This window comes from Dromiciops gliroides, chromosome 3, assembly GCF_019393635.1.
Source record: "Dromiciops gliroides isolate mDroGli1 chromosome 3, mDroGli1.pri, whole genome shotgun sequence".
In the NCBI taxonomy this organism is placed as follows: Eukaryota; Metazoa; Chordata; class Mammalia; order Microbiotheria; family Microbiotheriidae; genus Dromiciops; species Dromiciops gliroides.
This window is the reverse complement of record NC_057863.1, coordinates 172,138,590-172,210,678: the sequence shown is the minus strand read 5'-3', so window position 1 is coordinate 172,210,678 and position 72,089 is coordinate 172,138,590.

The window sequence follows — 72,089 nt, the reverse complement described above, 5'->3', positions numbered from 1 at the left end:
TTTTTTTTTTCCGCCTTAAATCACTACTTTCTCTACATTTATAGCTGCCTGACACATAATGGAAACAACAGCCCCAGGACACAGGTTGGAAACTATTTCCATTTAACTGCAGTGGCTATTTTTGGGACAGAAAAAGACTTGTTATCTTGATTTCTGGGACTGAACATAAGCTACAAAACCAAGAATAATACTGGAATTTTGACTGATGATGTGAAGAAAAAAAAAAAATGTTTATTGGATTGTCTTTCCCCCATTTGTTCTTGAATTTGTCTGACTCTTTTTGACATGCCTTTATTGAAAAGGTTAAAAACTAAGCATGGTTCATAGATTGGTCTCCTGAGACATGTACGTGATGGTTTCCAAGCGGTGGCTGTCACTATTGTAGAGCGTTTCTGAGAAATTATATCAGCTAGTCCACTAAGGCAGATTTGTTCATCTCCAAGAGCACTCAGCAGGGACAAATATGAGATCCACTTAAATTTTATTTTTTAAGGTTTAGCAAGACTGTGCCAAAATCAGAAATAAGCTGCTATGAACAAATACAGGGATTACCCCCCCCCTCATTTTTTACATCTCAGTAGCATTTTATAATTATAGCTGAAGCCTGTAGGCAAGAATTCCAAATGCTCCATATTCAACCTCATTCCTCCCTGCTAGAAAGAAAATGTTATGTTTGCAGCACCTGAGTTTGCTTTTAGGATTTTTGAGTTTGTGGTGTGCAAGAGTCCATCAAAAAAGATGAACAAATTTTGATTCAGTTTATCGCAGTAAGCAAATATTGTACCTAACTTTGGAGCATACCTATAAAGGCAACTTAGATTCAGACACAAAATCTGATGGGAACAAGAATGGAGAGAGCTTTTGTTTACCATCTTAGATATGCAGCCCAGAACGTATATACATATAAACACATAAGTATATCCACATACATATGCACACATATACAAATTATTATTAAATTCATCCAATATTATTTAATTATTTATTTGGTTTAACTGTGTGTATATATTCTTATGTACATATGCATGTGTTTATATACACATGTGAACACAAAGATGTATATGTGTTATAGAAATTTATTTTGATTTGGGGATCCTACCTTTGGGTTGAGATTGGAAAGCCTTAGGCCCTCAGGGTCTCTTCTGTGTGGGAGGGGATGGTGCCCCTCCCCCACTGCTTCAGCTGAACCAAAGAGCCCCCTGAGCTGTACAAGACCAGGTCAGACAGCTGGGGGGAAAAAGCCCCCAGCCCCCTCCAACCTGAGTGGAGCTATCCGAGAGATCCCGGATAGCCTGTGCTAAGGCATGAGCTGCTCGAGCACACCCCCGCCCCCAACCAGCCGCAGCCCTGGCTAGCGGATTAGCTTGGTCTGTGGGGGCGCAGGAAGCCCACAGATTTGAGTGGAGAGAAGAAAAGGTATATATAGACCTGGGGGTTAGACTCAGGAGGGGTTCGGACTGACGAGAGTGGACAAGGATGGATCGTTTGGAGGGACGAGAGGAGGCTGAGAAGAGGTCAAGGGGCAGCTGACGAGATTAGAAAGGTTGGAGTGCGGGAGACTAGAGACGGGGCTACAAAGATGCAGGAGAAGACGAGAAGGGCTAGGAGCAGGGAAAAGAGAGGCCGAAGGGCAGACTGACAGAGCAGAGAGACAGGAGGTTGGTGAAAGAGAAACACAGGGGTTCAGTGGTGGCAGTAAGGAGAGGAAAGTTAGAAGCAGGGGGATTTACAAAGTGAAAGGGGCTCAGAGTTAGAATAAAGGGCCTGAATACCCTGAGGGGAGAGGTGGCTAAGGCCCTTATTGTATTCAAAAAGTTTGAAGCCCAGCAGGTGGGAAAGAGACTCAGTGGAAAGAGACACCACAATGCAGTCAGGTTGTACATTTTATTTCCCTGTATTCTTCCTCTTTTTTTTTTTTTGGTGGGGCAATTGGGATTAAGTGACTTGCCCAGGGTCACACGGCTAGTAAAGTCAAGTGTCTGAGGCTGGATTTGAACTCAGGTCCTCCTGAATCCAGAGCCACTGCTTTATCCACTGTGCCACCTAGCTGCCCCCTGTTTCCCTGTATTCTTAATTTTAAATAGTATCTCATAAATAAACTCTGCTTTGATTATTTAGCTAAGCGGCTTCTTAATCTTTAGTTTATCAATATGGGAGCAGTGTGGTGGAACTTGATAAATGGCCCATATTAAATTAAACGCAGTCAGATAGCCAGCTAGTCACAAGCCCCAGAATCAGTACCCCAATCAGCTTTAGCCCCTAAATCAGGCCCAACTAGTCAAAAATATTCTTTCAGTGTTCATGTGTATTCATGGATACCAAGTCTGACTTAACCACAACACTTCACTGCCTCTTAGTAAATGCTACTGGAGTTGAAAAATGACTAGTGGTACCCTCAACAGAAATAGGGAAGTTGTTTCCACCCAAGGCAGATTAGATAGTTTTATAACATTTGAATAATCTCCTTAGAGTTAGGGCAGTTTTGTTTCTGTTTTATATTATCAGGCCTTAGCAAGCACATTTCTGATTTTTGTTGCTGTTCTTTGTTTTAAATGGACCTGTGATTTTATAAGTGTAGGTGGTTCCTAGTGAGGAACTTTGCCAATGTAAATTCCCACCATTTTTGCTGTTGTTAATTTTAGAGAGCTGCTGAAGGCACTGATAGGTTAAGTGATCTGCCCAGGGTCCCAAAGCTAGCATGAATTTGAGGGAGGACTTCAAACTTAGGTTTTCAAGGCTGATCTTCCATTTACTGCCCCATGCTGCCTCTCCAGAATAATATAGACTATCGAATTGTTTTCTCTATTCCCCTCTGGTTTTCCCACTATATTAATTTTTCCTTTAATTAATAGTTCTTTGTGTGTATGTGTGTGTGTGTGTGTGTGTGTAGGAATACCTGGGAATTCAATTAAAGTAAAGACACACAGTCTAAACCTCATCATTGCCAAACATTTTAAGAAACTGAAAACATTGGGAGTTGAGATTTTGTTGAGATGTCTTCAAACACAGATGTTCATTTAAAGCTCATTCATTTTCAATTCTGCCAAAAGAATATTGGTCCCTTATTCTCACCTACCCGATCCCAGTAGTTGCTCCTTCTTCCCGTTCTTTCAGGAACTTGGAATATGGAAAGGTGATACTGAGATAGAATTTGGATGTATCTGGTAATGAATGTATGGTCCTGAGAAAGAATGGGAGCAAGATCATTCCAAATTCCACTAGAGATTGTGTTTCCCTAAATCAATGAACCAGGGAAGGTTGCTAGGATACCCTAGCCCCATCTCCTCCTAGGGAAACAGAAGGAGAGAACAGAAACAGCTCACCTTTTGCCTATTTTGAAAGCAGAGAATGAGAGTTTCCTTTTCTTCCTTTCCCCTCTTCATAAGCAGTGGTAGGTTATGTAGGTCAGAGCTGGCAAAGTTGGAACACATTGCTAAAAATAAGAAAAGTTCACAAAAAAAAGGCAACCTTAGCCCCATTAGACAGACTTGATTATACTCTTTGTGCCTCTTCATGGGACAGCAAGGAAATGCTTTGGGAATAGATTTCCCATATATTCTAGAGAAACAGAGGACACACACACACACACACACACACGGACACACACATAAAACATGTGAATTCTTACCCTTCTACCATTTTCATATGCATTGAAACACAGATATACATGTATGTTTGTGGGTATATGTATGAGTATATATATATATATGTATATATATATACACACACACACATATATATATATACACACACATGCTAGTTATTTACATATATACACACACACACACACACACACATATATACACACACATGCTAGTCATTTTCCAAATCCAGTAGCATATATTTGTTTTGGTTTTTTGGTGAGGCAATTGGGGTTAAGTGACTTGCCCAAGGTCACACAGCTAGTAAGTCTTAAGTGTCTGAGGTCGGATTTGAACTCAAGTCTTCCTTTCTCCAGGGTCGGTGCTCTATCTACTGTGCCACCTATCTGCACCCTCCAGTAGCATATATTAAAAGGCAGTGGGGGCAGCTAGTCACTTAACCCCAATTGCCTCACTAAAAAAGAAAAAAAAAAGGCAGTGAAGCGTTATGGTTAGGTCAGACTTGGTATCCATGAACACACATACATATTTGTGTGTACATGTGTGTGTATAAACATGCATATATATATATACACATAGATACATAGATATATGCTGCCAATCTTTATGTACGTTTGTAATACATTCATCTGTAAAAGTTCTGGTAATATATACATGATTTGGCACATGTATAATAGCTAGATATCTATAATTTATATATCTATACATATAAATGTATAAACACAATATACATGCTTGTGGTAGGGGAAGGAAGACAATTCTCCATGTATGTATATGTATACACACTATATATATACACACATGTACATACACATATAAAATGTATATATTTTATACAAGACATGGGAATTATTGTATACCATATATATTGTATACAACATATATCTATTGTATACAATATATACTATATATTTGCATGGTATATTTATGCATATATATGTGTATGTATGTGTATGTATATATATGTGTGTATGTGCGTGTGTGTGTATATATATATATACACACACACACACACACATATATATATACACATATACATACACGTGAAGAGATAATTCTCCATGTTTAGGGATTGAGGAGATAATAATGATAATAATAATAGCTAACATTTATATAGTGCTTACTATGTACCATTCATTGTGCTAAGTGCTTTACAATTATTATCTCATTTGATCTTCACAACCGCCTTGGGAGGCTATTATCATTCCCACTTTACAGATGAGGAAACTGATGTAAAAGGAGGTTAAGTGACTTGCCCAGGCTTACATAGACAGTAAATGTCTTTTAAATGAATTTGAACTCAGGTTCTGCTGACTTTAAGCCTGGCATGACAGGACAACATGGCATACTCAAAAGAACTCTGGGCTGGGAGTCAAGTGACTCAAGTTCAAACTCTCTCCCTCACCTAGTCTAGGACAAGTCACTTCCTCTCAGACTCAGTAACTTCATCTGTAAAATAAGGGCTTAACTCTATGATCTCTAAAATCCCTCCTAACTCTAACATTGCATAAGTAACTAATGAGAATAAAAGCAAGGTAAGTTGTTGAAGGACCTTATATAACTTTTTGTGTTTTTGCTTTCCTCTTCTGATCTATTTTGCCACTCCTCCAAGAGATCATCAGAAATTCCTACAGATACAGCTTGTTGGTCATAGGCTAAAGAAGTTAGAAGCTAACTAGGTACCTAGTAGAAGCAACAAAGTTGTTGAGTTTGTCTTACTTATATCACCAGACCTTAGGATGCTCTTGGAAGGACCTCTGGATTACCTCCAAAATGCATTTTAGGACCTAAAAAGGCTTGTTGGAGAATGTCTACTTTGACATCACCTTAAGGGGACCTCTGATGTTAATTATATGTGGCCTTGGGCAAATCACTTAATATTTGTGGACATTGATTTCTTCATCTGCAAAATAAAACTACTATGGACGATCTTTCAGCTAAATTAGGCCTGGTGGTCTTTCTTGGAGAGGCTCTGGGTCTACAGGAGTGGTCCTTTTTCATTTTTCATGTGTAGGAAGTTTGGGGAGCCTTATATTCTTCATAGTAATATTACTTGGTATGTATCAGTTATCACCCATTATTTCCTAGTCTTCCTTGTGTGAGCGAAAACTCCTGCTTTCCCCCACTTCTTTTGACAGCTCTTTTCAGAACCTTTCCAGTACAATGACCTCTCAAAATAATCTAGTTCTAGGTCTGGGTAGAATCTTTAGTGATCTGTAAGCATTTTATAGATTGGGAGAGGTATGTTTCCTTTAATCTGCTGCTTCCTAGGAAGAACGTGTAGTTCCTTCTTAAAATTCCACTGCAGCATTATCTTTTTTTTTTTCAAGAGGAAGAAAAGAAAATTGGAAAAGGGATATGGCTGCCAATCAAAATCTGACACTTTCCCCCCTTAAACCCTTAAAGGTCATTGCTATTGGAGCTCTGGATGACCCTTCCCAGAGTGCCATCTATCAGTTCTCCTTCATTGGCCAAGCCCCTCAATTAGAGAGTTAATTCCTTCCTAACTGGAAACAGGGATTTGGGTTGACTTCCTCTCCAAACTCCCAGGGGAGACCTTTGATGCAACCCCAGTTTATCTAAGTTCAAGTTAACTCTGCTCAGACCAATTGGGCATGTTTGAACTCATCTCTGAGGAAGATAGATAAGTTAGACACTGATACATTCACTTGCCAGTGCCTTGGCCCATGCACACACATTCTCTGTCTCTCTGTCTCTGTCTCTGTCTCTCTTCCCTCTTTTCTCTCTCCTCTCTCTCCTTTTCTCTCTTCTCCCTCCCTTTCTCTCCTTATACGCTCCCTTTCTCTCCTCATATTCTCTCTTTTCTCTCTCTCCCTTTCTCTCCTTTTTCTCCCTCTCCTCTCCTCTTGTCTTCTCTCTCTTACACACACATACACACATGCATACATATACACTCCACCCACACCCACCTATACATACACACACACACACACACACACACACACACACACACACACACACACACACATATACATCCCATCCCCCACCCCAATACACTCCCACACTCCTATCCAGCTTTTGGTAAACACATCTTTAAGGTATTTCATGGTTAATCTGCCTCAACCTTGTAAACAGTATATGTTTACTTCTTGGGGTTTTCTTTTTTTTTTTTTCCCCTCTCAGAACTTGCTTTCATAGATCACTGCCTTCATTTGCTTTTCCTTTTCAAATGTTACATCTCGTTTAATAAGAACCGACAGGGACAGAACAGTATGTTCTAAATGGAACCCTACCAGAGAATTCTGTTACAACATTGCTCCCATCATTATCACCTCCATGGTCTTGTGGAGTTCCTGCTGGGTATGTTAGCCAAATGATTGTTTAACTCTTTTCTAACAGAGCTGGGAGTAGTACAATAGAAAGTACACTTGTCTCCTTGTGTTCCTTTAAAGGCATAGAGACTCACATATTCAAATGTAAACACATTTAATTCACATTAGAACACCAAATACATTAATTTCAATTCTTCAGTTTGCCTTGGGCAATTCAGTTGCCAAGAGTTTGGCAATACTGTTAACAGACAGAATATCTATATTTCTGAACTTTGCAAGTACAAGCTGCTAGTGCCACAATTTACTTGGGCCTAAAAGTTTATTGTTATGCAAGAGTTGACACAGTCAATAATATATTTTACTGGAGAACTAGTGAGACTATAATAGGTCTTATTAGCAAATTCATGCAGTTAGAAGAAGGTTAAACGCAAGTCAGTATAACTCCAAAATGTCCCACAACCATCCTGTTGTCAGTGAGGTCGAATTAGCTCTTAAAAAGAAAAAGAGCTTCTCTAAGTTAAATAATGGGAATAAGAAGCCCCAGAAAGAAAGAGAGCCTGTAGCCACACAGAACAGAAAAGACCAGCTCTGATATTTTTTTGCACGTAATCTCTATCTTACAGTAGTAATTATATTACACAATAAAATGTATTATGAATGTATACAAATTTATCTTTCCCTTTTGGATGGTAAAAATGGTAGCTTTTTCCATTTATAAAAATGTAAGCTGACAAAATCATTTTTGACTTTTCCATGTCATTGCCTAGAACTTTCGAATCTACTTCAGAGATTCTTAACTGGCTATATTGATGTAGGTTATTCTAGGGCTATGTCTATGTGAGTAACCGAAATAGATCTTTTTATTCAGAAGTAGTCCGTGGGTGGGAAAGAGGAGAAGGAGAGATAGGCAAAAAGGTAGGGAAGAGAAGGAAAGAGGGAAGAGAGAAGGAAAGAAGGGAAGGAAGAATAGAAAGGTGGGAAGGAAAAGGAACAGAAGGGAAAAAAGACGAAGCATTTGAAAAACAAGAGGGAAGCAAAAAATATAAGAATGAAGGAAAGCAAACAAGTGAGGAAGGCAGGCACTAAGGAAAGAATGAAATAAAGGAGGAATAAAGGAACTAAAGAAGGATGGAGGGTTTTTATACTATGATTTTTTTTTTTTTGCCCAAATGATTTTTGCAATTGTTCTGTCTCTTTCCCCTCCTAAATTCGTGCAAGTATCAGAGGCACACAGCAGTTCTCTCTTATGTTCCTAACCCTGGGTCATTTCCTTTGTGAAGAGTAGCCTAGTAGATTACTGAAAACCCCCTAGCATTGCCATCTGACCTGCCTGCATAGCCCCGAAATTTACCATCTCCCCTCTGGCTATACCCTTGGGACCATGGGACCCTTCTAAAATTTGAACTCCTATAGAGGTAAAAAGTCTTAATTTTTATCTTTCTGTTCTCCATTGCTTAGCACAGTGCTTGTCGTATAATAATCATTTAATTAATGCTTTAAAATCCATTCATTCACCCCTCTGAAGGAGAATAGACAAAGTATGCACAGTTTTCCCTATGGTATCTCCCCTGCAAGCATAAGGCTTTACCCTGTTTGATTGCTGGCTTAGATATTTGGTCTCTAAACTAAGTCACTGTAAAAGAGACACAAAGAGATAAAGCACGATTATAGTTTTGAAGGGGGAAAGGTCACAGGGTGAAGGGAGTTCAAGGAAGACTTCACAGAGGAGGTAGCAATTGAGCTACACTTTACACTGTATGTAGGAATTGAGTAGACAAAGATTTAGGGATGAGCATCATTGAAGTAAGAAATATTATGAACAGGAAAGTGAAGGATGTCTATATTCCAAGAGTCATAAATAAAGAACTCATTAGTATAGTTTAGCTGCAGTGTAGACTATGTAACATGATAGAAGCATGACCACAGTCAGCTTACCGAAATTTTTTTTTTTTTTTGCGGGGCAATGGGGGTTAAGTGACTTGCCCAGGGTCACACAGCTAGTGTTAAGTGTCTGAGGCCGCTTACTGAAGAATTTGAAGGCCAGGATAATGAGGTTGAGAATATTCTCCAACCAATGGGGAGGTGGGGGTGGGAAGGGTTTCAAAGATTTTGAGTATAGTGGCAGGATGATAGAATCATAGATAATACTTTAATTAGTAATTATTTACATCTATTTTCACAAAGTTCCATTTTGATGCCTCATTGTGGCATAGATATGACTCTAAATCTTTGAAGGTTAGTCAATAGAGTATGAGTTCTGGAATTTTTTACTATGGTGAAAAAGTTTCCAGAACAGCCCTGGCAACAATTATTTTTAAAGGTTCAGCTTAACCAAGTATGTCTGATAAACTGACCATTTGAAAATGAAATCTTTTTGCATAGAACAATGAAACAACAAAAATAATAGAAAATAGCCCTTAGTCCTCTAGGATCTTTGTTGTTTTTGTTCATCCTTCATTCTCAAACAGGATAATGCCATTGGGAGGAGATGTCATGACTTGCAGTGAATTGGATTTAAGTATGGGAGGGCTGTGCAAGGTCACCAAATTCACTTTCTCCTCCAGAGCCATCTGGGTCCAGTGGCAATACATATATAAGGACACCTGCAGATGGCCCCAAATATTTAAGGCAATTGGGGTTAACTGACTTGCCCAGGGTCACACAGCTAGTAAGTGTCAGGTGAGATTTGAACTCATGTTCTCCTGACTCTGTGCCACCTAGCTGCCCTACTTCTTTGGTGACTGGAAGAGTGAGAGAAAAAGAAGGAGAGGGTGTTTAACAATGACACAGTCTTCCGATTATCTTTAAACTTTCACTTAGCTCAATGACCAACAAATGGGCATACTACTAGAGGTAGAGAAATGTAAACAATCAGAATTGTATCAACTGACATTTTCACTATAAATAAAAGTGGGATAATAAATATTGACAACAACACCAATAGTTATTTTTACTTTAAGGTTTGCAAAAGCACTTTTATGTATGTCATCTCATTTAATCTTCACCATAACCATGGAAAATAGGTACTATTATTATCTCCATTTGTACAGATGAGGAAACTGAGGCACAGGGAGGGAAAGGGACTTGCTCAGGGACACACAGCTAACAAATGTTTGAGGAAGGATTTAAACTCTGGTCTTTCTCATTCTAACTCCCTTGCTTTATCTACTATGCTGCCTAGTTTTCTAACCACCAAAAACCAGAATGAACTAAACAGAAATACAATTCTCTGGTTGTCCTGGAAGGGACAAATATGAAAAAAAAAAGTTGGGTTTATGTTTCATTCAAAGGCAACAAGAAATGTCATTTCATACAACATTTGGTCATTGCATACCAACCAAAACCTACACGGTACCCAGAAGCTTAATGCCTATGCATTAGGAAAACTTTCAGAAAAGAATAAAAATGTCTTAAACATAGTAAACAATGAAAAATATCACAAAAATGAAAGATAGTCTATTTTAATAGATTGCTTCTATTACTTACTATCTGTGTGACCTTTGGCAAGTCACTTGACTCCCTGAGTCTCAATTCTTTCCTGTAAAATGAAGGGGCTAGATTAAATGACCTCTGAAGTTCCCCAGAGCTCTAGATACATTACTCTGCTATTTTATATACAAGGTAAGGAAGATGCTAAGACTTAAAAATATTGGGAAAGTATCTATGAGAAATGTAATATTTTTTGCAAATTTAGAGATAGATGCAGGGGATTGGATAGGTTTTGCCAGGTGCTGGACAATTGGTTGCCTTGAAATGAAGTTATGGGATGGGAGCGGGGGATAGACAGGGGGAAGAGTCCTTGCTCTAAGTCTTGGAGTCTCATGTGTTATAATGAAGACTGGAGAAACAGATTCCTTTGGGGATGTGTGAATGACAGTCCTTACTAGCCAATTCCACAGTCATGAATTTTATTTTAGGTTGTTTTTTTTTTTCCAGGGCCACGAGGGTTAAGTGACTTGCCCAGGGTCACACAGCTAGTAAGTGTCAAGTGTCTGAGGCTGGATTTGAACTCACGTCCTCCTGAATCGAGGGCTGGTGCTTTATCCACCGTGCCACCTAGCTGCCCCGAATTTTATTTTAAAAAAATATTTACATGTAAAAACAAATTTTAACATTCATTCAAAAAATTATTTGAGTTCCAAATTATCTTCCCCCTTGTCTTTTCTCTCTCCATCTGAGAAGGCAAGCAATCTGATTTAGGTTATACATATCTAGTCATGCAAAATATACTTCTGTATTAGTCATGTTATGAAAGAAAACACACACCAAAAAAACCCCAAAAATCCACCATGAAAAATAAAGAAGCTTCGGGGGCAGCTAGGTAGTGCAGTGGATGAAGCACTGGCCCTGGATTCAGGAGGACCTGAATTCAAATCCGGACTCAGACACTTGACACTTGCTAGCTGTGTGATGCTGGGCAAGTCACCTAACCCCATTGCCTCACACACACACACAAAAAAAGTATTCTTCAATCTGCATTCAGACTCCATCAGTTATTTCTCTGGAGGTCGATAGTATTTTCTTTCACAAGTCCTTTGGAATTGTAGTTATCATATACTATTACTGGTACTGTATACACTGTTCTCCTGGTTCTGCATCAGTCTATGTAAGTCTTTCCAGGTTTTTCTGAAATCATTCTGCTCATCATTTTTTATAGCACAAGAGTATCCCAACAAAATCATACACCACAATTTCTTCATCCGTTTTCCAATTAATGACTATCTCCTCTATTTCCAATTCTTTGTCATTACAAAAAGAACTGCTATAAACATTTTTTTTTATAATGATAGGTCATTTTCCCTTTTCTTTTTTTTTTTTCTTTTTGGGATACAGATCTAGTAGTAGTATTGCTGGGTCAAAGGGTATGCACAGTTTTACAGCCTTTTGGGTTTAGTTCCAAATTCTTCTCCAGAATGGTTGGATCTGTTCACAACTCCACAAACAATGCACGAGTGTCCCAATTTTTCCACATTCCCTCCAACATTTGTCATTTTCCTTTACTGTCATGTTAGCAAATCTGTTAGGTGTGAGATAGTACTTCAACATTATTTGAATTTTCATTTCTTTAATCAATAGTGATTTAGAGCATTTTTATATGACTATAGATCACTTGGATTTCTTCGTTGGAAAACTTCTCATTCATATCCTTTGACCATTTATCTGTATTTTTATCAATTTGACTCAATTCTCTACATGTTTGAAAAAAGAGGCTTTTATCGAGAAATTTGTTATAATCTTTTCACAGTTGTGGTTATTAACCATATATTTCCCTCCATTCTTTTTGTCCTGTTTATCCTGTTTATCTTTTCCTCTCTCTCCTTTCACTTTGTTCCTCCTCAAAAGAGTTTTTCTTCTGACTACTGCCTCCCCAATCTGCCCTCCTTTCTATCAGTGCCACCCCTTTTCTTATTCCCTTCTCTTCCTACTTCCCTGTAGGATAAAATAGATTTGTATACCCAAGTGATTTTATATGCCTCTTAGAGCCAATTCTAATAAGAGTATGGATTAAGTATTATCCATCCCCCATCCCCACCCCACCCCATTGCTCCCTCCACTCTAAAATCTCTTTTATTCCTCTTTTATGTGAGATAATTTACCCCTTTCGACTTCTCTGTTCCTGCTTCTCCCAGTGCATCCCTTTTACTCACTGCTAAATTTTTTAAGATATCATTCCATTGGGTCAGCTAGGTGAACAGTGGATAGAGCACCGGCCCTGAAGTCAGGAGGACCTGAGTTCAAATCCAGTCTCAGACACTTAACACTTACTAGCTATGTGACCCTGGGCAAGTCACTTAACCCCAATTGCCTCACCCCACCCAAAAAAATATATCATTCCATCATAAAAATCCCTCTCTCTCTCACTTTAATTTAATTTATTTTTTAATATATCTTCCCATCATATTCAACTCACCCCCATCCCCTTATCTATGTATATTCTTTCTAATTGCCCTAATAATGATAAAGTTCTTAGGAGACAGAAATATCATCTTCCCATGTAGTAATATAAACAGCTTAACCTTAATGAATCCCTTATGATTTCTCTTTCTTGTTTACCTTTTTTATGCTTCTCATGAGTCTTTCATTTGAAAGTTATATTTTCTATTCTGCTATGGTCTTTTAATCAGAAATGCTTAAAAGTCCTTTATTTCATTAAATATCCATTTTCCCCTCTGAAAGATTATACTCAGTTTTGCTGAGTAGGTGATTCTTGGTTGTAATCCTAATTCCTGGGTCCTTTGCCCTTTATAATATCATATTCCAAGCCTACTGATTCTTTAATGTACAAACTGATAAGTCTTGTGTATCATGATTGTGGCTCCACAATATTTGAATCGTTTTTTTCTGGCTGCTTATACTATTTTTAATTTGACCTGGGAGCTCTGGAATTTGACTATAATATTCCTGGGAGTTTTATTTTGGGATCTCTTTCAAGACATGATGGGTTGATTCTTTCAATTTCTATTTTACCTTCTGGTTCTAGAATATCAGTTTTCCTTGATAATTACTTGAAAGATTTTGTCTGTGCTCTTTTTTTTATTATGTCTATCAGATTGTCCAATAATTCATAAATGACTTCTCCTCAATCTATTTTCCACATCAGTTATTTTTTAGTGAGATATTTCACATGTTTTTCTATTTTTTCATTCTTTTGATTTTGTGTGGTTGTTTCTTGATTTCTCATGAAGTCATTAGTTTCCATTTGCCCAATTTTAATTTTTAAGGAATTATTTTCTTTAGTGAGCTTTTGTACCACCTTTTCTATCAGCTAATTCTACTTTTTTAAAAGTTCTTTTCTTCAGTGGATTTTTGTGCCTTTTCTTTTTTTAAAAAGATGTTATTTTCTTCAGTATTTTTGGTGCCTTGTTTACCAAATGTTGACTTACTTATCAAGATCTTGCATTATTATAATTTTTTCCTCAATTTTCCCTACATATCTATTTCTTGATTTTTAAAAATCTTTTTTTTTTGGGGGGGGGTGGAGCAATGAGGCTTAAATGACTTGCCCAGGGTCACACAGCTAGTAAGTGTTAAGTGTCTGAGGCCAGATTTGAACTCAAGTACTCCTGAATCCAGGGATGGCGCTTTATCCACTGCGACACCTAGCCGCCCCACAGTTTTCAGTTCTTCTAAAGTTATATGATCTAAGAAGAGGTGGGTCACTGCTCTTCTAGCTTGTGCTCTGATCTGTGAGCATCCATAAGCACCCTTTTCTGCCCTAGAAGTATGACCAGGGTCATTGTTCCTCCGTGGCCACAAGCTTTAGTGTGCTAATGCTCCATCTTGTCTTGGGATTGTTACCTGGAACCTTATATGGGCAATGCAACAGAGTCTTATACCATGTGCCAGCAAAAGTTACCCTATAATTTCCTTCTCATCAGTTGTCTCACCCCATTCTTGTCTATGAGCTGAGAGCTCTAGAAACTGCTGCTGCCGATTTAGTCACTCCCAAGGCTTGCTGCCAGCTTGTTGGACATGGCCTGTACTGGACTGCATGGTGCTGTGCTCTCCCCACAGTGAGACAGAGCTTTCTTGCTGACCTTCTGTGTTGTCTTGAGCTGGAAAATTATTTCACACCATCCTTTTGTTTGTTCTGCTCCTCCACAATTCATTTTGAGGAGTTATTTTAAAGTTGTTTGGAGGGTAATTTGGGAGAGCTCTGGAAAATCCACCATTTTGTCTCTACCTCCTCCCACAGCTATAAGTTTTGTGGAGGCTCTTGACCTGGGACTTGATGTTTGAATTGGACCTGCTCTAAAATGGAATAAGTTGCTTTAAGAGGTAGTAGATTCTCCCTCAATGCTAATTTGCAAGCAGAGGCCAGATAGCCACTTTTTTGTATAATAGATTTATGCTCAGGTATGAGTTAGAATAGGCAACTTCTGAGGTTCCTTCCTAGTCAGAGAGTCTGTGACTTCATATCAAATCTCAGACCAAGAAGAATACCATTAAGCTAAAGTGAGTAGGTAAATGTACTATAGGGAATATGTAAAATCAGAATTAATTTATAAAAATTTTTCTAAACTTTGAACCTTTAGCCATTTCTCCCAAAGGCACTATCTTAATTACAATGATAACCTGCATTATTTCATAGTAAAGCAATAAATGGGAAGAATGGGTCTTTGCCTTGATGGGCACATGAGGTTTGGCAAATTGCAGTAAGAAGGAAAAGTTATGGTTGCTTAGCATTTGTAAAGGCCACTAATGATCTAAGACCTGGGTTGTTGGCAGGAAAAAAAGAATGGGGTTATGAGGATCAAGAGGTCTATTGCCTCACGTGATACCACATATGGATATAAACAGTTTTGCTCTGATCTGCTTTCACACACCAACAAAAAACCAATCTGGTCTCTGAGCCTTATTAATTTGGATTTAGACTGGGTTAATGCTTTTATGCTGCCAGAATTTGGAAAGGCTCCAAGACAGTAGAAAAATATATAGTATAAAGCTACAGAATTTCAAGGATGATTTTCCCCTCTTATAAATTATTTAAGGATGCATTCATTTCATATTACATCTTTAACCTTCCTCTGTGTAAATAAAAAATAAAAGACTTTATTTATGCTTTCTGGCTTTAAGGTTTTGATTTTGTTTTTATTTGGTACATCTATAATGCTAATTACATATTAACAGCCTAATTGTCACCTAACTACTACACTTACTTTTTATATGCATGATTATGTACAATTCCCAATAATTAACTTAGATAAACTTTCCTAAATCTGAGGGGTGATCAGTTGTCTATTCAGATTTATGGCTTAAACACTGAAGCAATCATGGAAGATTTCTTCACTTAGGACAGTTGTATTTCTCATCTGAAGTTTGAGGCAATGATTTCCAATCAATCCTAGTTCCCTAATCCCTGTGGGGAGAAGCCTACATCCTTAGAAAGCTCTGTAGGGACTAAGCTTTTCTTATGAGATAGGAAGCCTGATCTTTTTCTTTCAGAATCCAGACTTTATGTGTAAAGTCCCTGAGTAGATAGACTCCAATAGTGGGAAAGGAAAAGAGGGAAGAACTCTAGTTTCCCCTTGCACCCAGTGCTATTGGTGTAATGCTTAGTAGCTGATCCTAGAGTATAGGTGTCCTTCTATGGGAGAAGGGCAGGAAGATGACCTCAGCCCTGCTAGAGCCAATGGACAAGTGTGGCTACACAAGTGCAAAATCAAATCAATTTAGGTTTTCACCAGACTGATGAAGGAGTGACATTTAGTCAATTCTAGGTCTTTAATCCTTCTGAGGAGAATCCTCAAGCTCAGGAAATTCTATAAGAGTACAGGCTTTTCCTCTGACAAGAGAGGCTAATTTGTTTTCCTTATTTAAAAAGCGTTTTTTATTCAGAAGGCTTTTTTCCAATCCCTAAGACAGGCTGTAACTTCTTAGAACTTGGTAAGATAGTACTGGCTTCTTAAATTGTAAAATCATGCATTTGGAAGTGTGAAAGAATGTTAATTACCAGATTTTATTATTAAAAGAGCCTTTTCCTAAGACTCTTGAGTAAAAGGCACCAGGGAAGGTATTTGAAATGATTAATGCAAAACTTCCTCAAGTCACTAAAGAGCTCGTTTAGTATTTGGGACTATTCACGTACCAATCATGCTTCCTTAGATTTTCCAGGAATCACAAATATCAAAACTAGAGGAAGATCATAAGGGTGGGCGTCTACTGAATAAATCACTCAAATTACCCCCATCCCACCTAAAGAAAGTGATAAAATATCCCATTTTGCTGACCAATCTCAATGAAATAAAAACAAAGACATTCTAGATAAGCAAGAAAAGGTCTTTATCAATTTAGATTTCTCTGAGTAGTCACTGCATGAACTGGAAGTGATCTGATGCTACATAGGAAAGGAAGAATCTTTAAATTGGCTGAGGAAACTTGGTCAAAGACTGGGGACAAAATATCAAGCCATTTTGGCCCAAGAGAGATTCAGGGTCAAGTAAGCATTTGGGCATTCCAAAGGGCTTCTGACATGCCCATCACATCATAGTAGTGTCTCTGTAGAGACTCAAAGCCGTGGCCACACTAGGAACCAAGGACAGATTCAGAGCTTTACATATAAGTGGGGGGCAGCTAGGTGGCACAGTGGATAGAGCACCAGCCCTGGATTCAGAAGGACCTGAGTTCAAATCTGGCCTCAGACACTTCACACTTACTAGCTGTGTGACCCTGGGCAAGTCACTTAACTCCCAATTGTCTCATCAGAAAAAAATAATAATAATAAGTGAACCATAAGCCACACCATACCTAAAGGGAACACTTTAAGGATTTCAAGGGGAAGTTCTAAAGAACTTCCAGGAGCTGTGTTACTCCTTTGCCACATGTGCTATATGAGCTTTCTATCTATCTAACTATCCCCTGGACTCTGTGTGTACTTGTAAGATAAAGTGTTATACTCTGAATGCAGATCAAAACAGACTTTTTTTCACTCACTTTATTCTTTTTTGTGTTTTTTATTTGATTTGCTTCTTCTTTCACAACCGTGATTAATCTAGAAATATATTTTACATGATAGCACATGTATAACTTATATCAAATTGCCTACCATTTCAGGAAGAGGAGAAGGAAGGCTGGGAGGGGAAAATTTGGAACTCAAAATCTTGTAAAAATGAATGCTAAAAATTGTCTTGCCATGTAATTGGGGAAAAAATGAAATACTATTGAAAAGATAAAGTATCATAGACTTTTGGGGGAAAGTTTTGCATCAAGTGTTCTTTATAACAACTTAGTAAATACCTCTTTTGAAAAGCTACTAAAATTTAGCTGATTAAATGATATCAAATAATTATATTGGGTAGAGCGCACTAGAATGGTGGATCAGGCCTTTAGCATTTTAAACAATGCCCCCACCCCCTTAGAACTTCTCTTAGACTCCTATAGAACATAGCTATTTTTTGCTCTGTAGTACCCAAATTATCAGTGTTAATGTCAGGAAAATAGTTCCATATCATGTGCTATATAAAGATCAAGAGAGAGAATATAAAGTATTCAAAAAGTTGTATAACCATAAAGTAATAGATAAATGTAAGTTATTATTTACAATTCCCATTAAGGGCAGTGAATATCTCTATATAGAGCTAGATATATCTCTATCATATGTCTATCTGTCTATCTCTCTATCTATCCATCCATCCAAAACACCTGAAAATGGCTAATCCATCTAGAATCTGTTTTTTTCCTGAATTTTGCATTTTTCTAAAACACTTTCCAAAATATTGACATCTTTTCATGGCTTTGCACAATTTTATATAAGTATTATTACCAAAGATTTCCATTTTAAATTAAATTTGGAAATGGGAGTTATACATTTCTTAGTATTGTCACAGAATTAAGTTACATATATATATATTTATAAGATGAAGATGGAAAACTAAATACTTTTTATAATTTTAGTCAATAAATTAATGTAATGTTAGTGCTGAAAAGAATTATATATTCATAACTTTAGAGCCCAACCCCATCATCTTATAGCTAAGGAACCTGAGACCCAGAGAGGTTTAAGTGATTTCTTGAAGGTCATACTGGGAGTAAGTGTCAGAGCTGGGATTTGAGCACTTGTTGACTGACTCCAAAGCCATTGTTCTACCTGGTTTGATGCTGTCTGCTTCCCTCATTTTATAGACTTTAATTTTTGTGTTCTTATCCTCAAACATAGCAGAGTGTTAGACAAATAGTTAATGCTTAAAAGATTGATTAAGTATTGTTTCAAGTGCCTGTCATCATTTTTTTTCTGGAAACAGAATATATCACCTTGTTCATCTTATTTATTCATCAACACATAGGCCTCTAAATATGTCTGTATGTGTGTTTTTATATTCATATGCTCATTCATTTGTTTATGTATTTTAAGCTGAAAAATTTTAATAAGCACTAGCCCCACTGACCTTCCTGGGAATTGTAATATTTGGAAAACAATGTGCTCTAAATGAAAGTACAGTTTATTTATCTACTGTGAACCTTCAAAATAAACTGAAGCATACCATTAAATAACAAAAAAGAATAAAAAAAATTTTTTTCACATTGTGGATGAAAATCTTTCAGAAACATATGATCTAGTTCTTTCCCTTCTTAAAAACAAGATTTTTCATTTTCCTAATTTCCTAATTTAGTTTTTTTTTTCTTGACTCACACTCAGTGTCATTATGAATTTAAGCTACCTGAGACTTTGTTCCCAGCTCTATCACAAAGGTACCATGTGACCTCCAAAAAGTCATTTAACATCTTTCAACTTGAGTGTACTCATGCAACCATTGTATTAATGAACTCCCAAAGGCTTTTCTATGATTCCATAGGCCATTCTGCATGATTGTAATGCTGTAAGGGGCTGTTGACCAAGTGTAACTTTATTTGTTGGCACACTAAATAATCCCATACTGATATGGTTTTGTGTTCATTGGGGCTATAGGATTTAGGGGTGTAAGGAGTCTTACTGATCACCCTATTCAAATCTCTTCACTTCAAAGGTGAGATATAGGTGGCCCCATAAGTTTTGCACAAAAACTGACACAAAGTCCACTATTCTTTCCATTATACCATGCTGACCATTGAGTTCATTTTTTGCATTTTATTTGTCCTACTCTGCCAGATTATCAGCTGTAATGTCTGTCAACTGTGTGTCTCATTCACCTTCTCTACATTCTAAATTATTGCTTATAAATATCTTGTGGCCCAGAAATTCAATAAATAAGTTAGAATTGTCTAAAATTATTGGTAATTTAGTCTTGTGATAGGCCCCGAATTTCCATGAGTAAGTACATGAGGTTTAGTGTTCATGGATTTTGTGACCTTAAAATTTGTGACTTAGGTGTCTTTATGGTTTCCTTTCTGCTTGTGGATATAGCAAAGGATTTCAGATGAATGACCTCAGGATAAGTAAAACTAGTTCCAAAAATGAGAGAAGATAGAATTCTTTTGACACCATTTTTTTTAAACTTTGTGTTCCAAATTCTCTTCCTTCCTTCCCCCCCCCGCCCCCCGCCCTGCGACCCAAGAACTCAAGCAATTCAACATAAACTATACATGAACAGTCATTCAAAACATTTCCACATTAGCCAGGTTGTGAAAGAAAACAAACAAAAATAAAACTTCAGATAAAAGAACTAACAAAAAAATTATGCTTCAATTTGTATTCAGACACCATCAGTTCTCTCTCTGTAGATGGACAACAAAAGACCAGAGTTATCTTGGATCATTGCATTGCTGAAAATAACCAAGTCATTCACAGCAGATCAGAAGATAGAATTCTTTAATATATCAATGGATTCATGGTCTCAGTGGATTAGGTACTATAGTTATCCCTTCCACATCACAACTTTCCCTATCAAAATTTCAATATATTGTGGGTTGGCATAAGAAATTAAACAGGAATTTTGTGGAAGCCTCAGATGACATGCAAAATCCAGCAGGAGATGAGGAAAAAGTGTACTCAGAAATGCATAAAATATATGTATAGTATTGTATAATATCAACATATTTTATCTTTTAATACCATAATAATTCAGACATCTCTTGTATGAAGGGAGGGCCAAAAAATTGCGTGTGGATTTTCCAGATCACAGAGGCGTTGCACTCCTAACCATTGCAATATAGAAGGGATAATTGTACTTCTATCTTTGAAGTTTGAAATGTATCCATACCTTCTCATCTTGTAAGATTTTCCCATAAATTTTCCTTAGGAGAACTTTCTAAAATTCTAGACATGTTGGTATGGTTTGTTTATTTGCAACATTAATTTATAAATATATTTATGGGGTCACATGGTAGAATGTATATAGAACCAGTTTTAGACTCAGGAAGACCTAGATTCAAATTCCTTCTCTGATGTTTGCTGGCTATGTGATCCTTATCACATCACTTAACCTCTCTGAGCTGTGACTGACTCTTTCAAGACTTCAAGTCAATGAATAATTACTTATTTGCATTCTGTTGTGGGAATTTCCTCCATGAAAATTCTCTAGACCAATTGAATCACATTTCTGGACTTCTTCCCAACCCCTAGAAAAATCTTGGTAAGAGTTAGGATATACTGGTTTATTCCTCACTCTCACCATGGAAATCACTGTTCCAGGTATAGAAAGATTCATCATGCACAATGCTTGGTGTATAATAGGCAACTAATAAATACTAAATCCTTGATGTCCTTGAGTATCTCTCCCACCCACACCTCCATATCCAATCTGTTGCCAAGACCTTTTGATTTCACTTTTGCAACATCCTTTGAATATGCCCCCTTCTCTCTTCTGACAATATTTAAGTGCAGGACTTCATCACTTCATGTCTGGATTATTACACTAGCCTGTTTGTAGGTCTCCCAGCTGAGTCTCTCCCCCACTCCAATCCATCCCCCAATCATTCACCAAAGTGATTTTCTTAAAGTGCAAGTCCAACTGTGTCAACCTCCTATTCTCCTAAACTCCTTTTGTTGTTGTTCAGTTGTTTTTCAGACATGTCTGTTTCTTCATGATTCTATTTGGGGTTTTCTTGGCAAAGGTACTAGAGTGGTTTTCTATTTCCTTCTCCACTCATTTTATAGATGGAGAAACTGAGGCAAAAGGGTTAAGTGACTTGCCCTGGATCATACAGTTATTAAGTGTCTGAGGACAGATTTGAACCCAGGAAGATGAGTCTTCCTGACTCCAGGCCCAACACTCTATCTACTGTGCTACCTCCTTGCCCCCAATAAATACCAGTAACTCCCTATTGCTTCCAGGATCAAATACAAAAGTTTCTGTTTGTCATTTAAAGTCTTTTATACCCTAGTTCCCTCATACCTTTCCAGGATTCTTACAGTTTACCCCTTGCTACATACTTTAATCCAATAACATTGACTTCCTTGCTGTCCATTAATCAGTCTTTCTGTCTCTTGGCTCCACATATTTTCTCTGACAGTCCTCCATGCTTGGAATGTTCTCTACTGAATATTCATCTCCACTTACTAGCTTCTCTGGCATTCTTCAAATCCTAGTTTCTGCAGAATTGAGAGGAATCCCAATCCCTCTTAATTCTAGTGCCTTCTCTTTTTCATGATTTTCCTATTTTTTCCTGTAGCATAACTTGTTTATACATATTTATTTGCTTTTTGCCTCTGCCATTAGATTGTGAGCTTCTTGAGGGGAGGGACTGTTTCTTACATCTTTTTGTAATCTCTGTGCCTAGCACAGTGCCTGGCACTTAGTAGAAAATAAATGTATTGACTTACTGATTGATCAGTGCATTTTTCCATTATTTTTTGGATCCCTTGAAATTATAATAATATTGAGGTAATGGTATTCTATGATTTGTAACCACATATATTTGTAAGCATAGAGCATCACTGGGATGGGCTTTCGTGGCATCAAATTGTTCCAGTTTGCTGAAAGTTCTGCACAATTATGGATAATCCAAATCATCTCACTCTATTCAATCCTAGGTCAGCTCATTGTCCAGTACTATTCCAAGATATATTGATCAAGAGGACTAGCTCAATAAGCTGCCTGTAACCATGTGAGCAATATGTTTTATTTCTCCCATTCATTGAGATGTATATTGAGAATGAAGGAATTTCAAAGATCAATAATTGTTAGTTCCAGTTCTACTATCAATTCAACCCTTCAGAAGTCTTTTAAGCTAATGCTCTTGAATTTCCTTATCTATCAAATGAAGAGGGTGGACATCTCTGGTCTTTTGTTCCATTTCCCATCATTTTATGAGGAAAATGGAGCCCAGAGAGGCAAAACAATTGGCTTTTGGTCACACAGATAGGAAATAACAGAGCTGAGACTAGAAGCCAAGTTTCCTGAATCCAAGTCCAGCATTCATTCTACTCCATTTCTGTTGTCAAGGTACTTTGTCCTTCTACTTAAAGAATTTGGGTAAGATGAAGTAAATACACAATGATTAAAATTATGTAAATGGGAAGAGCAAGGGGAAAAAACTGAATTATAATGTAATTATATTGATCCTGAAGAAGAGAGAGACTAAGAATTTATTATGTGACTCGTATGTGCCAGATATTGTACTAAGCAGTTTACAAATATTGCCTCTTTTGGTTCTCACAACAATACTGTGAGGTAAGGACTATTATTATTCCCATTTTTCAGTTGAGGAAACTGAGCTACACAGAGATTAAGTGACTTGCCTGGAGTCACACAGCAAGTGTCTAAGGTGGAATTTGTACTTATGTCTTTCTTACTCCAGGCAAAGTGTTCTATCCAATGTGCCAACGAGCTGCTTCTCATTTAGAGATGAGAAAATGTACCGTTCTTCCTTTTTTGAAAACTTAGGGAAAGTGTTAGGGTTTAGAATGTTGCATGTACTATCTGTCTTGTTTGATATGTTAGATGACTCTCATGATTTTTTTTTAAATATACTTCTATGTTATAGGTGATGGCTCATTCATTGGGAGGGTGGGTTGAGAAGGATAAATTGGGAAATGAAGGTGATGTGAAAACAATATATTTTTCTAAGATTTTTCCTGTTGTATTTTATTTAATTTTTTCTTGGTTAGTTTCATAACATTGCCAGATCTCTAGAAACCTGATTGGGAGTCACTAATATAAAATACAACTTTGGGATAAGCAAAGTGTTATTATATACCAATTACAAAGATGGAATAAGATTGTATATGTTTTTCTTTTTGAGATTTGTTCTCCCTATCTGTCCTAGGCTAGAAGCCCAGAGTCTACTTATGGGTATGAGCCCACTACTCATCAGCAAAGACCTTTGACCTGTTTTGTCTTTGACCTGAGCTGTCTTACATCTATCTCCTTAGGCCACCTGGTGACTACCAACTTGAGGAGGCTCCCTATATTGAAGCTGAACTTAGTGTGGACACCCAACTAGCAGAGCAAACTTAAGCTCAGAACTCCTGAGCTCAAGAGATCCAACAGCCTCAGCAAGAGATCACACAAGTTTGTGCCACCAGGCCTCCCAAGATTTCCAAGACTTCAATTCTGCAATGGATCCATGATCTCATTAGGGTTATAAGAATTAGAATTGGAGGGGACCTTAGAGACCATCTCATTCAATCTTGTCATTTTACAGATGAAGATGATATGATCCAGAGAATTTGTTACTTATACAGAAATATGACAAAACCAAAATTTTAACCAAAGTCTTCTGACTCAAAGTTTAGTGGTCTCTTTATTATAGCATACAACCTCTGAATTGATTTGTATATTCCTTTTAACGAATAAAATTGAAACCTGTCCATGCCTGCTCATCTTGTACAACTCTCATCTATATTCTTGTAAATAGCTGCTTTAGTGGGGTCCATCTGACTTTAGACTTTCCTCACATTTTGGGGCTACCAATGAAACACATCCTACATTGTTTATCAGATGTCCATCACTTTTCCCTCATGTTTGGTGTGCTCCCCCCCCCCAGTTGTATATTTCTTGGATAACATAATTTTTTTCCCTTATTCTTCTTCATAATTCTTAATTTACAATGTACCCTGCTTAGATCCACCATAGATCTCTTCATTGCTCATTGGCTGATCCTCAAATTCAGTTCTTCAGATACTGGAGTGCTCCATGAAGGATATTTCCCCTAAAATGTAATGTCATTTTCTTAAGTCTTCCCTCTTCTCATCTGTAACATAGAATTTCCTAATTATGAGTGAAAAGTCACTACTTTAAACACTTAGCTTACCTGCCAAAGAATGAAGCAATCACAAGGAAAACATCACAGAAGTGGAGCCATTTGTCTTGAGAACAAGCTGACTGTTGTGTTCAATTCAGCAACCTGATTTAAATTGTATCCATTTTGGGAGGATCAGTTCCCTCATTCATGAGATTACATTTCTTAGGTGACTTCTTTGAGAGGTGTGCTATTCATTCAGAGTGGGGTGTGTATTTGAGTTTTAAAGTGATTGCTCATATCCTGAACGTGATACCTTGTAATCCATATGGTTATTATGTTGTCTTTTAAGAGGTGAGATTGGCATTGCTTTATTTGAATTATACATACATACACATACATATACTCATACACACATATGTATGTATCTGTATAGTATCTATATAGTATCTGTATCTAAAACTGTATAATATAGTGTATAGAGAGGGATTTGGAAGCTAGAAAGGCCTGGGTTCAAGTTTCCCTGTGACGAATACTAGCCTTGGGTAAGTAACTTCGCCTTAGTGCTCTAGGCAATGGTCTATGGCTATATATAAGTAGCAGAGAAAATATTGACCTCTGTGGGTAGATTGAATTTTCATGTCTGAGAGTTTCCGTTATCAGTAAAACTACAGGTCAGTCCCTATTCCTATGTATGTAAATAGATATGCAAATACTCCAATGAATTGCTCACCTATGTCTGGTTCCAATTCTTGAGTCTTTTCTTCTTAGTTTCCGAGTCTCTCTTCTGTAAGCACTTTCTTTGTAAAGGAATATTTACTAATTAGGGCATTCAATAAAATACCCTTTTCCCTTTGGTTCCTTTCCACTTATTTATGCATTCAATGAAATCCACATGAAGAGATTTATTATGACATAGAAAAACTGCCTTTGGGGTTTAGAAATTCATTCCCATACAAGGCAGTGAGAATTTCTCATGGATTCCAAAGGTGTGGTTTGGGACAAGTTAATTTTTTTGAAAGTGCACAATAGTAAGAAGGCATTTCTAAGAAAATTCCCCTGCTCATAGGTAATCTGATTCTGCTTCCTGCTTGGCTTGCTTATATGGGATTGCTCCTGCTGGGAATCACCCAAGTTTCTCTAGACTCCCATTCTCTAAGGAAATGGGAGAGCTTGTATGAGAAAGAAAAATTAGAAGTTACTATGCTTTGGTATTGTGGGAGAATGAGCTGACAAGAAGTGTGACCGAATATGCTTACCAGCCCTGGTAGGTAGATGTGATCCTAAGCTTGCAAATGGGTCTAGACATCTTAATACTCTGAAATAGGTGAAGACCAAATGATTCTGATCTAATGGTAACATAAGTATGACAAATGGAAATTATTATTTTAAATTTAATGTTGTTTTGTTATTGTATGTTTTGTTTCCAAGTTATATAAGCAAATTTCCCCATCATCTGTAGACATAGTAAAGGATATTACTCTAGTACCTATCAAAAGTTATAAAAATTTGAATGTGTTGAACAAGATAGATGAACATTTATTTATTTATTTATTTTTGCAGGGCAATGGGGGTTAAGTGACTTGCCCAGGGTCACACAGCTAGTAAGTGTCAAGTGTCTGAGGCCGGATTTGAACTCAGGTATTTCTAAATTTAGGGCTGGTGCTTTATCCACTGCCATCTAGCTGCCCGTTGAATATTTAATTTAACATTTTCTGAATTACTTACCTAGTATGTGCATGAGAATGACTAAGAGGGTCCCTGCCCTCAAGGAGCTTCCTGTCTAATGTCCTAGATAGGAGATTAACACAGATAACTAGAGTAGAAAATTAAATCGGGTAAAGATAAACTACAGAGCTGTTCAAATTGAGAGAATGAATAAATCACTTTTGACTGGGGTGGGGTGGTGCAGGCCACATTGAGTAAGACTCTATGGCAGACGTTGCATATGAGCTGGACATTGAAGGACCCAAAGGATTTCAATAGGTGGACATATAAAACACAGGCCACTCTGGATGAAAAGGAATGAAATGAGTCCACATAGGTATAGCCATATGGCTTTTAGGAAGGAGCAGAACAATGATCACCACTTCTATTACAGTTCCTTTGTTTCTGATGTATCATAAGCAGTAATATAAGAATGGAAAGACATTGAAAGAAATTATCTCACTTTATTGAGAGGTCCCAGAATCACACCAAGAGAAAAGGAATTCAAAAAGACAAATTAAATGCCTAAAGGTTTTTCTAGAGGCTGGCTAGAGTCTTCATTGCAAAAGAGATGAAATGGCCCCAGGCAATGAGATTGTCCAAGCTGGAACTTTTGCTTGTAGAGCAACAAACAAGAAAAAAAGCTTCCTCCCAGATGGCTGAAGACTAGTACAGAAGAGCAGTGAGAAGGAAACCCCTTCACAGTGGAAGACTAGTCAGTGGCTGCAGAGAACAACTGTAGCTCAGCAGAGATGCCCAGCAGGTAGCAACCAAGAATAGTGGGATGTCCTCACCAGATGTCCTATGTGCTTCTGTTGCACTGGAAGCTCGAATGGCCTTGACCAGGAATATTTCCTACACATTTGCATGTTCCCTACATGTCTCTTTTCTACTGATAGTTTAATAACAAATGGGAGAGTGTAGAAGATCATTTTAATCACTCATTTTTGTGATGTCGTTTAATCAAATGGCTTCTGCTCTGTACAAATACATCTTCTGCTTGGCTGGTAAAAAGAATATCAATTGCTACACTCTGATGAGAATCTCTGAGCTATGGTTTTGAGTGGATACTGGCCTGTATAATGCCTTTAACCTGAAGGAAATTTCTGGTGGCCATATGCAAAGGGCCCCCCAAATGCGACCTAAGTAAAGGAAGGTCTTGGGAAAGGGGAAAGCACTAGATGGTTGAGGGAAAGAAAGAACATACTACAGTGTTGCTGGAGCAGAGGAGTCTAGGAAGTGAGTGCCATAATTTATGGCTAGAAAGGTTGGTAGAAACTCTGAAATACCTGACTATAGAGCCTGGAATTTATTTCTTTATTTCTTTTCTTTTCTTTTCTTTTTGGTGAGGCAGCTGGGGCTAAGTGACTTTCCCAGAGTCACACAGCTAGTAAGTGTCAAGTATCTGAGGTTGGATTTGAACTCAGGTCCTCCTGAATCCAAGGCTGGTGCTCTATCCACTGTGCAACTTAGCTGCCCCTATGTATTCATTTATTTTTAACAATGGGGAGACACTGAAGGCTATCTGTGCAGAGTGATGAGATTCTAAAAAAGTAATGTCAGTTATGGATTGGATTAGGAACACTAGTTGAGAGGTTTTTATGAAATTAAAGACAAGATGAAATGAGGCTTTGAATTAAGTTTGGGGTAGTAGGGCTGAAAAGAAAAGATAGAGGTAAGAAATATTTAGCAGTTATTCAATAATACCTCTCAAATAATTGTATCTATGAGGCAGTGTCCATATGACTCCAGTGTTTAAGCCTGGAGGCTAGTGATGTCATTCACAGAATTAGGGAAATAAAGACAAGGAGTAGGTTTTGGGGAAAGATAGTTTTGGTTTAGTTGAATTTGTTGGAATTCTAAGGCCTTTAAATTTAAATGTCTCTATATCTCTATCTATCTGGGAGGGGGGGGGGGAGGGAGGGGGCAGGTAGGTGGTACAGTGGATAGAGCACCAAGTCTGAAGTCAGGATAGATCTCATCTAGCATCAGACTTTCTAGTTGTGTGACCCTGGGCAAGTCAGCTTGCTTCAGTTTCCTCATCTGTAAAAAGATCTGGAGAAGGAAAAGGCAAACCACTCCAATATTTTTGTAAAAACAAAACAAAACAAAAATACAAATGGGGGGAAGCTAGGTGGCATAGGGGATAAAATACCGGCCCTGGATTCAGGAGGACCTGAGTTCAAATCCAGCCTCAGACACTTGACATTTACTAGCTGTGTAACCCTGGGCAAGTCACTTAACCTTCATTGCCTGGCCAAAAACAAACAAAAAAAAACTAAAAACAACAACAACAACAACAAAACCCAAACCAACCAAAAAACCCCAAACAAACCAAAACAAATCAAGCCATGAAGAATCAGACACAGCTGAACAACAAAACACACTCCAATATCTTTTTCAAGAAAACCCCTAATGAAGCCATGAAGAATCAGAGACAACTGAACAAACAAACAAATATCTCTCTAGACAGATGTAGATATTTTTCTCTTGAGAATCTATATCTGTCTATCTATCATCTGTGGCTATAGATATGAATGCCTACACACATGTATATATTTTATCCAAATGAAATCAATAATAGATACTGCGGGAATGGATTAAAACCTCTCAGGAAGAGGCTATGAAAGGAAAAGACATTCCCTATTTTATGTCCCTCAGTGACTGTCCCAAAACTTTGCTTCTGTTCTTAAGACGTCAATATCTCCTCAGCCCCCCCCCCACCTCCCACCACATACAGACTTAAAACAAATGATTTAGCCTTCTGTTTCCTTGAGGAGATTAAGTTCAACAGACTTAAACTCCCTTAATCACTTTCCTCCATTCTTCAAAAGTTTTCAGTAGTTTCATTCATTCTCTCCTCTTCTCTGGTCCCAGGAGAATTATTTCTACTTAACTAATCTCTCTGTGTCTTTGATTCAATTCCCAACTATCTCTTCTAGGACTTTGCTCCTATCTCTCCATAATCTCACCCTTTCAGGCAAAAAATGCATGTGTCTTCTTTCTTTCATTGCCAAATTTACTGATTCAAAGATTTGTCTATACCTCATGCCTTTGCTTCCCTAGGGGCCACTTTCTCTTCAACCCTCATGATTAGGCTTCTTCCTATTTAAACTACTCTCACTTCTTACATGTGGGGCACCACTGGAAGCATCCTGTAGCCTACTTATACCTCCTTCATCTTTTTTTCCAGTAAAGATAATTTCATTTAGGGTCGTGATAGCAAAGTTCTTTGTTTACTCTTGATTAGAATGATTGGATGGTAAATTTATTGAAGGTAGGGTCTTGTCTTAGCTAAAGTTTTAAAGTTCCTTAACATAATGCTCTGTATAGTAGGTGCTTAACAAATGTTTGTAGTGTTATGACTTATTTATTATAATAGTCAATGTACCACCCACATTTCAACTTTGGTTGAGCCAGGTGAGCCTTGTCACAGCTTGACCCAATTTCATCTCTTTCCAGGAACGCCCCCCTCCAAATGCATTCTCCAGAGTTACCGATCAAGTCAGCTCAGAGTTAAATACACCAAAAAGCATAGAAGACTAAAAGGAGGGAGTCAAGCTTATCCTTGTTTGCCAAGTTCCATGTTCCTAGTGCCGTTATCCCTGCCAATAGTGGATACATTCAAACTGCTGGAACTGAGCAATACACTAGGCTGAGCCAGCAAAAATAAATAAATAAATGAATTAAATTTAAAAAAATAAAAGACTTGGGCTCTAGAGCACTTGGAGCAACCCCTTGAACTCTATTTAGTAGAGGGCAGATGTGGGTTACCACACTGCACAGCCCACAGTTCTGACTGCCACAATGGGCTCCTTACTACTGCCCAAACCTTCTGGTGGGCCACAAAAACCTCTTTGCAGTTATTACAGGTATCTATCTACTGGGAAGCACTGCTTGGGGAAACAACTTCATTAGGATACCTCTTCTTGGGAACTAGGTTTGTCAGAGCCAAAAAGAGCTGGAAGGGTTTATGCTTTATTATTATCATTTGTGGAGTTCATACAGTACCAAGCTTTAGTTATGATAGCACTTTCCTTTACTCCTGAAATGTAAGTGTGATGTTTAAAATCTATATTGTGTGATCACCTTAAATTAGAAGATTCAGCACCAGTCTTTGGGCATTGAACATTTATTAAAACATACAGGTATTCACAGGGAGTTCGGAAAGTTAAGAAAAGGCCTATCTATCCTGGAGTTCCAGCCTGGTCTGATTCTTCCTCAAGTCCTCTGCCACAAGCCTGCTTTAATCACAAACTCCTTAGCAAACTGATTGTGGAAGCTTTTTATAGGTCTGGAACAGAGGTGGTCCTTACACACTGCTTCAAGCTGATTGGTTGTTGTCCTCCAAATCCATTAAGACCCAGCCAGGTGTGATTACAATCTAGTTAACTTTGAAGTAGACTAATCAGCAGTCAATCACTCTCACTTGATTCAATCAGTTTTTAGATTAATCTCCAGGTGGGTCTTTGAGTATCTGCTAAATCCCATTATTTTATCACATGAGTGAGCTTTAGAGTTGAGTACTGGAACATGCATGATCTTCACAGTTTCTTAGAAATATTCTGATGTAAGTTTTATACCTGCTTTTGGACATAAGTCTCCAGAGATAGCCATATGTTATGTTGACATTCTCTGATTTTCCCAGCTGAGTACACTCCTTTGGACTGGATTCCATCACTCCCAGGAAACTCATCATTCTCTGAGATTGTATCAGGTGTGATACTCACACCTCTTCAGTACCCTCAGTTTCCTCTACTTGTCTCATTGGAGGGCTGCTGGAGGGTGGAGCAAGGAACTATTTCCAAAGCTTCCATTTAAAGAGGGTTCCAGGGGCAGCTAGGTGGTGCAGTGGATAGAGCACTGGCCCTGGAGTCAAGAGGATCTGAGTTCAAATCTGACCTCAGACACTTGACACTTACTAGCTGTGTGACCCTGGGCAAGTCACTTAACTCCAATTACCTCACACAAAAAAAAAAAAAAAAGGAAGGAGCTCTCTGAAGCCAACCATTTTTTCATTTCCCAACAATTGCACTCCTTTGTGCTGAACTCCATCATGCCACCACACCACATTAGTACCTTCCTTCTCTCTCCCCCACCTTACTTTCTCCATTGGATTGTGAGCTCCTTCAGGGCAAGAACTATGTTTCTTTCTCATATCTGTAACTCTAGTACCAGCAAAGTACCTGGCACAAAATAGGCACTTACATTTCCATCAACAGACTGGCAGTACTCCCTCATTTGAAAGCCAATGCCAAATATTCCAGATTGGAAATATCAGTCAAAAATAGGATTGGAATGATGTTTTGGGTATTAACCAGGAAGATGTTGTATTATTGGCAAGGATGGCTTCCTTGTAGAAATACCTTAACTAGGCGCCTAAAGGGACTATATCCTTCAGTTAAAAAAAAAGAAAGAAAGAAAGAAAAGAAAAAGAAAAAGAAACATCACTGTTCATACTTTGGGGCAAGTTATTTGAATTGTAATGCAATCCTCCTCCAATGAGTCATCATGACATGGAGGTGATACTGGGTTCTTAAAGGCTGTGCCAATGGAGCACAAGTGCTGGCAAGTCTTACTGAGTTGGAAGGGTTTCAAGTATGGGTCCTGTGATTGATTGTATGTACGTGGTTGGAGGACTGGTTTAGCTAAATTCGAAAAGGCACATCACCTGTTGGCTTTATTCTGATGAATTTTTCAGGTCTAAAAACTCACAAGTCTCTTGATCTGTGTCAGTGCAGAAAGAACTCACACTAATGACATCAAAAGTCCTAGAAATACTGTATGATTAATACCTTACCTCCTGACAAAAACATTTATGCAATCTGGAATACAGACTGATCATGATATTTTAAATAGTTACCTTACTTATCACCCTTACTTTCCATACTTTTCTTATCTAACCCCCAAATAAATTTTAAAAAGGGACATTAGCAGGGCAGCTAGGTGGCGCAGTGGATAGAATACCAACCCTGGAGTCAGGAGTACCCGAGTTCAAATCCAGCCTCAGACACTTAACACTTACTAGCTGTGTGACCTAGGGCAAGTTACTTAACCCCAATTGCCTCACTAAAATTAATTAATTAATTAATTTTTAAAAAGGGACATTAGAATGAAAATCAGGGTTCCTACATGTCTCAGAATTTTCTGTCACATAGTACACTAGAAAGATGAAATCAGTTTCAGTAAGTGTTTTGATTATGAAGGTTGGTTACTAGGGACTACTCAACTGGACAAACAAGGGGGAAAAAGGGTGATATTTAAAATGAGTGGTTGGAGTCTGTGTTTTTTTCCAGAAGAAGATGACGCATCTAAGATGTTGAATCAGAAGGGTGAGGATCCAAAAAGATCTTGTTGCTTGTGGTCTGGCTGCCAGTTTCATCATTCAACATGAAAATTAGACCCTGACCCTTGGACAATATTCTCCCATAGGTGAACCTTCCCTTAATCTTGCCCAGAATCTGACTTTCGTATCACTTCCTAGACATTTCCCTATTATAATGTGGCATTCATATCCACCTCCTTTCCCCTCCCCGTTTCTAGATCTCCTTTATTGTTATCTTTCCCCATTAGCATGGTAGTGCCTACCTTGAAGAGACTGTCATATTCCTTGTATTTGTATCCTGCCTCTGTCTCTGTCTCTCTGTGTCTCTGTCTTCTGTCTGACAATCTGTCTCTTGAAGGTAGGATTATGGGCTAATTAATGTCGCAACTTGGGGCACTCCCCCATGTGTTCTCCCATAGAATATCTACCTCAAGACCAAAGTACTCTCTCCATCTGAATCTCCTTAAACTGTGACACACACACATAGAACAGACATGTGGCCAGGACACAAATGTGGAAGGACACCTTATGCCTTAGACACATTGCTGCTATGTTCTCTTGATTGTTCTTATGTAGCCTGCTCCAGACTCATAGTTTCTATTAGGCTGCTTATGTAATCTCCAATGGGCACTGCTCAGTGAGATGGAGAGCCTGGTCCAGTTGCTGTTCTGATCTAATCTCTACAGGTGCAGCTCTGGTGGATACTGCTACACTCTATTTTCTACCGGATGGCACTCAGCTACAACCTCTGTTGCCTTCAGCCATTTTTTGGTTCAATTGACATTCTTGGCTATTTCTTCCTCTTAGAGGCATTATAGAGTGAACTGGCCTTAAAGCCAGGAAAACCTGGATCAAGGGCCATCTCTGACATATACTCACTCTGTAACCCAGGACAAGTTAATTGTCCTTTCAGGGTTCACTCTTTCTATAAGTTTCAGAGAAGGTGCTGACCGGCATTGGGAGTAGATAGTTCTTCAACTAAGAGTTTCCTAAGACTATGAAATCACAGGTATAAGTATGCTTATTATAGAAATATTGTGGTCTATTCACTTTTTTTTTTTCCAGAGAATGTTCATTAGTTGGAAAACATCTTGATTTTGAATTTCTCTTCCTTGTGAAAATATATATCATTTACTGCTCCTCTTTGAGGGGAGCAGGATAATAGGTTTACATTCCTAGTGCTTTAAGGTTTACAAAATGCCATCTTCACAGTTATCCTTCAAGATAGATAGTGCAAATGTCATTTCAAAGATGAGGACACAGACTCAAACAGGTTAAGTGACTTCTCTGAGTTCACAAACTTTTAGTATCTGAGTTGAGATTCAAATCCAGGTTTCATTCCACATTCAGAATGCTTTCCATCATGAACTGCCTTGTTGTTCCATTGTGAGGTAGTTCACTAGGGAAGAATCGTGGCTAACAGTATTATTTGGATATTGTCTTGCCATGTGAAAGTTTATAAGTAGTTTTCTCATAAGAGACTAGAAATAAGTCTTCCATGTCAAGAAAGGTGTGCTAAAAACAATACTCAATTCTCTATCTGGAAACTTGGGTTCTAAAGGTGGTTTATCGAGCACAGTAGAGTCAAGAATACTTGATTTCAACCCAGCTTCAGATACTAACCAGCTGTGTGACCCTAGGCAAATCACTTAAACTCTTACCTCCATTTCTTCATTTGGAAAATGGGGATAAGATACCTACCTCCCAGGGTTTTTGTGAGGATCAAAGGAGACAATAATTTTAAAGGGCTTAGCACACTGCTTGGCATATAGTAATTTTAGCTATCCTCATCATTTATCATCATCGTTGTCCATCATCATCATCAATCTAAATTCTTCCCACTTAAAGTAGCACTATGACCTTGGAGAAGTCAGTTAACCTATGGGTTTCAGATACCCTTATCAATAAATGTAGGTGTTGAACAAGATGATCTTTTTAAAAAAATTTTTTTTAGCACAAAAGAGCTTCGATAAATACTTTTGTACATAAAGGGCCTTTTATTCTTTAAACTCTTTGTGCTATAATGCTAGTGGTTGTATAGCTGGATCAAAAGGCCTGAATACTTTAGTAACTGACTAGTGTGAATAAAGATGTATACGTAGTGGTCAGATGTATGAGAATTCTCAATATTTGGAGTTATATTTGTGTAAAATACAGTCATTAGTCCTAACCCAGTGGAAACATGTGATCAGAATTTGAATAAAGCAACTATTTCATAGGATTCATACTAATGTGGAACCCATCTATAATTCCAAATTGTTTTCCAAAATGATCTGAATCATCTGCACAGCTCCAACAATAGTGTAATGTGCCTGTTTTCCCATAGTACCTCTAATATTTGGTATTTTCTTTTTCTCATCTTTGCAAATGTAATGAATCTGAGATGGAACCTCAGCAATCCTTTAATTTGCCTATCTCTAACTATTGATGATCTGGAGGATTTTATCATATGACTATAGCTAGTCTGAGTTTCTCCCCTTAAGAACTGTCTAGTCACATCCTTAGACCATTTATCAATTGGGAAAAGGCTTGTATTCTTATAAATTTAAATCAGTGCCTTATATATCTTGAAAACAAGACCTTCATCAGAGAAACTTGCTTCAAAGACTTTAAGTTTCTTCCCAACTCTAAAATCCTCTGAGTCTATGAGTTTATAAAAGGCAAAAAAAAAAAGCGGGGGGAGGGGAATTACCAATCCTCATCAATTCATTTACTCTGAGAAAGTATTGGCCTAAGAAAACACTAATTAAGCCAAACCTTGGTGCATTACAGATTGTTTTAAGCATCTCTTATGGAAGTTTCCTTTTCTGAAACTGGTTCATTTTAGTGTTAATACACACTATGTGTTGCCAAGCATGAGATTGCGTTCTGGTGTGCAGAAGTTGTGACAAGGCAATTGTCTTCCTAGGGCAATCCCTTTCCATCTAGTGTGCAATGCTTTATGTCTCATCATTGTCACAAAGACTGTGAAGACTCTTGTTTTGCTGAACTAAAAGGAATGTTCAGACCCCGAGTAGGCTTAGTTTAGTTTTTAGTCAGAGAGACTGAACTGAATAAACAAATTGAATAAGCTTCTAGAAATGTTTTACACAAGTTCTGTTTACGTGATGAAAATCACACTTAATAAACCTCTGAGTCTGCATATGTAAGGCATTGGAATGTGAGAGAGTATTGAACCAGGAAGCAGGAGGCCTACTTTCTAGTTTTGGCTTTGTCTCCAGCCAGCCTGAGTCTGGGGAAAATCATTTTCCCTTTCTGGAATTCAGTTTCCTCATTCATAAAATGAAGAGATTAGACTAGATAACAATAATGGCTATCATTTACATCATTCTTTAAAGTTTGCATAATACTTTACCTGTGTAATCTCATTTGAACCTCACTTCGTTTGGGAGTGCCTTGGGTAAAATACCTGGGGATACAAAGAAAGGCAAAAAGTGAAAGGTCCCTGCCCTCAAGGAGATTGCAATCAAATGGATGAAAGACAATGGGAATATTCACATAAATTAGGGTTGGTCTCAGAGAGAAGGAACTAAGATTGAAGAAGACTGGGAAAAGTTTCTTGCATAAGGTAATACTTCATCTGAGATTTAAAAGAAACCAAGAAGTGGATATGAGGAGGAAGAACATTCTAGGCTTGGGGGACAGCCAATGAAAATGCTCAGATTTGGAAGAAGATGGAGCAAAGAACGGCAATGAGACTAGAATCAGTGGATTGCAAAATAATAAAGGGGGAAGAAGACTGGAAGGTTTGAAAGGTGGGGGGGGGGGTGAGGGAAAATTGTAAAGGGCTTTAAAAGCCAAATAGAATAGTTTTTATTTGATCTTGGAGGTCATGGGAGTTTATTCAATGGTAAGTGGTGGTGGTGGTGGTGGTGGGTGGTAATATAGTCAGACTTGAATTTTAGAAAAAAACAACAACGAACAATTTGACAACTGAGTGGAGAATGAAACTGGAGGAAGAGGAGGCTCAAGAAAGAGTAACAAACCAGTCGGTTATTGAAATAGTTCAGATATGAGGTGATAAGGCACTGTACTATAGTCTTGGTGATGTTAGAGAGAAGGGTTATGTGAGATATTACAAATATAAAAGCAACAGGAGTAGGTAATTGATTGAATGTGCAGGAGAGAGACCAAGAGAGACAGAAAAAAAGGGTCCAGGACAGAGACTTTAGGCACTCCAATCAGATAGAACTTTGCCATTAAAACAACTAAAAAACAGACCCTAAACACAATCTAACTGATAGTTAATTAATTGATCTGTCAGTCAGATAGTATTTATTAGCTATCTACTATGTGCTAGGTACTATGCTAAGCACTGTAGATACAAAGAAAGACCAAAAAAAAAATAGCTCTTACTCTCAAGAAGTTCACAATGTAGTGGTCAGTGTACTCTTGGTCATATTCCTGGCCAGTAGCCTATATATTGGGCAAGGAAAGTAAAAAGACTAGAGGGGGAAAGAAAAGAAATTCCAAGATATTTACCAAAATGAGGAAGAGGGAGTGAGAAATGATGACTTTATAAGAGAAAGAGGTATTTCTATAACACCTCTCATCAAACTAGGACAGGAAATGTTGCCTTCTTTTATGTGACTTAGGCACTGGTAATAAGAAATGGAATCTGGGACAGATTGATAACATCTGTTCCTCTATTTCTGAACAGCACATCATACTTGCTTATGACTGAAATGATTATATTGAACAGAAATCAATCTGTCAATATGCTCTTATTATTATTTTTTTCACCAGCAAGAAGCTCAGCTCCTGTCACAAAGTCAGAGACAACAATGGCTGCTTCTTGGAATTAAGCCCCTACAAGAAACATAGATTTGAGAAGTGGCACCTTCTTAGGAGATAATCACCAGTAGTTAGCTTTGTCTGACCTTGGGATGTCAGGGAAAGAAATATCACTTTGATGAGTAAGACTCTTTTAAATATCCTTTTGCTCAGGTCCAGCAGTCTACTCTGGAGGTAAGGTCAAGCAGTGAAATCCCTTCACCTTCGTACTGTTTAGAAGAATATGAACTTTTTTTTTTTTAATGAGAGAGAAACCACAGCTGACAGGTCAGCAGCTTACCTTCTCAGAGTACCCTTCAAAGAACACTGGTGATTGACAGTTAGGCTACCTAGACAACTGTATCATTCAATAATTATCTAGTCTCCTGAGGGTTTGGAGAGCAGAGGAAATACATGAGTAACCTGACTCAGATTTGGAGTTTCATTAAGGCAAAATGGTGCCTAAATCCTATATTCTTTTTTCTACTCTCCTCCTCACTTCTGGAAGAGTGGGGGAAGATCAGGTTCTGAGCAGCTTATCAGGTCCTCTTTTCTCTGTCCTTTAGAGGAAGACTAACTTCTCTTCCACCACTGTTCCTCAGTGAGCAAAAATAATATCTTCCAGTTCAGTTTGGTACTACCTTACTTACGAGTCACTGTCTAGGAGAAAACCTTATTTCAGATCCTAAGACCCCAAGTCCCTTGTGTTGGACTAGATGACCTCCAAACCTCTTTCCAACTCAGGAATTCTTAAAATAGTAATTAATTCTCCTCCCTACACAACTGAATTTCACTTTGTTATTTTATGTGTTATTTTCACTTCATGAGTTACATAGCATTCCTGAGATATATTTTATGTTGTTCAGCCTCAGCATTGGTAACCATGGGCACCCAGATTCCTAGTTATAGCACTGTCTAGAGTTTAATAACTTAATTTCAAAGTGCTCATCTATTATTAGAAACATTAATGAGAAATAGGCTGTTGCCCCAGCAATTTACCCAAAAAGTTGGCCATTAGATCTACCTAACAAGAGGAATAAAGGGTTTGAAGGTCTGCTTCCATTGAGTATGAAGGGCAAAGGAAATATTGTAACACCAGAAAATAGGCCCTCAGGAAAGAAATCATCTAATTAAGGCTCAAAGGGTACTTGGTCATAACCTGATGAGGGGTACCAGAAAGTTGTCCTGACAGTCAAAAAGAGAATTTTGCTATCTTCCAGTAGGGGCTCTCCAAGAAACTTACAATGATGTTCTGGAGAAAAGACAGTGGAGGAATAATCATTATCTTTAATTATTTGAATAATTGTTATATTCTGATAGAGGATTCGACGTAGTTCTGAATTTCAAGAGCAAGAGTGAAGAAAAAAATTCAGATTCTTTGGTGATGGTCTATGTTGGAGATTTGCACAATGAACAGGGAGTGAGTTAAGGGAATGAGGATCACTAAGCTATGACTAAGTTCTGAATTGTAGTAAATGACCATGCCATGATCAAAACAGGTCAGGAAGCCCATTGTAGTAAAAGATGTGTGGAAATGTGAAATAGGACTGGTTTTATGATTTGTGGCCCCAGTGAGGACAACTAATTCACTGGGTAGAAAATGAGATGTGTAAGAGATATAAAGTAGGAAGTCTTCTTACACTTTATTTCTCCCATAGCTCTGTGATTCAGTGACATAGGCTTCCCTACTGTTCCTCAAATAAGGTACTCCATCTTCAGACATTTTTACTGGCTCTTCTTCATGTCTGGTATAAGTTTCCTCCTCTTCTACACCTCCTGTTTTCTCTGGGCTTCTTTCAGGTCCTAGCTAAAATTTAATTTTCTATCAGAAGCCTTTCTTGATTCCCCTATCAAATATCTCCAGTCCATCCAGTATATGTCTTATTTGCATATATCTAGTTTTCCTATTATCTCCCCTCTTCAACAGTGAGCTTCTTGACAGCAGAGGCAGTTTTTGTTTTTGTTGCTGCCTGGCACATCGTAGACACTTGATAAATTCTTATTGACTAAAATATGAGAAAGCTAGATTCAAGTTCAAGGGTTCTGAGGAAGAGCAGGGCCATGTGACTCTGAGTGAACATAAGGACAACACTCCAAGACTGCTGTGAAGTGGAGCTAGTTCCTAAAACAGTACCTTCAGAAACTGAGCTTGGAGAAGGGTGCTTAATAATTAAAAAAAAAACAAACAAAAACTATATTAGCTGAATAGATTGTAAGTTCCCTGAGGGCAAGGACTATTTTATTTTAGCTTTAATATCCCCACCCCTGGCACAGTTCCTGGTACATACTAGGTGCCTAATAAAGCTTTGCCAATTGAAGTTTGTCACATTGAGGAAGTTGGTATGAATAAAAAGTGTCTATCCAAAATGATTTGAAAAAAAGAGACAATGACATCTCACTGGTCCAAAACTGCACTCTTAAGCAAGGAGAAGGTCATTTAACTTCTTTTCCAATTGGTCAGAAGAAGGTTCAGCTTTGATGGGAAAGTGCAGTGAAGTGGACGGGTCTAATTTAAGTGAGAATCAGGTTTCTAAAGTGCATGTGGAGACAGTTGGGGAGTGGAGATGAGATAGATGCAACTGCCCAAAAAAGCAGAAACAACAGTTTTGAGCAGAAAAGATCATAAGAATAAAGACCTCAGAAAAAAGTATCCCAGATTTAACGTTTAAGGAATAAACGATGATCAAGACATTTGTTCAGACATGAGGGGAAAAAATGCTTAAACCACATAGATATTTACAGCACTCTACATATGGAATCTCTTTGAGAGGGAGAAAGATAGCCCAACATCTCTGAAGCAATTAAATATTGATGATGTGGACAATAGCCTTTCCTTTGAAATCTGTGGTGGAAATGCCTAGAAGCACAGAGCTTGTGACAGACTCTAGTTAGTTACTGACCAAACAAGCCTGAGAGCATTGAAAACAGCAATTCTTGCCAATCTAGGCCTTTCCTTGTTTATTCTAAATGCTCACCCTTTGTCACACTCTTATATTGTGGTATTGAAATTCAAAGGATTTGGCTACTTCAAGTAATGAGATGCAAAATATGTGGATATAAATGTATGAATTTAAATATAAATCAAGTCTATATCCATGCCTGTGAAATTGGACTGATACATGGTGGGTCAGACCATTTTTGTCATCTTTAAAGTTCATGCCGATTGCTCAGTGTGGTTGATCTGGCCATGATGGTTAGTGTTGAATTTGAAGAACACTGAACTGATTAGACTAGCCATCTTGCTGTCTGGTTCTGTTGCTCAACGTAAGTATGGCCTAAACCTAAAGTTACATTAAACTAAAAATAAACAAGCTTAGAAAGAAAAACACTTCTCTCCACCATTTAATAAGAAGGGTCAAGTGGAGGAAGTTAGGTAGCTCAGTGGATAGAATACAAGGCCAGGAGAACCTGAATTCAGATCGTGCCTCACATATTTACTAGCTGTGTGACCCTGGGTAAATCAATTAACCGCTGTTTACCTTAATCCAACAGAGAAGGAAATAGCAAGCCATTCCAATATCTTTGTCAAGAAAACCTCATAGGGGGTCATGAAGAGTCGAGATGACTGAATAACAGCAACAACTGAGTTGAAAGTGCTTTCTTCTTCTTCTTTTTTTTTTTTTTAAAGTGAAATTAACATAAGGGACACTGTGGTCCACAAGGTCACAAAGAGTCAGACATCACCGAACAATAGTAAGTACATTGATATTTATTACCATTAAAAGTCTAGTACCTGTATTCATTCTGAGTTAGGAGTAGGGATAATGAGTGGGTCTGTGATTTCACTAGAATAAGAAACTTGGAGGTGAGGAAATTTCCTCTCCTCATGCCGATGGATACCTTCTCTGCAATTTATAGTCTTACCTAGAGCACTGAGAGGTTAGAGTCTTGCCCCAGAACTCACAGCCATTTTATGTCAAAGGTCTGACTTGAACATGGATCTGCCCTTTTCACCATGTTATGTTGTCTTTCATTCTGCATTAAGGATATTCAATTTGCAAACATCCTGTTGCACTGTGCTTCCCTTTCTTTTGGGGGATGCTTCCCATGTCCTCCTATGATTCCTCTGTAGAGTATATGTCACAATGTTAGTGAGCCTCTGCTCTGTCTCAAGTGATGGAGAGGTTACCTGCTAATGTGGGTGCTAAGCTCTATTTATAAATGTTTTGTTATAATTGGGTTATATAGGGTCATTTCCCCAGTGTGCCTCTACTGGATTTTGAACAACTTTTATTGCTATGAGAAAAGGGAATCATAACGTAGGGTCCTGGAACTTTAAAAAAGTGTTTGATAATGGTATTTAGATATAATTGGTTTCCTTTGCAATTCTATTTTACTAATTTAAAAACATTATTCTGAGAAGGGATCCAGAGACAACACCATAACAAGAGAAACCTGGAGACCCTAGACATTTTTTATCTTCTCTGCCATCTTCCCAGAATGCATCTTAAACAAAGGGGTTCATGCAACAAATAATATTAAGAACCCCTGAACTAGAGAGATGAGGATGCAGGTGGTTCTGGGGACCAAAATACAAAAGTCCCTGCCCTTGAGGATATTAGAGGCTACAGGGGAACCCAACTTATCCATTTACTCACTCAATCGCCAAGTCTTTTTTCCGCGCCTATTATTTGCCAGGCACTATGCTTGTTCCTAGGGATGCAAAGATATAAGCTTCTATAGGAGGAAGATATGTGGTACATTTGCAAATTTATACTCAATACATACAAAAGAAATCCACAGTTATTTTTGAGGAAGAAGGGAGACACTAACAACTAAGGAACTTAAGATATGATCCACAATGTGGATCCACAGTGTGGATCATAGCTGTATTATAAGAATAACTGAAAGCAGTTATACAAAATGATTGTCCTTGGATGCTTATGAAGAACTTATAGTTAGATGATTAAGAAATGTGAACTGATGCTATGAGGAACCAGTACCAGTAGCCAAAGGCCACCATTGCCTAAAAGAGCCTTTTGAAATTGATAGCTACTACTAGGAGTTAGGCTACAATTATGTGTAGAAGATAGTGCCAAGCTAGGGAGTTTTTATTATTCAGAGTTTTCAGCCCTGATCTTTCATGCCAGGATGATCAACTCTTGTGGGAGAAGATGTTCAAACCCTATCATTCAGAGAAAAGTGGTGATTGAGTTCTTCTATTATATTACTCACTGGGTTGAGGGAATAACAATTCCCCTTGAGAAAACCTACTAGGATTTTAAGACAGGAAGCTCTGGATGGAAGTTCAAGCCAATCACAGAGACTTTAAAGGTAATTTGGCCTTCAGATTTCCCATTGGGAGCATGTGGTAAAGGGAAAGAGGGTTATTACACTAACAATTGTTAGTGCAAAGAAAGAAAAAAAATAGTTGTCTCTAAGTCAGGATCAATAATTACCTCACTGGCTGGTGGTCTGAAGTTGTTTACAAATTACATCAAAACCTCAGGAAAAACACTTAGGTTATAAGAAAGCAATTAATATAAATCATGTATACCAAATCTGGTCATATATAGCATGAGAATATGCTGAGTGGTATAATATTTTGTAGAAATTACATGCTTGAGAAAGGTTGATAAGGAGCATGATTTCATTTACAAAGATTGACTATGAAAACGTTCATGTTTATGTCACTTTTGAATAATTTTTTTTTTTAGTGAGGCAATTGGGGTTAAGTGACTTTCCCAGGGTCACACAGCTAGTAAGTGTTAAGTGTCTGAGGCCAGATTTGAACTCAGGTACTCCTGACTCCAGGGCTGGTGCTCTATCTACTTGAATAATTTTTTAAGCCTTATTGCAACATGCCATTTATCCTGAAAACTTAAAATGGGTACTCTGGAATCCCAGACAACAGGGTAATTATGGTATTTGAGATTAGTACCAATCACAAAAAGATGAAAGAATGAGGATCATGAAAAATCATAATCAATCAACACCCGTTTTTCAAGAATCTAGTGTTGTTAGGCACTAGATGACTCAGTGGATGTAGCACTGGGACTACAGTCAGGAAGATCTGAGTTCAAATCTTGCCTCAGACACTTATTAGCTCTGTGACCCTGGGTAAGTCATTTACCTTCTGTTTGCTTTAATCCATTGGAGAAGAAAATGGAAAACAACTGTAGTACCTTTGCCAGAAAAACCCCATGGAAGTATGGTATGGTCCACAGGGTTATGAAGAGTTGGACATGACCAAACAACAACAAAATAGTATTGCTAGGTGCTCAGGTTGAAAAATACAATAATGAAGGCTAAATGGCAAGGCACTAAATAGTGGTAGCCAAGTTAATTTAGAATTATGTAGAGAATGCTGATTATTGTTTTACTTATATCAAGCAATGAAAAATAAGGAAGAATTACTCAATAGTAGTAAATTTCAGAGAATTTTAAAGCTAGAAAGAACCTTAGAAATCATCAATTACAAAGTGATGCTTTCGTTTTAAAGATAACAAATCAAATCCCAGAAAGGTGAAAGGTCATTCATCTGGGTTGTGGAAGAGCTAGAATTATAATCTCAGTCTCATGATGTCAGGACATAATTTTTTTTTTTTTTTGCAAGGCAATGAGGCTTAAGTGATTTGCCCAGGGTCACACAGCCAGTAAGTGTGAAGTGTCTGAGGCTGGATTTGAACTCAGGTCCTCCTGAATCCAGGGCAGGTGTTTTATCCACTGCACCGCCTAGCTGCTCCCAGGACACCATTTTTGCAATTTTGCTAGTGTACTCCTGGCCGTACACTAGAGTGGGTAAAAAGTAAGATTAGAAATCTCTCTGGAATTTTAAATAATAGTTAGTTTTATCTATCCTATCAATTGAGAATGATTTAAGTTTAGGTCTGTCCTGAAATCTATGGCATTGCCTCAAGGACCTCTCAAGGTCCTAACATTTTATCTTCATAACATCCCTCAGAGATAGTTAGAGAACAGATGGAGAAAGTGAGACAAAGGCATGTAAATTATCTGCTTCAGGCAAATAATGAAAACCCTTGTCTCACCTCAACAGGCTTTCAGACTATGTTGAGTCACTATCTTTTAAACTAGAATTATGTTGTTGCTTTATTGGTGTTTATTTCTGTACTGTTAATTTTATGACTCAAATGAGTCTAATGTATGCTTACTGTAACAACACACAGGTTTTATTGATTATTTTATCATAATATATTATTAGGGAAGAAATCTGCTATTATGGCAGAGAAAAAACAAAAGGGAACATAATATTTTATTGAGAGTATTCCCATGCCCAGAGACCTTTCCCCATTTCAGAATCATGAATTTTAGAAGCTGTTTTCCCAGGCAACTCTAATGGCAATCAAGAATGAAAGTGCGTTATTCAATACTATTAAGAATATTTCGTAGATAATTTGTGAAAGTATTCTTGAGAACAAAATGGTCACTCAAAGGCTTACTCCTGACAATGTATCTCATGTGAATGTAGTAAAGCACTGGAGGGAGCTACTCACCCCCAACTCACGCATGGGTTCCCAAGTGGTATAAGTCACTTAGAGTCAGAAATGACCATTCTGTACATACACAGCAAATATTTAACCAGGGAAAGGATATAGCAGACTTTGACCATAAACTCAGAGCTTCCCTATAAACTTCTGGGGATGACAATGCTATGAAGACTCAGCATTTTGGCACATCAGAGAAGACAATCACCCAGGCAAGGTTATATGAGACGAAGTGACCCCAAACTTGAAATACCTGGTGGGTATGCAGTTCCTCCAAGTTGTATCTTATGATACTCCACTGATGTGATGATTACTTTTACTAGTCAGCCAGAAAACAAAATTAATTCAAAGGTAAAAAACATTTAATGGGATGCCATGGATGCAAAAGTAGCAATAAAACATTTGGTCCTCAGTCATCCAAAAAAATAAAAGTCTAGAAAAAATTCTCCTCTTTTATATGAGGGAGAAGGGGCTCTACTATTGTTCTTTTATCTTAAAGCATTTTTTGCTACATTTCTTTTATAAAACAAAGCCCTAACTTAGTGATAAGACTACAGGGAAAACCTCTTAGGTTTTTTTTGCAGTGGAAAGAAGATTGGGAAAGTACATGAATTTTCAGACCTTTGGCTGAAATGAATGATTCCTCCTCAGAATGAGGGATTTTTGTTTGTTTGTTTTTTTGCCCCAAGAGCCAAATTGTTTGGTATATAGAACAGTCTCCGCTACTACTAGTACTAACTACTACTAAATAGCTTTTAGTTTTAAGTGTATCTTTTTAAGTTCTCCTTGTTATTTTCTAAAGGTAGGTTCTCCACCTGCAGCTTCACTCTGATTTAGGGTTAGATTTTTTTTTTTGGCAGCTCCTTGTTTAATTCCTGATTACACCCAATTAACATTTGTTTTCAGGAAGTTAATGAGCCTTTATTAAATACTTACTTTGTGACAGGCACTACACTAAGCACTGGAGATGGAAAGAATGGCAAAAAAAAACTTCAAAAATTAAAAATAGAAACACATCCTCTGTCCTCAAGATGCTCACATACAAATGACAGGCAGCATGCAAAAAATGTAGGTGCAAAATTAATTTAGTGTAAAGGTAAAATCAGAGGTAAGGTCTTGGAACAGTGGGTGAGTGGAGCTAGACAGATTTCTGCAGAAAGTGGAATTTAATCTGAGTGTTGGAAGAAGCCAGTAAAGTCTCAGAATATTGCATAGTATTCTAAATCACATATAAATCACTTAAAAGAGTTAAACCTAAGTATCTATGGATTAAAAACCAAATGGATGAAGGAGTTATTGTACTGACTATGATATTCTATTGTAGGCATCATAGCAATTCATTGAAGTGGACGTGTGTGTGTGTATAAACACACACATATACATACATACACACATACACACATACACACATACATACATAAACACACAATGCACACTCTGCAATTTCCAAAATGGAATCTTGCTTGCTCATCTATTCAAATATATATATATATATATATATATATATATAAATAAATAAAACCAGATAGATACTGCATATGGTCAAAGAACTTAGCCTATAATTGAATAGATGAGCAAGCTAGATTCCATTTTGGAAATTGCAGTGTTTTTATTATCCCAAGCTTCTCCTTGAGAAAAAAAGACAAAACTATGTTATGAATACCCACTATTTCTGATGATATTATATATCACAGAATTCTATTATATGAAAATTAAGGATCAACTAAATGGAGAGAAGCATTGTGGGTATAAGTGAACTGCAGCATATTACAAATGATGAAATGTATGCATGAAACACATAAACAATATGATCTGGAAAACAGATGAACAACACATGCCACGTTTGTTTCCTTGTAATATAGAGATTGGTGGAATAACCCCTAGTATATTGAATGCACTGTCTCCCCAAATTACCCCCTCTCTCTGACCTTTATGGGAGAATGTGGATTGTGGCATGGGATTATGAAGTGGGGATGGATTCTGATTTGCATCATTAGAGGGAGTACCTACATGGATACGACCACAGATTCCTTGATGTATTTTGTCTCAGAGGATTGGATTTATTAAGTGGTAAGAAATGAAATAAATGAGTAGTAAAGAATCCATGAAAACATCTGGAATGTCTGACTCCACACATGTGCTAACTCTAAATCAGCCAAGGGTTTGGGGACAAGGAAGTGGCTATGACACTGAAGTTATAAAATGACATTGTCTGAAGTTGGTCCTTTTTATGAAGCTAATGGTGAGTATTAAATGTAGCTTTCTATCCTTGGTGCTATTGCCCTGAATAGGCACTAAATCTTGTCTTTAGACACATTCTTCCCAAAATCAGATCAGGTTTTATATTCAGGTTCTGGTGTTTGATAGCTCCAGGGCTCATCCCTTTGGATTTTTCTATTGGGTTACTTTTTGTTCCTTAGATCCCCCAAAACAGTGAAATTTAATCAGGACACCTGGGCAGAACCTTAAAGGGGCTGTGGTGAGTGATGTGTGATCAGTCAAACTGAGGCTAGGAAGATGGGTTGCCTCCCATCCTCACCATGGTAATAATTCATGGGACTTTCTTCCAGCCCATCACATTTACCATTAATCTCCAATATTCCTTACATTATTCCCCTTACTTCTGATATCCAAGCCCCTAATATCACCCAGTATTGACCCCTAAGTATACTCATAGCAGTAGCTGTCCAGGTGTAATTGGGAAATTCTTTCCGTATCCCCCTCATACATATATGTATGTATATATGTATGCATGCACACATGTATGTATGTATGTGTACACAAACATATAGCATACCTACAAACCGACCTCCCAATCACCCCATGACTGTGGGATGTGCCCTGTGAAAGACTGGCTTTGAGTCAGAGGTGGTCATCTGGACATCATTTCCTCCCTCCTTCCTTTTTAACTTGGAATGGGATAGGGGGGCAGCTAGGTGGCGCAGTGGATAAAGCACTGGCCCTGGATTCAGGAGTACCTGAGTTCAAATCCAGCCTCAGACACTTGACACTTACTAGCTGTGTGACCCTGGGCAAGTCACTTAACCCCCTTTGCCCCACAAAAAACAAACAAACAAAAAACTTGGAATGGGATAGATGAGTAGGCAAGGGTGAGTTGCAGTCTGCATTTATCTTTCTCCTTTCATTTGGACTTCCCTATTATAATTGTCAAAGGCACCACCACCCTACTCACCCCATACCTTTCAACTTCAATATCACCTTAGACTCTTCATTTTCCTTCACGACATAGGTAGTCACCAAATTTTGTCAGTTCTCCATAGAAATAATATTTTGTATCAGACCCATTCATTGTATTCACACAGCTACAACCCTAGTTGAGACCTTCTTTATTTCTTATCCAGATTGTGCTATTTTAATTTTTGTGTTTCAATTCTCTGGAATAGTAGGTAGTTAATAAATCCTTCTTGCATTGAACTGAATAAGCTATCTGAAGTACACAAATACACAGATAAACACACCCCTTTCCCCAAACTGTAAAGACTTCAAAGCTGTAAAATGTTTCTCTCATAAAGGGCAGGGGTGTTGTTTTTAAATTGTTGGGAGCATTATAACCTATGCAAATGCCATTGATAAGACAGAATTCTCTACCTTTAGTCAGAAAATCAGAGCTCAAATTTTGGGTTGCACAATTTGTTAGCTAGCTGTGTAATATTCATTATAAAATGGAGCTAATCATCCTAGTAACTACTTATCTTATAGGTTGGCTATAAGAATTAAATTCGATAATAAACCTAAAGCATTTTGTCAATAAAGATTTTGTGAAATGACTATGAATCAGAAATCAATTTCTCAATGACTACATACTACCAGACTTTGCAGACTGTTACCAATTCCATTCAGTCCTCCAAATGTAGGCTAAATAAGTCAAAGATATAAATTTCAGTTTCACTCAATCTTAAAATGCATTAGTGCAGCTAAAACTATCAAATTAAGTCAATATATAAACATAAAAAATCATTAGGTCAAAAGGGTAGAATGGACATAGTAGATACCAGGTTCAATCATTAAGTCAATCGTATCTTAGACAGCTAATGTCAAATCATATTATGGTACAGAATAATTTTTAAAATTAGAAATGAAATCCCTGGAATCAAACATGATTTTGTAGCACAAACAATATGTGGCAAGCACAAAACATGCAATTTTAGGCTTCCCTAACATGTACAGAAGAGGAACCCAAATATTTCTACCAGTGGAAAGGACCAGCCCTTGATAGTACCCCAGATACTGTGATACAGGCACAGAACTCATGGAGAATGTCCTGGATGTCTGTAAATAATAGTTACCAGAATCTTTATTAAATGATACAAATGGGTGGAATGAATGATAAATGAAGAGTGATTACTGAGTGTTGTTGGTACACTGAAAGCCTGGAAATTTCAATGGAGAAAAAGAAGTAATCTAACTTCCTCATCACAACTAGTGAGTCCTTGGGAATGAGTGAAAGTTCAACCAGTGCTGGAAAATGTAGGTAGGGAAGCTGTATCATCAGGAGGGAACTAGGACTCAATGGGTAGATGATTGAGGCAGTGAGAAAATGAAAGGTTTAGGATGAAATCTAGGTTATTACCTATGGGTTCTATGCCAGAGAGTATAATTGGAAAAGTCAGGGGTGAGTTGAGGACGATGGGAAGAAGGGAACAATCAAGGAGGAATGGAAAATGGAGCTTGAACAATGGCAAAAGGGGGTTCAGAATCACTGGAATGTGGTAGGTATAATAGAGTATTAATCATTGAGAAATGAATTCAGGTAGATTATCATTGTCCACAATGGTTCAGCTATATGTCACAGTGTGATGGAATGGTTCAAGCAAGGCAAGCTTGGTGGAACATTAGATCACAGCTACTAAGGATATTTTGTTTTCCCAAATCAAGAGGGTGGATTTCTACCTGTTCTTTTGTAAACATGCAAAATTGACATGTTTGCCCCAGAACCTTTTTGGTTCTAAAAGGAAACAGAAAAATGCAAAGAGAAGCAAATTTTATTACATTTCTGTGGATTCATAATTGATTGTTCAAATTAATTTCTTGATCTTCGGCCAAAATATCTTCTTATATAGGTTGGATATATGTGAACTCCTCAAGAGCAGAGACTATCTTTTACTTTTCTTTGTATTCACAGCATGGTAAATTGGGACAACTTTTGTTTTAGTTCTTACCTAGCCCTTACTCATTGAATGTATGTGGCTTCAAACAAACTGAGACCTGGGAAAGAATTAAATTTAGAAAGGTCAAGGTGACCCATTGCGTCCTGGGTAATCACCAGTTGTCCTGAACTTTGTCTTGCTGCTGGACTCTGATGACTCTGGAGAAGACAGTGAGGCTGATGACTTTGTGCAGCTCTGCCTCACTTAAATCTAATTCACACACGTCAAGCCATAATACTCATAATGTCATTGGTGAGCTTTGAGAATGAAGGAAGAACAACATTCCCAGCATTTAGCACAGTGCCTGGATCAACTCACATAAATTTTTCCTTCAGATTATTGTTTAAGAATGCTTATATGGTCAACCCTACTTGTTCACAGTTTAGAAAAAGTTTAAAATACTCTTTTATCATACCATGCTCAATCTCCCTCCTACACACATAAACCATACCAGATTAGTACCTAATACAATGCTTTTCACCTGGTAGGCATTTAATATGTTTTTTGAATAATTTATAATTCCCATGGTGAAGCTGAAGGCATCAATGGATTGCTTTTGCTTGGTGAACCTATATTTTTGGAACCTCTTGAGATAAAAGACCTTCCGTGTTGACTTTTGACTTTCTTCTATATTGCCAGAATTTACTCACCAACTAGAGTAAAGTTTAGCTGTCATTCAACCATGACAGGTATATAACTTTGAGTATATCTCTCCCCCCCACACACACATACACCCTGAACAAATTCTGGCTACTTCAGAGATCAGAGAAAAAATATTCTGTGGTTAAATCAACATGATAATGTATTGGTCTGGAGATTCCTTTTATGAGATTAGTCCTAAAATGTTACATATTTTTACATCTGGAAACTTTCTTTGGGTGTGCATCATAACAGCAATGTGGATAGAGCCCATAATTGGGAGTTAGGAGATCCTGATTCAAATTCCACCAGTGCTTTTTACTATCCATATGATCTTATTATTCATATAATCTCACTATACCTCAGTTACCCCATCTATAAAAGAAGGGGAGTTGGACCAGATGAGTTATAAGCTCTCTGCCAAACCTAAATCTTATGAAGAGCAAGGGACCCTATTCTTTGTTCTGGAAGTTATCTAATAGTGTTTGGCCAAAAATAAAACAAAAACAATGAAGTTACAATTGGGCTATTTGTTAGTTTGAAAAGTATACATGCACTTAAGGTTGAGAGATTCCTGGGAGGCCATCAATCAATCACCAAATATAATTAGGCACCTATTATGTCTCATTAAGTACCTACTATGTGACAGGCAGTGTTTTAGGCACCGGAGATACAAGTACAAAGAATGAAACAATTCACAGGCACCTTACATTTTAGTCAGAAAATAACAAGCACATATAAACATATGTACATGTCTACATTCACACACATACATAGCATGAATTAAAAGTTTACTTATAAGCATGCATAATAAATACAAAATAGCTTGGTGAAAGAGCACTAGAAGACTAGCAAGTGATTAGAAAAGACTACTTAAATCCCTTCATTTTATAGATCAGAAATAGCGTCCCAAAGGGTTGTTATTACTTATGAGTATACACTTAGTAAGCCACAGAGCCTGGATTAGAAAACTCACGTCTTCTCATTGATTCTGACACCAGTCACTGCTTTTCCCATTCCATTTCATTTCCTTTACTTCTGATGGGAAAAAGCAACACTGTTTAGGCTACAGTCTGTTCCTGTTTCTTTCAGTTAATCACACTTGAGGAGAATCTTTCCACTGGGTTTGGCCTCCATGACTAGGCACTGCTGTTCCCCTGATGTAGGTACTAGAATTGCAGGGTAAGTGCCTGGGAGGAAACACTCAGCCTCTATAAGGATGCCCTTGAATTTCCAAACCTAAAAAATGACCTATTAAGTGATGCCAAACATCACAGAATACATGAAAGACAGCCTTGCTGTTACACAACCTACATTATTCACACCTATCACTTCTCTAGCCCTTGAAATTCCGAAAGGGTTAGGAAACACCTTGGGCTTAGCTTCCTAAAATTGTTTGATGTTAGACCTTGAGTGGGGCATGTAAAGGTTGGGACATCCCAGGGGTGGAGTTTTAAAATGACTTATTTCACTCTATAATTAAATTCACTTTGGAGCAAGTTGACCAGCCAAGGGGACCTAAAGTTATCTGGTTGAATGATTGAATCTTGGGACTGTGTTTTGTGTAATTTTAACATGTGACTCAATTGTGTATGCTGGCCATCTCAACTCTGCTCCAGTTTCCCATTTACAAAATAAGGATAGGAAGGTCTACTCTGTCTGCACAATAGTGTTTTAAGCAGTATTATTCACAGTAATGACAATTTGGGAAGAAATGTGGCTCAGTGGAGAGAGAGCCATTCTCAAAACAAGGAAGATCTGAATTCAAGTTTGTCTCTGACACATATTGGGCAAATCACTTAACTTCTCGGTGCTCTAGACAATTCTCTGACCATCTCTGCCCTCAGAAAGTAAGTCTAGAAATAAATTAATAAATGAGTAAATAAATAAAAACACCATTTATTTATTGTTTCCTATATGCCAGGCACTGTGCTAAGTATTAGGAAAACAAATACAAAAAGCAAAATTGTTTCTGCCCTCAAGGAGATTTTAAAAAAGAAAGACAACACAGATGAGGGGGTGATGTCCAGGAACTGTTATTTTGGACTGGGAAGTCAGGGATAGTGATTCAAGTCATAATGCAATTAGTAAGACTATAATATATAAGCACAGGTACTTTAAATGCATTGGAGTTTTCCTTGATAAAATGGTATTTGAGGTCAAATAGGGAAGATCAAGGGGCAGCTAGGTGGCCCAGTGGATAGAGCACTGGCCCTGGATTCAGGAGGACCTGAGTTCAAATCCAGCCTCAGACACTTAACACTTACTAGCTATGTGACCCTGGACAAGTCACTTAACCCCAATTGCCTCACCAAAAAAAAAAAAAAAGAGGGAAGATCATTATTCACTGGGGGATCAGACAAACTTTCTAAAGGAGATGATTTCTTTTAGTTTTGTTTTTGTTTTTTTTTTTTTGAAAACATGTAGGAATTCAACAGTTGGAGAGACAGAAGGTACCTTGGGGCTAAGGAACATCTTCAAAGCCTCTGAAGAGTGACAATGAAATTTATGACCAATGTATGACACACTGTAAAAATAAAAATGGAGTGATGCCTCAGTTTCCTCATCTGTAAATTGAATCAAGGCAAGATTGGACTACAAGATCTGTAAGTTTGTCATATACATACTTTGAAAGCGGAGCACAGTTATAGTTTTGCTTGTGTGTTTACTTTTTAATTTAGTTTTTTAAAAGAATTTTGATATGTCACACCTTGATTTTTATATTAAAAGATCTATGAGACCAAAATAAGAATATGTGTATTGAATTCCCAGACAACATGAATCCTTTGTTTTTGAGTGACCTTTTCCTCCTCTGAAGTCTCCTTGCACTTTTTTTGGACTTCTTATGATAGTCTATTTTTTCATTCTAGTTATCTTTGTACATGTCTTATTTTCCTGTTGACTAAATGTTCTTTGAAGGCAGGGACTGAGCCCTATTTATCTCTGAATCCCAACTATGGTTTGAAAAAGCACCCTTCTCTAGGAGGCAGTTGATAAATGTAGAATGAATTTGAATTTGGATCAAATGGATATCAGTGAAGTGAGAGAAAATAATTATAATGTAGAATGAGAGAAGATCAAAAAGATTGCATGTAAATCCAAATATAATGACTATTTCAAATAATTTTCCAACTTGAGATATAACTGTGCTCCCTGGAAAGTCAGCTTCTCAGTCATTTTCTAATTAAGATGTGTAATACTTTTCTCCCTGTAAGGAGTTATAATTGTAGATCTTAACCTTTAGTCAAAGACATTATTTACTTCTATGTCTTATTCTTGGGCCTTATGAGAAGAGAACCCAAGTATTGTAAACTCTCCTGATTTGAAGATTCAAGATTCTCAATTTTTTATACACCTGTAATTTTCTCTACTATCTACAAATGCTAGTAGATGCCCTTGAATTCTGAACATATCTTCCTTGTTAAAAGGGAAAATAATAGATATTAAAGACCATAAGTGCTTAATCAAGGCTTCATTTAAAAAGTCAGAGCAAAATTCCATCTCCATATATTTTATTTACAATTCTAACAACGAAACATGCTATCCATTTTAAATATTCTTTCCTGGTGTATGGGATATAAATATCAACAAGGGATTTATAAGGTTGAAGTCATAGCACTGTAGGATTTAGAGTTGTAAGGAGCCCTAGATATAATTTAAAACTGTAGATTCTCATATTGTAGATGGAAGGGAGGAAAGAAGAAACTGAAGCCAAGAGAAGTTGAATTCTTTAAGATCACATAAATAGGAAAGCTTGGATTCAGCTCCACAGCTTTTAACTCCAAAGCCATTGCTTTTCATATTTTCCCCTTTATGCAATATAATGGAAATTAGAGTGATGCCATGACTTCACTATTTCGTAAAATTTTCATAATTTCATTGCTATCATGATATAAGCTTGACTCAGCCCTGAAATCAAATAATTGGTGGTTGAAGTACTAAACACAAAACATAGTTCACAGTCCATAGTAGAAACATCAGTGACCTAGGTCCAGGGACTCATGAAAGAATACTGGGTTGGGGGCGTGGGGGGCCAGCTAGATGGCACAGTGGATAGAGCACCGGCCCTGGAGTCAGGAGGACCTGAGTTCAAATGCAGCCTCAGACGCTGAACACTTACTGGCTGTGTGACCCTGGGCAAGTCATTTAATCCCAATTGCCTCACAAAACAAAACAAAACAAAACAAAACAAAAGAATACCTAGGCCCATTTACTTCTTTTTTTTTTTTAATGAGGCAATTGGGGTTAAGTGACTTGACCAGGGTCACACAGCTAGTTAAGTGTTCAGTGTCTGAGGCCGGATTTGAACTCAGGTACTCCTGACTCCAGGGCCGGTGCTCTATCCACTGTGCCATCTAGCTGCCCCGCCCATTTACGTCTGATGAGTCAGCTTGGGTTTTGCATTATTAGATATGAGAGAATCTGAGTTTTAGGTGAGAGAAACATTGATGTGACATTATTAATTCTTCTGACAGAAATGTAAGTCTCTTGAACGTAGGGAATACTTTTTACATTTCTATTTCCAGTGCCTGACACAGTTCTGGAATTTCATTTATTTTTATTAATTGTTTGATACAATGAGGAATTGAAAGCATGATTAAAAGGAGAGAACTTTGAAAAGAAAATGAGCAGCTGTCTGAAGCATTTTATGGTGGGAGCCAATACTGAAAGATGTATTTGTTCATGAGAGTCTCTAGACTTTGTCCTCCAAATAGGAAGGATATACTAGATTTTATTCACGGGGGACAGTAGAACAGAGTAATACACTACAGGTAGATCAAATGTGTGGGTAATCTGATTCCATGGAAGACATTCATACTCTGAATTTTTCCAATAGCTCATAAAGGGGATCCTGTGTAATATTAACCTTTATAGTCTCTTTGTAGTCCCTAAGCTTCCTCTAATAACAACAGGGGTCCGGTAGTTTTCAATATAGCTTATGGTGTAACTGTTATGCACAACATGCAACATTTGAGCTTGCTGTCTTCTTGAAATGTACAGGTGCATCTGGAATTAATTCTACTTCTTGGAAACATACCATTTAGATTTCCAAGAGTAGACTTCAACATTCCTCATTCAATTATACCATAAGGATTACCACTAAGCACATGGAAAAGAAATATATCAAGAAAAGTAAGACTTGGACTTTGAAGTGATTTTCTTGTTTGGGAAATCAGTTGCCTTGGATGTCAGACTATAGCTCTTTTACCTTTGTGCTTTTGTTAAAAAAAAAAAAAGGAAAGAAAGGAAGAAAGAAAGAAAGAAAATTTGTCTATGTGTAATTCATATTAGAAGCCTAAAAATTCAAAGAGGACAAATGCTACACAAAAGAAAGACTGCATAAATTCCTTATGCACATGATGGATTTTTAATATTGTGCATGCGTCTTCATCACCCCATGGTGATAATTTGATACTACAGTATTATTTCTGTGCAAATAAGGACTACTGGGGAAGGGGTTTGGGGATAGGTACAATGGAGTTTGGGAAAGAAAGCAACAGCAGAACATGGGGGAGATGGAATAAGGTAATACAGTGGTGACAAACTCAAACAGAAATGGGGGCCACTAAATTGCACATAAGTATCCCTGTGGGCCACATATTGACTTAAAAGCCATTTATTAATATTATCTATATTTATTATATTTTGTCAGATATTTCCCAGTTACATTTTAATCTGCATCAGGCTGCATTAGAGAATATTGTGAACCACATGGTTGACACTTCTGGTGTAGCAGTCCTGGCTCCAGATTTGGAGTCAGAAGACCTAGATTATAATATGAATTATCCTACTTACTACCACTGTGACCTTGGGAAAATCAATGAACATCTCTAGGAGCCAGTCTCATTATCTTTAAATTGGGGATAATAATATGCACTGTCCTCAATTCACTAGGTGTTGTAAGAAAAGTAATTTTTGTCAAGTTTAAAGGGCTATATGGAAGTAAACAGTGTTGTTCTCACCTGTATTTTTCTTTTTTTCCTTTTTGAGTTTGACTTGGTTTCATACAAAGGGAAGGAATATATTACTTTATTAAGAATCAGATTGCTTTTGAATTATAGATCTGGAGCTGGTTTCACAACTTGTTTTTCTTTTTCTTTTTTTCTTTTTTTAAAAATTTTATTTTAATTTTTTTAAGTGAGGCAATTGGGGTTAAGTGACTTGCCCAGGGTCACACAGCTAGTAAGTGTTAAGTGTCTGAGGCCGGATTTGAACTCAGGGACTCCTGACTCCAGGGCCGGTGCTCTATCCACTGCGCTACCTAGCTGCCCCAAACTTGTTTTTCTTAATGTAATACTATTTATTACTAGGCTGGAGTCTGTAAACTATAGATCTATAGCTTTACTTTAACCCCTGGCAAAGTTGTAGAAAACATTAAGGGAATGGTTTATGAGGACTCAGAAAGGAAGGGAATGACCATGTGGAATCATTAAAAAATAAGTAATGTCAGACTAATTTCATTTCCATTATTAACTGAATAATGAGACTGGTTGATCAGATAATTCAAAATCTGTGGATACAGTATACTTAGCTTTAGATTATACTATAATGAAATAGATTTGGGATCATTTGAAAGATTCAACACATCATTAATGGTGGCTCCCCATCACCTCTAGGATCAAGTATAAAATCTGGCATTCTGTGGAAATTTATTTTGATTTGGGGACTCTACCTTTAGGCTAAGACTAGAAAGCCTTAGGCCCTCAGGGTCTCTGCCCCACCCCCTTCAGCTGAGCCAAAAAGCCCCGTGGGCTGTACAAGATGCCAGGTCAGACAGCTGGGGGGAAAAAGCCCCCAGCTCCCTCCGACCTGAGCTGAGGTATCTGAGAGATGCTGGACTCTGGCGTAGCCTGTGCTGAGGCACATGAAGCTGGGAGCACACCCCCCTGCCCCTCCCAGCCGCAGCCCTGACTGGCAGATTAGCTTGGTCTGTGGGGGCGCAGGAAGCCCCGAGATTTGAGTGGAGAGAAAAAAGGTATATATAGACCTGGGAGTTAGAGAGGAGGCTGAGAGAACAGCCATTCAGTGAAACCTGGAGGCAGGATTCCCTCAGTCCAAATACATGCAGTAAGTTTATAGTTTGCTGATAATAGCAGCTATATAGGGCACATCTTTCTCTCCAAAAATAGTCTGGTGTCATGGAAGCACCAGCCCATGAGCCTGGTTTAACTTAATTTTTTTTTTTTATTCTGTCTGATGGCATGGTTAGAATCCATCCACCTGAGGCCTAGCACAATTATTGGATGTCTATTCACCACATGATGTGGTATGGTAACCTTTCCATAACATTTTCAAGTGTCATCATAGACACATTACTAAATTTGGCCTTGATCCAGACATATAATGGTAAAAAGTGTTATTAATTTCATAACTATCTCAATTTTCTATTGCTTATGGATAAAGACATCCTCCAAAAGGAGGGACTCCAATATATTGTATATGTATAAAGTTCAGATTTGTTTTGGACATTTTGAAGAACTTTCACTGCTTTTTGAAGAACTTTCATTATTTAAATTGAACAATTTTGGACAATGCTATACTAAAGACTAGTGAAAGCTCAGCAGTATCCAGAGACAACCAGAGTCCAGTTCCCCTGATGACATCTCAACACCTCTTTTGAAGACAAGATTTAAAAGGACTTTAAATGGACACTTTTGTTTCTTCCTACATACCACATCTGTGATGTGTATTTTCTGCAGAGGTCTTCTCTCTATGGACACTGTCAAAGCACAAGTCCATGAGGGATTGCCCCTCTGGACAATTTTCTTTTCCTGTGTTGTTATTGATATTGTGTCCAAGCATCGGTTATGGTATTTCGTTTTGCTGCTTCATCAAGGAAACACTACGTGTTTCTTTTCGAAGCAAAGGGGGGACTGTGGAAATTTATTTTGATTTGGGGACCCTACCTTTGGGCTGAGATTGGAAAGCCTTAGGCCCTCAGGTTCTCTTCTGTGTGGGAGGGGCTGGTGCCCCTCCTCCTCAACTTCAGCTGAGTCAAAAAGCCCCGTGGGCTGTACAAGATGCCAGGTCAGACAGCTGGGGGAAAAAAAGCACCCAGCTCCCTCCAACCTGAGCAGAGCTTTTGGAAAGATCCCGGATGTCCTGTGCTGAGGCACGAGCTGCTCGAGCACTGCCCCCCCCCCCAACCAGCCGCAGCCCTGGCTAGTGGATTAGCTTGGTCTGTGGGGGCGCAGGAAGCCCCAAGATTTGAGTGGAGATAAAAAAGGTATATATAGACCTGGGAGTTAGACAGCAAGGGTTTGTACAAGGAGACAGGGGGCTGAGAAGAGGTCAAGAGGGCAGCTGACGAGATTAGAAAGGAGAGACAGGGGGACGAGATGAACAGCAACGCAGGACTAGGAGCAAAGGCGGCAGAAGACTGAACAGGAGGCAGCGGAGAGCACAGAAGTGGTCAGTACAGGATATAGGTTGGAAAAAGTGAAGATTAAGAGGAGTTAGAATAAAGTACCTGAGTGCCCTGAGGCGAAAGGCAGCTAAGGCCCTTATTGTATTAAATCAAATTTATAAGAATCCAAGTCATTCCCCAATTGAGAAATGGTCAAAGGATATGAACAGGCAGTTTTCTGATGAAGAAACCAAAGCTATCTATTCCCATATGAAAAAATGCTCTAAATCTCTAATGATTAGAAAGATGCAAATTAAAACAACTCTGAGGTACCACCTGACACCTATCAGATTGGCTAAAATGACAAAAAAGGAAGATAATAAATGTTGGAGAGGCTGTGGGAAAATTGGAACACTAATGCATTGTTGGTGGAGCTGTGAGCTGATCCAACCATTCTGGAGAGCAATTTGGAATTATGCCCAAAGGGCAATAAAGCTGTGCATACCCTTTGACCCAGCAATTCCACTTTTAGGTCTTTTGCCCAAAGAAATCATGGAAGGGGGAAAGGGACCCACATGTACAAAAATATTTATAGCTGCCCTTTATGTGGTAGCAAGGAATTGGAAGTTGAGGGGGTGCCCATCCATTGGGGAATGGCTGGACAAGTTGTGGTATATGAATACAATGGAATACTATTGTGCTGTAAGAAATGATGAGCAGGAAGAGTTCAGAGAAACCTGGAGGGTCTTACGTGAGCTGATGATGAGTGAGATGAGCAGAACCAGAAGAACATTGTACACAGTATCATCAACATTGAGTGTTGACCTACTGTGATGGACTATATTCTTCTCACCAATGCAATGGTACAGAAGAGTTCCAGGGAACTCATGATAGAAGAGGATCTCCAAATCCAAGAAAAAAAAAAGAAAGAAAGAACTGTGGAGTATAGATGCTGATTGAACCATATTATTTCTTTTGTTTTGGGTGCTGTTGTTGTTTTTTTTTCTATTTTGAGGTTTTGCATCACTGCTCTGATTTTTTCTCTTGTTAACAGGATTAATGCAGAAATAGGATTAATGTTATTATGTGTATATATATGTGTGTGTATATATCTATATCTATATGTATATGTATAGAGATATATAGATATAACCTATATCAGATTACCTGCTGTGTAGGGGAGGGGGGAGGGAGGGGAGGGAGGGAGAAAAATCTGAAATTGTAAAGCTTGTATAAACAAAAGTTGAGAACTATCTTTACATGTAACAGAAAAAATAAAATACCTTATACATTAAAAAAAAAAAAGTTTGAAGCGCACCAGGTGGGAAAGAGACCACAGGAAAGCAGTCAGGTTGTACATTTTATTTCCCTGTATTCTTAATTTAAACAGTATCTCATAAATAAACTCTGCTTTGATTATTTGGTTAAGAGGCTTCTTAATATTTGGCTTATCAATTTGGGAGCAGTGTGGTGGAATTTTATATAAGGCCCATATTAAATTAAACGCAGTCAGATAGCCAAGTAGTCAAAAGTCCCCAGATTAGTCCTCCAGTCAGCATTAGCCCCTTAAATTAGGCTAGTCAATTCAAAATATTTTTACATTTTAATGGTGACCACGAAGGGACTTGTGGACCAATTATAATTTCTCTAAACTTATCATTTTTCATATAATTATAATTTTTCATAAACCCCAAATTATATAATTTTCCAGATTAGATGTACTTATTAATAATTATATATTTTTTACAATTCAAAACTCTTCATAAACTCTCTGAACCTCTCTACCCCCAGAGATATACCTCAAACCTTACACCTCACCATGGTACTCTGAAATCCAGTGACATTTGGTCCCCTGGTTGTTCCTTGAACAACATAATCCCTTTCCCAACTTTGGCCATTTTCAGTGGTTGTCTCTCATGCCTGGAATACTCTCCCATCTCATTTCTGCCTCCTGGTTTCCTTGACAGCCTTCAAGTCCCAACCAAAATCCTGCTTTTTATAGGAAGCTTTTCCTGGTCCTTCTTTTTTTTTTTTTTTTTTGGCAGGGTGATGAGGGTTAAGTGACTTGCCCAGGGTCACACAGCTAAGTAAGTGTCAGGTGTCTAAGGTCAGATTTTGAAATCAGGTCCTCCTGAATCCAGGGCTGGTGCTTTATCCACTGCACCACCTAGCTGCCCTCAAATAATTATTAATAATGAAGTTGTGGGGGGAGCCCTTTTTCTTCCCTCCTCCCCACATTTTAGAGAGGTAAATTTTTGTGTTTTTTGTGTTTTTTTTTGCGGGGCAATGAGGCTTAAGTGACTTGCCCAGAGTCGCACAGCTAAGTAAGTTTCAGGTGTCTAAGGTCGGATTTTGAAATCAGGTACTCCTGAATCCAGGGCTGGTGCTTTATCCACTAAACCACCTAGCTGCGCCCCCCCCCCCCCAGCCATGGTCCTTCTTAGTTCTAGTGCCTTCTTTCTGTTTATCTTGTATATAGCTTGTTGGAACATAGTTGATTGCATGTAGTCTCCCTCATTAGAATTTGAGTTATGGGGCAGCTAGGTGGGGTAGTGGATAGAGCACCAGCCCTGGAGTCAGGAGTACCTGAGTTCAAATCTGGTCTCAGACACTTGACACTTACTAGCTGTGTGACCCTGGGCAAGTCACTTAACCCCAATTGCCTCACCAAAAAACAAAAAAAAGAATTTGAGTTACTTGAGAACAAGGACTTCTTTTACCTTTCCCTGTATCCCCAGCACTTTAGTTCAGTGCCTGGCAAAGAGCAAGTGTCTAATCAATATTTATTGATTGAATGACTTAGAAGAAGTTCTCTGGTAGACAGTTCCAGAAATGTCTTTAGGTCCTCCTATATCCAAGGCCAGTGCTTTATCCACTGTGCCACCTAGCTGCCCCCATTTAACATTTTCATCAATAATTTGGTATAACTTTTAGATGACAAATTTTAGGGGCATTATAGTGCTATATGAAGAATATCAAATTTAGAATCATGAGGAACCTCTGTATGAATCTTGTCTCTGGAACGTACTAATGGTATGATCATGAAAAAATTACTTTCTCTTCTCTGAGTTTTAGTGTTTCTAAATGTAAAAAAGACATAACAAAATCTGTAATGCTCATATAAAAGGTTTATGGTGATATTCAAATGAGACACCATTTATAAATTTTTAAGAAAACCTTAAAGCTGGATGTAAATGACAGTTATTATTATTGTCCCACTAGCATATGACACAAAGCTTGGAGGTATGGCTAAGACACTGGGTGACATATTTTGGATCCCAAATCATCTTGACAGCCTAGAAGAATAGACTGTAATAGAGAAGAAGAAAATTTAATAAAGATAAGTACAAAGTTCTACACTTCATAAATGCAAGATGGGGAGGAGAGATATGTGTCAACAGTATGACATGGCATCCAAAAAAGTTAATATGATGGGAGATGTATAAAGAGATAATGGAACCAATATGTTATGATCTGATCAGATCGTATTTTAATATCGTGTTCAACTCTGGGCAATACATTTTAGAGAAGACACAGACAGCTGGAATTGTGTGTAGAAGAGGGCAAATAGGAAGAGGAGCAGACTGGACCCAAGAATTAGGTGAAATAACTGGGAATTATTTCTCATGGAGAAGATTGTGTGTGTGTGTGTGTGTGTGTGTGTGTGTGAACTTGACTTTGCCTTTAAATATCCGAATTAATTTGGAAATATTTGATTGCTTCTTCTTAACCACAGAGGGCAAGACCACTGGGAAATTCACATGATAACTCAAGTTTAGCACGTCCAAAACAGAGTTCATTAGTGATGTTAAGATCTTTCTCCTATAGTTCTTCTGTATATTCTTATTACCTCTTCTTAATCTTTTGCACTTCTGTGTCCCTACCATTTTTGCCTTTTATTATGCATATTTTTGCATAATAAATTGATATATCTAATTTTCTTGAAGAGATCTCTTGTCTTTTCCATTTGATTATTTTCTTCTATTTCTTTCCATTACTCATTTAAGAAAACTTTCTTTCTCCTTGCTATTCTCTGTAATTCTCCTTTCAATTGAGTATATCTTTCCCTTTCTCCTTTCCCTTTTGCTTCCCTTCTTTTATCACCTATTTGTAAAGACTCATCAGACACCCATTGTACTTTCTTGCTCTTTTTTTCCTGTGGGAAGTTTTTTTGTTGCTGTCTCCTATACAGTTTTACAAACCTCTGTCCATAGTCATTCAGGCATTCTACCAGATCTAATCCCTTGTATCTATTCATCACTTCCACTTCATATTCATAGAGGATGTTATTTAGGCTATACCTATATGGTCTTTCCCTACTTTCTCCAATATAAGTCTTAATTTTGCAATAAGAGGCTCATGATCTGAAACCACAATTGGCTCTGGGTCTTGTTTTAACTGCCTATAGAGCTTCTCCACCTATGTCTGCAAAATATAGAATTAATTTGATTTTGATATTGGCCATCTGGTGATATAAATGTGTAGTCACTTTTCGGGTTATTGAAAAAGGGTTTTTGTTATGACAAGTGAGTTATCTTGACAAAACTCTTTTTGTCTCTGCCCTGCTTCATTTTGTACTACAAGGCCAAACTTGCCTGTTATTCCAAATATTTTTTGATTTCCTACTTTAGCATTCTAATTCCAGATGATGAATGTAACATCTTTTTTTGGTGTTATTTCTAGAAGATGTTATAGGTCTTTACAGACTGAGCAATTTTTGCTTCTTGGTATCAGTGGTTGGAGAATAGACATATTACTATGATGTTGAATGGTTTGCCTTGGATTCAAACAGTTATCATTCTGCCATTTTTGAGATTATGCTCCAGTACTGCTTTTCTCACACTTTTCTTGACTGTGAAGGCCACTTCATTTCTTCTGAAGGGTTCTTGCCTATAGTAGTATATATAATGGTCACCTGAATTCAGTTCACTCATTCATATTCATTTAAATTCACTGACTCCTAAGATGTTGATGTTTAATCTTTCCATCTTCTGTTTGACCATATTCAGTTTACCTTGGTTCATAGATCTTGCATCCCAGGTTCCTATGCAATGTTGATCTTTATGGCACCATACTTTCCTTTCATCTCCAGACATGTCTACAGATGAGCTTCTTTGTGTCTTTGGCCCAGCTGCTTCATTCTTTTTTTTTTTTTTTAGAATTTTATTTTCCAAATTACATGTAAAAGCAAATTTTGACATCAATTTTTGTGAAACTTTGTGTTCCAACTTCTCTTCCTCCCTTCCTTCCCACCCCCACCCCAGCTGCTTCATTCTTTCTGGAGCTACTTGTAGTTGTCTTCTGCTCTTCCCCAGTGGCATGTTGGACACTTTCTGAGCTGATGGACTCATCTTCTGGTGCCATGGGGTTTTCTTGGCAAAGACACTGGAATGGTTTGCAATTTCCTTTTCACTCAATGGCTCACATTTTGTCAGAACTGTCTCCATTTTGGGTAATCCGGCACAGCATAGCTCATAGTTTCACTGAGCTGGACAAGGCCCTCTGCCACAAAAAGACAGTGGTCTAGAAGGGGATTTTTCAACTTCCTTTTTTTTTTTCAACTTCCCTTTCAAGGGTAAGGAGATGGGTCTGGTAGAACTACAGGGTTCACATGGGAAATTCATGAGAGAAAAAGTTGGATAAAAGAAGTAGGGATGATTGATGTTGGAGTTTGAGTGTACACATATTGACTCTTCTTGGTCAGCAGGAAAAGTCAGTTATCATAGGATCTTGAGAGAAAGAATAAAGAGATGGAAGGAAGCCAATGTGATATGATGGAACCTGGGTTCAAATACTCTAATGTTTATTTATATTTGTGTGACCTTGGGTCGATCACTTAACCTTTCTTGGCCTCAGTTTCATGATCTATATAATATGGGATAAGAAATTGATAGATTGTGAAGTCTCTACCAGGTCTAGAGCTATGATCCAAAGTACACCAAAAGAGATTACATTACATGGATATCTTCGATCCCTCTCCTCCTTATACATTTTTAGACAGGTGAGGCTAGCTAAAATGATAAGCACAAGCTTTAGTAAAGGAGAAAACATATCACCTGTTGAAGTTATCTCATAGTAGAGATCCTTTTTTGAATTGGTCATAGGCACAGGGTGTGGCAAATCTTGAACAAAGCCAAGGCACCCTGAGATTTTTTTACTTGCTAGCAACTTTATTACCTAAAAAAAGATTATTTATTGAATTTGCTAAATTGGCATTTTAGCAAGATTAATCTACACTGTCATCCTAAATTCCTTCTATTGAGTTCTGATTGAGACTGTACAGAGATGTTAAACCTTTAAAAAAGTCTTATCTAAGGGTAGCTAGGTGGTACAGTGGATAAAGCACCAGCCCTGAATTCAGGAGGACCTGAATCCAACCTCAGACACTTGACACTTATTAGCTGTGTGACCCTGGGCCAGTCACAAAAAAAAAAAAAAAAGAAAAAGAAAAAGAAAAAAAGAAAGTCTTATCTATTAGTTAGCATTATAAAAAGAAAATTAAAAAGTTAGATTACTGTAAATAATAAAAGCATAACAGATCAAATCACCATAGCTACAATGACAAGGAGTGTAAAATAGTTTTCAGAATAATTGAAAGTAATTATGAGGATTTTTTTTTCAGGAAAATAGAGGTTTGGAGAAGGAATAGAATAATGTTTTTGCAAACAGATTTTTGACATTTGACCCAGGATGAGTACCAATCAAAGAAACTGTTCTTTGGATGTGAAATATAAATTGCTGTGATGCTATAGAACTGTAAACATGACTATAAGCACCTTTCGAAGTTACATTTCTTTAGTGCATTGAAGTGCAAGCTTTTATTGTCCTCAGAGACCAGACAGGTAATGCAGCTTCTAAAGCTTCTTAACTTTTTCCAGGACTTGAACAATTCCCTGAAAGTTACTGGTTCAGTGCCTCCTTTTCCTGTAACACTGTAGGTCACCTGGGGAAGGTTATTATCTTTGGGTTGTCAGTTGATATTAGGTAAATAGGATTTATCTATTTTGCTCAAGAATAACAGATATAAGCCAGTTTCCTTCCTTCCTTCCTTCCTTCCTTCCTTCCTTCCTTCCTTCCTTCCTTCCTTCCTTCCTTCCTTCCTTCCTTCCTTCCTTCCTTCCTTCCTTCCTTCCTTCCTTCCTTCCTTCCTTCCTTCCTTCCTTCCTTTTCTCCCACTAAGGACAGTGAGCCCATCTCAGACCTCTTTGTGTCAGTATCACCCAGCACAACATTCTGCACATAGTGTTTGACTGATGTCCACTAATTTATTGATTCATTCTTCTAACTTAATCCAGCCATTGGAAAGGAGATATGGAATGCTTTTTTTCTGGAAAATTTTGACACCCAGAGAATGTTGACTCCAGACATATAGCTAAGTGCTGAGCTCTGACACTTAAAGTAATTACTGCCTTAAGCCCCAAATCAAAGAAAACTTTCTTCAGGCTGGTTACAAGTGTGTTTGGCCTTAGGAGAGAGAACACCATTTGACCCTGTCTTCTCTTTTTGCTTTTCTTCATTGGTTTGGGTCCATATGACCATCCTGGCATCCAAACCCACATAAAGATGTTTTGCAAGTGAAATTTTGTGCCACACTGTATCAAATGGATTACAGTCATCATGCTAGACATATTCCATCAACTATACTCCTTTCATCTGTAAATCTTGTAATTCTATCAAAAAAGCAATCAAGTTGTCTCTGGAATGATTTGTTCCTCATGAACACCTGGTGATTATAGCTCATGCTTCCATTATCTTGTGGATGTTTTCAGATTTCCATCTTCCCCCACCCCATTATTTACCAGGGATTGAAGATATGTACCGATATTTCACATTTTCCATGTTTCACTGATTATATTAGAATGACATTAAGACAGAACACTGTATTGTGTTTCACAAATGAAGAAGTTAAAACAAAGAAATGCTACGAACTCAACCACCTTTGTTATAATTTTTGTTTTAAAAATTCCTCAGCTCTCTAGAAATAAATGTTCAGTTTGGGCAGAGGAAATCTTGTCTACCCCTTTTCCTACACTGTCTCCCATTCCCTTTTCTTTTTTTTTCTTTCTTTTTTTTTTTTTTGTGAGGCAATGGAGGTTAAGTGACTTGCCCAGGGTCACACAGCTAGTAAGTGTCAATTGTCTGAGGCCAGATTTGAACTCAGGTACTCCTGAATCCAGGGCCAGCACTTTAACCACTGCACCACCTAGCTGCCCCCTCCATTCCCTTTTCAATGAGAAGAGACCTATCAACCATATACTTTAGCTTCCTGGATACAAAATATAAACCAATTAGCATGACTTTTATTCATCTTAATTTGTAGCCAGATTTTTCTCCACCTTCTTTATTAATTTTACTATATTCCCTATCCTAAAATGTTATTTTGACACACCCAGAAATAAATTTCCCATTATACATAGAAGTCATTCAAATTGTGGGCCAAATAATTTTAAAAGAGAGCAGACAACAGGACCAAAGCCTGAGATGCTGTAGCATAAACCTATTTTACTTAAAAGTAACACCTGGCATTTCCCTGTTTTTCAGGATATAGATTTCTAAAAGGACAGCCTATGTATTCTTATTATTGTATAATTATATTTTATTACCCAGCTGATGGCAAGGACCTTTATCTGGATGGAGTAAAGAATAAAGGAAGGGAGGGAAAGTCAGATATTTTTCCCTCCGTGTGTTTGTGTGTGGACAGGGGACATATTTTCTCCACTTCTTGTATTCGATTCATTTAAACAAGTATTTATTAAAGATTTACTTTATGCTTATATTTTATTCTTACCCTATACGATGCTAGGAGCTTCAGATACAGAGATAAGTAGGAAATAGTCCCTTCCCCCAAAGTTTATGATCTATAGGGGAAGGAGTAGTCTATAATAATCTATAGGAAGGAATAGTCCACAAAGCAGACAATCTAATAATTGAATATTTGATTAGAAGTGTGGCAAATGGTCTGGTTTGAGAGAGATACAATGATTGAAGAGTCCTATACCTTGAAAATATGATGAGGGCAAATTTCAAGTCCAAATGAGAATATTTGACCTTTTGTCCTTTGAAGTAAGTGACTTGAAATTTAGGCAACCAGGAACTTGAGAAAATTCCCATATAAAAGTGCCTGGCATACAATAGGTATTAAATAAATGCTTGTTGATTGATGTAATTAACCTTACTACCATTTAGTATTCCAAATAGTTAAATCTAAATGTGTTTAAATGATATCAATGAAAGTAAGCACTGACCTGGAACCTAAAAGAAATTAAAGCAGGGCTAAAGGAAAACATAATTGGTCTAAAGTAAATTTACTATACCTTCAGTTAGGCTTCGAGGGCATCATAAGTTAGTGATTTAACTCAGAATGTGTTTGTTGTAAGCAAATTTTTGTGTTCTCTTAACCTAATGTGTTTACTTAAGGGAAAAGTCTTACAACAAAAGCCCTATTCTAATACCATGTCATGGTATGGAGGTGACCCTGAATTCTTGAATGCTTTGCCAAAAGAATGCAAAATCTCTTAGTTTCTACCATTTTATAAGAGTATATTCCCAGAATAGGTTGTGCCTATTTTTCAAGGGCTGGTCTATTCAAGGTCTATATAGCTAAGTATAAAGTGGCTCCTAACACCAAGTTGGCAAATAATTGGTGAATCATTTAGCCAAAATACAATGTGGTGCTCAGTGCTAGGACACTCTCTTTAGCTCCTTCAGCGAGAGTTTTAGAATGATAGAAAAGTGGGGACAGGATGGTAAGAATAATACAGAAAGATTTTTGGACAATTCAGTTTCATTTCTTTCAAATAGTATAGTTCAGGGGGCAGCTAGGTGGCGTGGTGGATAAAGCACTGGCCCTGGATTCAAGAGGACCTGAATTCAAATACGGCCTCAGACACTTGACACTTACTCGCTGTGTGATCTTGCACGAGTCACTTAACCCTCATTGCCCTGCAAAAAAACAAAAACAAAATAAAACAAAAACAAAAACAAAAAAATAGTTCATTTCTTAAGCAATAAGACTTACCATTTTACAGGGGACAGGGAAGGGTAAAGTAACATGTACACAAAAGTTTATACAAATATAGATATAAATACCAGGAGCAGAAAGAGCACTGAGAACTGGAGGAGGGAGGAAAGGCCTCCTGTAAGAGCTGATCACTAAATGGTGGTCTGGGGGAAACATGGGGATGCTATGATATCAAGGTGAGGAAGAGTATTACTGGGTTTGGGAGATAGGCTGTGTACAAAGCCCAGAAGCTGTAAAATAGTATGTTGCTTCTCAAGAAGAGCAAGTGGGTCAGTTTTATTAATAATATTTATATTGCTAATGTTTATATATATGTATATATTATATATATGCATATATATAATATTTATATAGCACATACTTTGTTCCAGACACTGTGGTAAGCACAATTATAATCTCAACTGTATTTCACAACAATCCTGGGAGGGCAGTTCTATCATTATCCCCATTTTATAGATGTAGAGTGTATAAGGAGGTAATAAAAATAAGCTTGGAATAAACTCAAGCCATACTGCAAAGGGTTTTAAACACAAGCTATGAATAGAGTTCAAATTTGTCCTCAGACACTTAATAGCTCTGTGACCCTGAGCATGTCACTTAACCCTGTTTACCTCAGTTTCCTCATCTGAAAAATGAGCTGGAGAAGGAAATAGAAATCTACTCCAGCACCTTTGCCCCCTCCTCCCCCCCCCCCAATACCAAATGGCATGAGGAAGAGTCAAATGTGCCTGGAAAATGACTGAACAATGAGTAACATGACAGTGGATAAAAGGTGTCACTGGAGTCAGAAAGACCTGGGTTTAAGTCCCTATTCTGATACATACTGGTGATGTGACCATGACAAGTCATATAACCTCAGTGTCACAAGCTACTTGTTAAGATTATATGCTAAAAGTAAGTTGCCAGTGTGTATTTAAAGGAAGGAAGTAAATAAGCATTTAAGGTCTTACTGTGTGCCTGGCACTTTGTAAATATTATCTTATTTGCTTCTCATAACAACTCTACGAGGTAGATACCATTATTATCTCCATTTTATAGTTGAAGAAACTGAGGCAGAAAGAAATTACGAGACTAAGTGTTTGCCACTGTCAAGGAGAAAATCTAGCCCATTGTCCAAATGGCAGAGGAGTTCCATTTGTGGATGAAGTTGTATTGATTATATTGAGATGTGAAAGAATGTGCAGTCTCCCAGATGAGATCTCTAATCAATCAAAATATGTGGCTAACCTACCCACACAGGAAGGACCGAGAGAATGAAAGCCATTGTCTAAATATGATATTCAGTTACATATAGCCTCCCCCACTCCCCAGGGTTAGAGTATCAGGACATACATCTTGGAAAGACCTTGCTCATAAGTGATGAACAGAGCTGAGAATTGAATAAGAGGGGAAAGAGAAGAATAAGCAAATTGCATGCAACTTGGGAAATGGAGGCATTCGTTCAGGGATTCCAATCTACTTCTTGACACACAAACATTTATTTTTAACAGACCATTCTTTTGCTGTTGTTGTATGGTTATGAAACATGGACTAACACAATTTATGAAAAGTCAAAATTGCATGTCACTGCAAGAGCAATGGAGAGTGAGTGTGAACAGGCTACAGCATATTACCAAAAGAGAATTGCACATAGGAAGCATCTCAGAGTTATCATCAAAGAGAAACAGAACCAGGAAAGGAGATATAGTAAGGGTGAGAAATAACAACTTGCCATCTGCCTAATGTCAAGTGAACAAAGGATCATAAATGTAGAGATAAAGGGGATCTTAGACACCATTTATTCCAACCATCCCCTCATTTTACAGATGAAGAAACTGAGGCTCAGTTAGGTGAATTGACTTAACCAGGTGGGATTTGTATTCTGACTCCAACCTCAGTGCCTTTTCTAGTGCATTGATTGGCTTTGCTGTAGACATGGACAAGAATCACATTGGATAGGAAGATGTAGATAGAGTGTAATCTGTATAATTGGAGAGAATACTCAAATGTATGAGCTCCACAGAAGTATTGAAACATTAGCCTAAGTACAGAACTAACAGAATGTGGTTTGGAGGCTTCAGGTTGGGGATATTGGCTGCTGACAATGCTGAATTTATAGGTTAATTGTAAATTTTTAAACTTTTTGATTTTACAATCTAACTGCTAAGGCTTCATATTTTTTTTTTCTTTTTCAGATTAACAGTTTAAGATGGCATTGATGTGATGTCAAATCTTGCCTCAGATACTGGCTGTGTGACCCTGCCTGGACAAGTCAATAAACCCCTCTCAGTTTCAGATTCATCATCTATAAAATGGCAACAATAATAGCACCTATATCTTTTCCAAGAAAACCTCAAATGGGCTCACAAAGAATTGGACATGACTGAACAACAACATACTTAAGATGCTTTGAAGGAGAAAGAACATTTTAGTGAAGCAGTGTATCTGTAAGGAGACATAAGTTTTGGGGGCAGCTAGATGGCGCAGTGGATAGAGCACCGGCCCTGGAGTCAGGAGTACCTGAGTTCAAATCCGGCCTCAGACACTTAACACTTACTAGCTGTGTGACCCTGGGCAAGTCACTTAGCCCCAATTGCCTCACTGGAAAAAAAAAAAAGAAAGGAGACATAAGTTTTGTAATCTTGGCCTTCATTTGTCCTTGAACTTCTTTCTTGTAACAGCATTGGTGTATCTGCTTTGCAAACAGAGACACAGAGCTTCTTATGGACAGAATGTGCATCCTCAAGTGGAAACAGAGGCAAAAAAATGTAGCAGCCTCATTTTGCAAGTTGCATCTTTACTGGACCATATGTGGTTATAAGTCAAATATTAAGTGAGATCTTGGGGCCCACCTCATATTAAAGACCACATCCATACAACTCCCATTTACTTTTATTCCACTTCATTTCCTTTTCCAATTTGTGATACATCCTATTCAGCTGGAGCACACATTAACCCAGGTACACATTAGAAGTGACTTGAATTGGACACTAAGAAGATCTAGCAAAACAAAGGAAATTGAAATTAAACAGAGAAGCATAGCAAAGAACTATTTGATCAGGTGACCATTTTAAGGGGGAGGGGAGCAAGCAAAGAGAAGGCAAGGGAGGCAATGGTTTAGGTCTCAGCCATCTTTTTTTCCCTTAGCATTTCTTTGGCATTATGTATTAGAGTGCTGAAGGATTGTACATGAACAAGCGATAGAAATGCTCTGAGCCACATGGGTTGTAT